Here is a 72089-nt window from a genome sequence, read left to right on the forward strand (position 1 = left end):
GTATGATAAAATAGAGATAAGAAACCAGTCCACACAAATATGGACAAAGATGCCACTGAAGTTCTATAGGGAAATAATGGCCTTTGAACATGTGGCTGAGTCAACTGGATATTCCTATGAAAATAAGGAAAACTGAAACTTGACTACCTACCTCATGCAATAGACAATATTAATTCTAGGACAGTCACAGACCTACACATGAAAGGTCAAACAATAAAGCATCTAAAGAGTGATGTCCTACCTTGGGAAACACGGTGAAACCTTGTCTCTAGTAAAATACAAAAAATTAGCTGGGTGTGGTGGCACATGCCTGTAGTCCCAGCTACTCAAGAGGCTAAGGCATGAGAATGGGAGCCTGGGAGGCAGAGGTTGCAGTGAGCCAAGATCTTGCCATTGCACTCCAGCTTGGGCTGCAGAGTGAGACTCCGTCTCCAAAAATAAATAAATAAATAAATAAAGGGATGTCACCAAGATGGCAGAATAGAAGATAACCATTCATATACCACCACAAAAAAAGCTGTTTGCAGATGTTACTTCCAGACCAACATAAAGCGAGACTCGTCCTCCACAGGGCAATTCTCTAATATCCTGGTTCCTCATCCCTGAAAATGTTCTAGTTTGTCAACATCCTACCTAAAAGACCCCAGAAATGCATACTGTAGGTAGACAAGGAGGGCTGATGGACAGTAGAATTTTCACCTCTCTTGCTTTTAATATTTCAGTTCTATTAACTCATTCTGTGAAGTCATTAATTTTCTGATAAGGCACATCACATGGATGATAAATACATTCATCAATAAAGAGGACCAGAATTTACTAAGCTCTTGATATGTGCCTCAGGTGCTTGACATTATTATTACTTTACTTAAATCCTCTTTCCATCCTGGATTGCAAGAAAAATGTACAAACAATGTTATGTGCGAGCAAATTAAAGCCAATCTAAGCCCATATAGCTAAAACATGTTAAAGCTTTCCAAGGTCAAGTCCAGTCCATTGGCTTCAGAGTTCATACTCAAGCCTGTCAGTTTCCTATATTATCCTTGTTCAGATATAAACGCAAACATAGAATGTTTCAACACAGGACTACACGAGCTTGATTTAATGTTTTGTTAATCAACAAAGCACTATCACATATATCAATTAAAAAAAAAAAAAAAAACAAAGTATTTTCTTACCTGACCTTTGCTGTGCTTAGTCTCATAAAAAGTTTCACCAGGGAGAGAGGAAAAGGAGAAAAATGGGAGTTGGAAGGACAAAAAAAGAACCTGCCCTTGAGGAGCTTTTGATGGAATTTTGAATTTGAAATAAATTACTTTAATTCAGTTAGAAGAAATTACCAGTTATCACATGATAAAATGTTAAGTAGTATAAGGCCACACAGACTCAGAGAGCACAAAATCAATGTGGAAATGAATTAGTCTGGGAAGGTTCCATTCAAGAGCTAGAATGTAAATCAGTCCTTGTAGGGTAAGTCAAATAAGGATAGGCAGATAGGAAAGTACAGAAATTGCTATCAGTCACTCTACCTGTCAGTGTTCTTGATTACACGCAACAATAATCAATTCTAACTTAAATATAGAAAAGAACTTATTGTAAGTATACACTATACTTCATAGAATCAACAGAAAGTTGAGAACAAAGCTAAGAAAATGGGCAGGAACCAAGAGAGGCCACATAGATATAAAACACAGCCAACATCATTTGGTAGGGATAGTCTGGGGACGTCTCCACCACTGACATGCAACGAAAACAGTCACCAAACAGCTGATGCCACTGCAAGTGACTCTTGACACTGCTACTACAATAATGAATCTCTAAACTATTCTTCACTATTTTGTTAACTCTCTCAGTATTAAAAACAAAAGATAAGGCTGCGCATGGGGGTGGCTCACGCCTGTAATACTAGCACTTTGGGAGGCTGAGGCGGGTGGATTACCTGAGGTCAGAAGTTCAAGACTGGCCTGGTCGACATGGTGAAATCCAGTCTCTACCAAATATACAAAAATTAGCTGGCCATGGTGGCAGGCACCTGTAATCCCAGCTACTCGGGAGGCTGAGGCAGGAGAATCCTTTGAACCCGGGAGGCGGAGGTTGCAGTGAGCCAAGATCACTCCATTGCGCTCCAGCCTGGGCAGCAAGAGCAAAACTTCATCTCAAAAAAAAAAAAAAAAAAAAAAAGATGATACAGCTGGATATCCACATGCAGAAAAATGTAAGGAGACCAACCCTTATCTCACAGCATATACAACAATTAACTCAAAATTGATTAAAGACTTAAATGTAAAACCTGGAACTGACTGGACATGGTGGCGCATGCCTGTAATCCTAACACTTTGGGAGACCCAGGCAGGCAGATCACTTGAGCTCAGGAGATCAAGACCAGCATGGGCAACATAGGGAAACCTCATCTCCATAAAAAAAAAATATACAAAAAAAATTAGCTAGGTGCAGGGGTGTGTACCTGCACTCCCAGCAACTTGGGAGGCTGAGGTGGGAGGATTGCCTTAGCCCAGGAGGTCAAGGTTGCAGTGAGCCATGATCGCAGCACTGCACTCTAGCCTGGGCAACAGAGTGAGACCCTATCTCAAAAAAATAAAAATAAAAAACAAACAGACCTGGAACTATGAAACTACTAGAAGAAAACAGCGGGAAAGCTCCAAAGCAAAACTAGGATTGCATCAAACAAAAAGCTTCTGCACAGTAAGGGAAACAATCAGATGAAGACACAATCTAAGAGATGAGAGAAAATATGAGCAAACCATACATCTGAAAAGAAGTCAATATCCAAAATGTATAAAAAATTCAAACAATAGCAAGAAAACAATCCAATTATTTAAAAATGGACAGAGGATCTGAATAGACATTTCCTCAAAAGATGACATGCAAGTGGCCAATGGGTATATAAAAAAGTACCAAACATCACATTATCAGAGAAACGCAAGTTAAAACCACAATGAGATATCACCTCATACTTGTTAGAATGGCTGTTATCAAAAAGACAAAAAAGAAATATTGACATGGATGTGGAGAAAAGGGAAGTCTTGCACACTGTTGGTGGGAATGGAAATTAGTATAGGCACTATAAAAAATAACACGGAAGTTCCTCAGAAAACTAAAAACAGAACTACCCTATGATCCAACAATCCCAGTATTATTTATCCAAAGAAATGAAATCAGTATTTCAAAGATATATCTGTACTCCCATGTTTATTGCAGCACTATTCACAATAGTCAAGATATGCAGTCAGCCTAAGTGTCCATCAGCTGATGCATGGAAAAAGAAAATGTAGTATATATCAACAATGGAATAATATTCAGCCTTTTTAAAAAAAAAAAAAAAAAGAAAGAAAGAAAGAAAGAAAGAAAGAAAATCCTGTTATTTTCAACAGCAGTTCCCAAACATTTTGGTAGCAGGGACTGGTTTTCGTGGAGGTGGGGGGTGGGGGGCAGGCAGGGGGAGGGGATGCTTTGGGGATGATTCAAGTACATTACATTTATTGTGCATTTTATTTCTATTACTATTACATTGTAATATATAATGAAGTAATTATACAACTCACCATATGTAGAATCAGTGGGAGCCCTGAGCTTGTTTTCCTGCAACTAGACGGTCCCATCTGGGGGTGATGAGAGACAGTGACAGATCATCAAGCATTAGATTCTCATAATGAGTATGCAACCTAGATCCCTGGCATGCACAGTTCACAACAGGGTTCACACTCCTGTAAGAATCTAACGCCATTGCTGATCTGACAGGAAGCAGGGCTCAGGCAGTAATGTGAGCAATGTGGAGTAGCTATAAATACAGATGAAGCTTCACTTGCTCACCCGCCGCTCACCCTCCTCCTGCTGTGTGGCCCAGTTCCTAACAGACCACACACCAGTACCAGTTCATGGCCCAGGGGTTGGGGACCCCTGATTTGCAACATGGATAAACCTGGAGGACATTATTTTAAGTGAAATGAGCTAGGACAGAAAGACAAATATTGCATGATGGCACTTATATACGGAATCTTTAAAAGTTGAACTCATAGAAGTAGAGAGTAGAATGGTGGTTACCAGGGTCTGGAGAGGGTGAGGGGGTGTTGGGGAGATGTTAAAGAGTACCAGAGTGAGAACCTGTCTCAAAACAAACAAACAAACAACCAAACAAAATAATGTAAGATTTCAGTTAGATAAGAGAAGTAACCTCAAGAGATCTAGTGTACGACAGGTAACTATAGTTAATAACAATGTATTGTAGTCCTGAAAATTGCTAAGTTTGTGGTAAGATCTTAAGTGTTCTCATCACAAAAAAATGATAAGTATGTGAGGTAATATATGTGATAATTAGCTCAATTTAGCCGTTCTATAATGTATACATATTTAAAAACAACTTTTATACATGATACGTATGTTTTATTTAATTAAAAAATGTTAATTTTTATCAGTTAAAAAATTAACATAAGCAACAAGAGAAATGGGGGATTGGAGAGGAGAAAAGAGGGAGGAGGAGGCCGGGCGCGGTGGCTCAAGCCTGTAATCCCAGCACTTTGGGAGGCCGAGACGGGCGGATCACGAGGTCAGGAGATCGAGACCATCCTGGCTAACATGGTGAAACCCCGTCTCTACTAAAAATACAAAAAACTAGCCGGGCGTGGTGGCGGGCGCCTGTAGTCCCAGCTACTCGGAGGCTGAGGCAGGAGAATGGCGTGAACCTGGGAGGCGGAGCTTGCAGTGAGCCGAGATCGCCACTGCACTCCAGCCTGGGTGACACAGCGCGAGACTCCGTCTCAAAAAAAAAAAAAAAAAAAAAAGAGGGAGGAGGAAAGCGGGAGTAGGGAGAGTAGGAGGAGGATTAGAAGGAGGAAGAGAAAATGGAAAAGCAGCAGCAGCAGAAGATGACCATGTCAGTGACATTCTTGTCAATAACAAATTTCCTAAAATGGTGCCCTGGTTGCTCAGATAAGGAAAGAAGTACTCTCCTCCTACTCCTTTCTCAAACACCATTAATTTCTAAAATGTGAGGCACTCCTACATTATAACAATAGAAAACTTCTTCCACATAGAAAGCCTGAATCCTAGGTGGCCTCAAACTTTTGAACTCCACCCCCACCATTTTAAAAAAAAAAGCTCCAAAGGGCCTCAAGACTTCGACAAGTGTTCACCCTCTTAACTTTGCTAAGAAATAGTGGGTTTTCTATATGGTTAAATAATCCTTTTTCAAAGAATATACACGGAGTTTAAATTACCTTAAGTTTGATTTTAGTGTTGAATGCATTCTATACAGAGATTCTGTAAGGTTTCTGGTATTTTTTAGCACTTGGAGAACCAGCATCGTGATTCCCAATGATCTGGATGTTGGAGAGGCACAGCAATGCTGGGAAACCTGTCTGAGTTCCTCCATGATGGCACCTTTATCTTTTCCAAAAGCTCCCTCATTTCAAGAACTGCCACAAAAAATATATATCCATGGGAAAGCCAGAAAACAACAGCCTTGGGAAAACAGGCTCTACTGAAACATCCCTAACATAAGTCAATTCTCTATCAAGGGGCTGCTGAAACTATCACAGAGACTGAACACAGAAACGAAACAGAAAGTAAAGTCACTACATACTGGCTAGTGACAGCTCAACAATTCATATATAAATATATATGGCGTGGCCAATATGGTAAGATTTAAAAGTATTGAGAACCTACTATGTGCCTTTCAGTGTATTAAGAATTTTACATTTATAGTTTTACATCAGCAGACTAGTGTATGTGCCTTCATCTCCAGCAATTTACTTCACTTTTTTGTTTTTGTTTTTTTCTTTTGAGATGGGGTCTCACTCTGTCGCCCAGGTTGGAGTTCAGTGGTGCGATCCTGGCTCACTGCAAGCTCCGCCTCCCAGGTTTACCCCATTCTCCTGCCTAAGCCTGCCAAGTAGCTGGGACTACAGGCGCCCGCCACCACGCCCGGCTAATTTTTTGTATTTTTAGTAGAGACGGGGTTTCACCATGTTGACCAGGATGGTCTCGATCTCCTGACCTCGTGATCTGCTGCCTCGGCCTCCCAAAGTGCTGGAATTACAGGCATGAATCACCACGCCCGGCCCTACTTCACTTCTTTAAGCCTCACTTTACTCACCAGTAAAGGAAGATTGGAGCAAGTATTCCTGCCCCAATTATCACAGTGGATTTTAATCGATGGAGATCAAATGAGTGAGTGAGTATAAGAAATGTTTTGGGGCCGGGAGCAATGGCGCACACCTGTAATCCCAACACTTTGGGAGGCCGAGGTGGGTGGATCACCTGAGGTCAGGAGTTCGAGACCAACCTGGCCAACATGGTGAAACCCCGTCTCTACTGAAAATACAAAAATTAGCCAGGCATGGTGGCACATGCCTGTAGTCCCAAGCTACTCAAGAGACAGGCAGGAGAATCACTTGAACCCCGGGAGGCAGAGGTTGCTATGAGCCAAGATCATGCCACTGCACTCCAGCCTGGGTGACAGAGCAAGACTCTGTCTCAAAAACAAAAAAAGAAATGTTTTGGAAACTGAAATGCAAGGGATCCTGATGATACCAGTTACATTTGATGGCTCAGCCCCCACATGAGCTCTCCAGACATTCAGGACAATGTTCTGCTCTTTCCTTTGCTGCTCCTCTGAGAATCTCAAGCAGGAAGCACACTTTTAAATGCAGCTTTGCTGGCTCCAAGATACAGACCCACTCTATAAAAGATAAATTGAAGCTTGTTCCTAAAAGTATACGAGAAGCTGCCAAGGGAAGAGACTTATCAAAGAAAGGACATCAAGATGTCACTCATCCTTCACATCTGCACCTGTGATTGAGAAAAATGTTTTCTTTAATACAAGTTGATATTTGAAAAGAAAGTGACAAAATGAGGTCCCTTCCCTTCATCATTTACATTATGCCGTAGGGGTACAAATTTGATCTAAGACATTTTGATTTATACTAACGGAGTGTGCCCAATGAAGGAAACTGTCACTTTTATTCCTAGGAAAGCCCAGTTATGCACATACAATTCCTGTGTGGGACTGCCAGAACCGTTGCAATTGAGGGATATCACACATAGGTATAACTTTATACATTATGCTTTAAAACTTTAGTGTTTCTGAACTCTCCACCACCAATTCCTATTTCTGGGAATTTTATGGCCACTCCATACCCTCTCATCGGACTTTCTCGAACTCCCCAGACCCTATTATTACCTCTCTCTTTCTTTCTCCTTCCCCTTTTCTTTCACCTGTTTATGATTCCACCTTTTCAAGGTCTTTTATTGTGCTCTCCCTGTCTTCTTTCTTTGGGCTCTCTCCCTCTCCTTCTCTCAACCCCTTTCTCACACATTTACTAAAGGAGATCCAACTGCCAAAAACAAAAGCAGCAAAGTAACTCAGTTTGCAGGAATGGTGGGAGAGTAACACAGAAAATGTAATACATGTTATCCCTCAAACTAAGGACCAGGGAAGGGAGGACCTGCTTGGATAACTCAGCTAATAAACACTGGAGCTAAGATTAAAACTCAGGTTTGATTCGGAGGGCATACTGAGCCTTCCTGGGAGACTGAAACCCCAAATCTGCCTAAAAGTCAGGGTAATTTGAGACCACATTCCAGTGAAGCAGGAAGGAGGAAGCTTACGCTGTTTAGATCCTGTCTGCCCTTTTTGGCGGGAGCTAAGTAAAGGAACATGAGACACGTCCGCATACGTATTTATATTTACTCCTCTCAACGGATGGCCTCCAGAAAGAGCTCAGAGGGAGGGTTTGATTTAGCTGCAATCAGCTTGTTGCCATGTTCGCTCTGTTTAAAAAGGGCAAGCTATGTCTATCTGCTCCAGCCGTTGCCTGGTGTGCCAATTTGGTGAGGTTTATCATCTGTCTCTAATAGCAGTGGGCCCCAGAAATGGCACAGAGCAATTTTCTGCTTTCATTTCCGCAGCACTTGAGAAAAATCTGGGGGCAATTTTTTTAGTCTTAGGCAATATTTCTTAATGTGTTTATCTCTTAGAATTGCTGCTTAATTCTCTCCTTGACTCACTTTCAAAGCTCAAGGCAGAATCCACCATTCTGTAGTTCAGTTCTGACCAACAGAAATAAAGAAGATCAGGGGACTGAACAAGGAGCTCAGAGTAGGCGAACTGAAAAAGTGAGTCAGTTCAAATCACAGGGCGATATCTGGCTGAAGAATAGAGCTGCCTTCTATGTCCTTTTATCCAGTGCAGATTCGTCTGCAAAATTAGTTCCTTGACGAGTGTGAGTTCAGCACCTCTGAGTCTGGCATTTGTTTTGTCTTTGTCATAAAGGCTAACATTTCCACCCCTCTTTTTAAAGTTAAAAGTTTGTATAGTGGAAGTGTAGCGATCAATTTGTTCAAGCTGTCAGCATTTGGAGATAATTCCTACTAACTTTTCATCACCTAGTCTCATATACAGACATATTTTCCATTGGCACAGAAGTGGCACATACCATTTAACTTGCTACCTAATCATCCTTCAGAGTCACTTAGTTTTCTTTCTACTGCATATGTCTTAATGGCTCCACGATTCTGGTATTTTATTTAGCCAATCATCTGTGGTTGTGCACATATTTTTTGTTTACAAATCACTCACCCTGATATGGTTTGGCTCTGTGTCCCACTCAAATTTCATCTTTCATTGTAATCCCCATAATCCCATGTGTCACGGAAGGGAACTGGTGGGAGATGATTGAAACATGGGGGCAGTTCCCCCATGCTGTTCTCGTGATAGTGAGTGAGTCCTCATGAGATCTGGTGGTTTAGTGAGTGTTTGACAGTTCCTCCTTCACACGCTCTCACCTGCCAGCATGTAAGATGTGCTACTTTCCCTTTGCCCTCCACCATGATTTTAAGTTTCCTGAGGCCTCCTAGCCATGCTTCCTGTTAAGCCTGCAGAACTATGAGTCAATTAAACCTCTTTCCTTTATAAATTACCCAGTCTCTAGCAGCATCTTTATAGCAGTGTGATAACAGAGTAATACACACACTTAAACATAACTATCTAAACAATACCCTTGTGGCTTAATACTAAGAATCCATCAAATAACTGACAGGCTTTTTTTCCTTTTCTCGCAGAATGATATAGATCTAAGATTTATGTTTTCACAACCTGAATTGACCACAGCACTTTGAGCTCCACTTGAAGTTCCAAACTGAAGCAACCTTATTCAGCCCTGCTAAATGTCCCAACAACCCCTGATTTCATGGACCCAAATAGTTATCGTCATCTTAATGTCTGTCAATGGCATGGTTCCAGCCACAATGTGGAAATTTCTGGCTTGGTAACAAGGGGTTGCTGAACAAGTTTTTTTAGGAAGAAAGTGAATTTCCTATATTGACGTGTCTCATAAATGTTGGGGTGACACAATAAGGAAACAAGGAAAGACATGTACGGTTGTCCCTCGGTATCCATGCTGGGTTGGTTCAGGGACCTCCCAAGGATACCAAATCTGCCAGATGCTCAAGTCCCTGATAGGAGATGGAGTCACACCCTATCGTATAATTTAAATTATTTCTGGATTACTTAGAATACCTAATACAATATAAATGCTATGTAAATGATTGTTAATACTGTATTTTCTATTGTTGTAGTTTTGATACTTTCCATCTGAGGTTGATTGAATCCTCAGATGCAGAATCTGTAGATACAAAGGGCCAATTGTAATATGAAGGTAGTGGGTAGGTTAGGGGAGGGAGTGAGAAAAATGAAAGTAAAAGAAGTAAGAAGGGAGGAGGAAGGAAACAGCTAGTTAAGCATGTATGCGCGCTCTCTCTCTCTTGCTATCTTTCTCTCTCTCTCTCCCCCCTCAAAGTAGGCCTGGGGTCCTTTTAATAGAATGGTGAGATTCAACCATTGGAGCAGCTCCTAGAAACCATTGAATTCAAACCCTTCACAGAACAAATAACAAAACTGTGGACTAGAGGGAAATTACAAAGATTTTACAGCCAGCTTTTCCAAATCCCTACCTCACACTCTTCCCACTCTACCTTGCTACCTTTTACCAAAGTTTTAAACTATCATTTATGAAAAGCTATTAACATTGAGCCAGAACACTTTGCATATATTATTCTATTTAATATCACAACACTGGTTTTAAGTAGCCACTGGTGCCATCTGGGGAAGGCCATGGACCCTCCCTAAGGTGGGGCCTGTTGGTGGGGAAGCTAGATTTGAATCCAAGCATTCTGTCACTTAAATACTTTCTCATATACTGTGATTTAAGCTCTACCTTCTCATTGATGATGTTAACAGCAAAACCACAGATGTTCCTACCCAACACAATAAATAATGTTGGGCTTTTCTGGGGGATGTATTTTTTAAGCAATTCCAAAAGAGATATTCAGAAAATGCAAACTTTTCTAAAATAAAAGACATTTTACACAAATGGAAAATCTCCTGGGTATACGTATTATAATTTGGTATATGAAGACAAGCTTTTGACAGGAAAAGCAAGGCTTATTGCGTATTCATAATTCAAGAGTTACACCCAAAGACATACAAGAGAGGGAAAGAGAGGACCAGCACTCACAGGAATTTATCAACGAAATTATATTATCGACTACACTTTGATTGAAAATCATCTATTTATAGCACACACACATGTCTTCTCTTCTTGGCTATCTTACATTTCCATTTAGGTACTTAGGGGGAAAAAAAAAAGAGCAGAAAATGGTGACTGCAAATAGTCTGATTACCTTGACAACTGTTGTACAGCCTCTTAGGCATGACGCCCCTGCAAGCCTCTTTGGCAACCCCATGAAATCTGGAACATCGCTTGGTTCCACTACCTACAGGGAAATACAATTCTCGTCAGGAGTTACCTGCGGCTGATGCAGCTGACAAATGTTATCTAATCAAATCTATAAGCATCTCAGACAGGTGCGCCTCTCCGCCAGCCTAGGAAATCACCCTGAATAATTCATTATCTAATATGTTTCTCTAAGGCAACATACCTGAGGAAAAAAAAATAGCACGTTGTGACACTCTTTATGTAGCAAGAGAGGAAGGGAATTACAATTCTCATAAGAAATATAACAAAATTCTTCTTTTTCTTCTGTTTAAGAAATTCTGTATTACAGATATATGGGCCTTGCCACTCCATAACCAACTTCCTAACTGATTGCCACACCATATTTTGGATCTCTCCTGCTTCTAAAATAATCCTCTTATTTAGTTTCAACCCATCTCTAAATCAACATCCTCTTACCACACTCAGCCTAGCCACAGACATGAGCACACTTGCTAGGTAACTCCTGTAGATGGTGCCTCAAGTTCTTTCCCTGCCCACAGAGGAAGAATGTCTAGAGTTTCCACAGCTCTCCTTTCTGTTCAGTTTCTTTCTTCCTATACATGCCCTGACTTCCCACTGCCACAACTGCAATTCTGATTTGCTTTTGCTCTAACCCTCTGGATCTCAGAAAAGTGTGAGCATCAGTATGCTCCTGTCTCCTTAGGACCCAATACAAAACTATCTCCTATTATCAGTGATTCTCAAATGTTTGTGTGCCCCTGATGGGCTTGTTAGAACACAGATTGCTGGGCCCCCACCCTGGAGATTCTGATTCCACGTTCTGAAAGAGATCAGAAAATGTGTGCATTTATAACAAGTTCCCAGGTGCTGCTGCTCTGGGAATCATATTTTTAAGAACCCCTGAATTTTATTAATGTTTCCTACACTGACCTGTTCCTAAGAATCACCTGCAAGTGCCTGGAAAAAAGAACACAAAATTCTAGACTCCATTCCCTGTGGATTCCCATTCAGTAAATCTCTAGCTCTCCAGGTGTTTATTACAAACAGGCGTGTTGGAGATTTTACAATGTCAAGAGCCAAGATTAACTCCAAACCAGCAGCCTTAGTGTATTTACGATTTAGGGAGAGATGGTCAATCCGGGTGAGAAATCTACTACAATACATCTCTGGCATTCTCAAATTCACCATTTGTAGATTTGACTATTCAGAAGGAACTGCACTAAATCATATTCTTTGAAGGCAAAGTTTTACGTCTTTCCTCCTAGATTTGCACAGAAAATACCAGTAGAAGAAAAGGAGAAAAAAAGTGGGGGCAGGGAGGAAGGAAGGGTGAAAGGAAAAAAGAGAGAGAGAAGGGAAGGAAGAGAAAAAACTCCCCCTCCTTGACCATACTTTAGTTAGGCTGCTTATCTCAACTAACCTTGATCTTGGCCTGCCCTTGGCAAGAATTCTCCTAAGTCAATTTGGGGAGAATTCCCCATTCTTGATATCTGATCGAGTTCCTCATACTCCATACTCCACCCTTGATGTCTAATTCCTTGGCCTCTCTTTAGCAAGAAACCTGTTAGGCCAGTCTAGCAAGCATCTGACTATCCCTGATGTCTCCTCTTGAGAATTTTCCATCCTCTGACCCTCTTGCTGTGCTCATTGGCCGTAAATCCTCACTTATCCTTGCTGTATTTGGAATTAAGCTCAATCTTTCTCCCCTATTGCAATAGTCTTGAAAAAAGTCTTTCTGACTTATTTTAACAAGCGTCAGAATATTTTTTCTTTAACAGAAGAAACAAAGGAGATAGGAAGAAAATAAGGCTAAAACATACACCAATTAGTAATTTTAACTCTCGTACCACAAGATCTGTGAGTAGGAGGGGCCAATCAGCCTTAGTGAATAGACTTCATTGGCTGTCTAGCTTCTTATCCTGGTGCTATGGTGTCCCAACTCAAATGCATTATATAGAGAGATTAGTCTCTAAATAATGGAATTTAGAGGCCAATGGTCTTTATTCATACAATTGTTGAGACTGTGATCACAGTGAATCAAAACCCTAGCTGACATTAGAACTGTGAGAAAGTTTTTAAAATGCATAATCCCAAGTCCAACCTCTCAGCAATGCTGATTTAATTGGTCTGCAGTGGAATCCAGGCATGGGTAGTTTAGGTGACTGAAATATATGGCCAAAGTTGAGAACCACTGTGATCTTAAAAACCAGCATCTCTCGTGTGCATCAAGATGGAAAGAACAAAGAGTAACTAAGGTTCCAACTCAGCCGTATTGTCCTACCTGTATTAATTGGGAAAGCCACTTAACCTTTCAAAATTTCAGTTTCATTATCTATAAAATGAGTATAAAATACCTACTGCATTCAATTAGTCATGAAGAGTAAAGGAAATAAGAGCATTCATTCACTTGTTCCTTCACTCTTTCATTCATTATTTTGTTCATTCACTTTATAAATATTTCTTGATCACTCATCTCATGTCAAGCACTATTATAGGCCACATGGACAGTACAGTGGCTGATATGGTTTGGCTGTGTCCTCACCCAAATCTCATCTTGAATTGCAGCTCCCATAATTCCCACGTGTTGTGGGAGGGACCCAGTGGGAGATAACTGAATCACGAGGGCAGTTTTCCCCATGCTGTTCTCATGATAGTGAGTAAGTCTCACAAGATCTGATGGTTTTATAAGGGGAAACCCATTTTGCTTGGCTCTCATTCTCTCTCTTGCCTACCACCACATAAGACATCACTTTGCTCCTCTTTCACTTTCTGCCATGATTATGAGGCTTCCCCAGCCATGTGGGACTGAAAATCAATTAAACCTCTTTCCTTTATAAATTACCCAGTCTCAGGTATGTCTTTATTAGCAGCATGAGAACAGACTAATACAGTGACCAAGACAGACCAACACATTCCTGCTGTCATACGACTCAACAAAATCCTAGAAATATAGTACTTGATCAATAAATGCATATTACAACGGTTATCCAAACCAAAGATCATAATGGTTACTTGTACAACATGAAATGATAAACCAGAAGGCAATATGCTTTATGTATTTCAAAGGAACACTGAAATTAATAATTATAGTTGTTTCTATGTTTATAACTGATTTATTAATATGACCAATATTGTAAATTTGAAGGTCAATTTATTTTTTTCCCCTTTTCTGTCCATAACCCACAGGATGATAAAGCATGAGACTACAGAACGTAAGGATGGAAGGGGATTGTAGACATCGTTGAATAAAATCCCCTCCTCATACAGATGAGAACTCCAAAGACCTCTGAAGTAAAGTTCCCTTCTATTGAGATGCGTTAGCTCTTTCAAGTCAGATATGCAATGGTTTTTATCAGTGAATCCTTCACAGTGCTTGGTCAGTTATTTACAGATTGTAGGTTCTGAATAAATGTTTGTAGACTAAAAGAATGAATTAAAAATATGTAAATAAAAGTCAATGGTCATTTTTGCTCAAAGAATGCACATTGAATAATAGGCAGCAAAACAGGCAGCTTTTCAATATGGGGTTTTAAAGCATGATAAAAAGCCTATAAATATCTCATCTTCTCTGAAATAGCACCATACATAAGCATGGTATAGTATTAAATAAATTTTATAACAAATAAGTCCCTTTAAATATAAATTAATAAATTTCCTTTTCACATTATTTTTAACTATCTAGGTCCTTAGCCTTTACTTAATGATGATGCAGTTGATTAAATAAAATGAAAGAAAAATGAAAGTTCTTTCAGACATTAAAATGAATAATGAGTTTAGACTTAATCCAAAAGCAATTTGACTTTAAACATTCATATGAAATTAAATGAGCCATTGAATTTGCTATATAAGCAAGCATTAATCTTATCAAGCTATGAAAACTAGAAAGTTATACAGTGACCCATTAATTTCAGAGCCTAATATAAGGTCTGTTTAATGTCTATACTCCATTAAAAAGTCTTATTCCACAATATAAGTGCTTTTTCATAAAAGTTTAAACCCCAATTCATTTTTTTTACTGCTCTAATCATGTGATAATCAACTCTGACAAGATTATGACTGCAAATTTGAATAAGATATGTAATGTCATGTGAAACAAATTTTGCTCATGGCCAGCTTCCATCAAAAAAGAGGACATTTATATCACTGGCAGAAATGTGTGCATACATTATTAAAGCCCACTCCTCTTCCATCCTGAGGTGTTTTCCTTGGATAAAGTCGTTTATAATTCTCCTATTAAGTAGACAGATATCCCTGTTACATAAGCAAAATTCTTTCATATAATCACCCAAGCCAAAAGCAGCATTCAGTGCACATGAATCATATGCCACAAGCAGATGTAATTCAATGTTGAAATCAAGTAACATATGTTTATTTTTACACATTTAAAATATTTCTCCACATAAAAAACTGTCATAATTTCATTGGAAATTTTTACATCCCAATTTTTAGCTCTATGTACAACCAGCCTGTTTTTACACTCAAATCCAGAGTTGGATAAAAAAGAAGAAAGAGTAAAAGGGTAGCACTGTTGTATTTATGGCTTTATAAGATATTTAGTTAGATGACAAATCTATAATGCTATTCTACATGGCACCTCATCTTGAATGGCATTTCATTTTCATAGCATCGATGTTGAAAGATATGGGGGAAAGGGGAAAACAGGTAGAAAAAGTAAAATATAAGTTTTTGCTGGCAGGCAGGGTCACTATTAATTTTATTATATGTCATGACAAACTGATCATTTCATAATAATGAAGAGAGGTGGAATGCTTTGAGAATATCATCACAGTGATGTGGACCACATGTATTACTTACTGCATTCTATTGGGATTAGATTAATAAATTATATAGTTTACATATCCTAAATCCTCATTAATAAGTATTAGCTCTTATTATTTAGAGACTGGTAATAATTCACAAGAGGCTTGATATTTGAAATTTACAGCAGTTAATTTAAATAATGAGGTCTATTATTAATGAAAAAGGATTTTGTGGTGCAAGATAGCAAACAATTACAGAATTTTTTTAACAAAATAAGCATGGTTTACAGCATAAATCTAGTCATCCTTGGGCTGGCACTCAAGGTCTCTATCATCTGTCTCCTAAATACAGATTATGGCTTTGTTGGTTTGGTGTTTTTCTGTGTCATTCATTCAGCCATGTAGTCATTCACATCATTTGGAATTTAATAGTTTAACCTCATCTCTGTGTTTAGTTACCTCTCCAATCTAGTGCGTGACTAGCTGCCAAAATGTTTTGGCCACTCAACACCTGCTTCAGCCACTATAGTGATTTCAGTGCTGCCCACCCAGCACTGCACAGCACTCTTGAAGGGAAACTTGACGGAAGCTAAACAAAGGTATATTTTCTTTGTACTCATCACAAAACTTAAAGCTAAATTTCACAAGTTGTAGGTATTCACAGATACTTGATAATGGGCACATTGATCTTTTGAGTTCTCCTTATTTATTTATTTATTTATTCATTCATTCATTCATTCATTCATTCATTCATTCTTGAGACGGAGTCTCGCTCTGTCACCCAGGCTGGAGTGCAAAGGCCAGATCTCAGCTCACTGTAAGCTCCACCTCCCGGGTTGACGCCATTCTCCTGCCTCAGCCTCCCAAGTAGCTGGGACTACAGGTGCCCACCACCTCGCCCGGTTATTTTTTTTTGTATTTTTTAGTAGAGACGGGGTTTCACCATGTTAGCCAGGATGCTCTCGATCTCCTGACCTCGTGATCCGCCCGTCTCGGCCTCCCAAAGTGCTGGGATTACAAGCTTGAGCCACCGCGCCCGGCCGAGTTCTCCTTTTTTAAAAGGTGGAGGTGTTGGGGGGTGGCATGAACAGGGAGGGTGGCAGGAACAGGGTGTGGTGGCTCATGCCTGTAATCCCAGCACTTCAGGAGGCTGAGTCCAGTGGATTACTTAAGGTCGGGAGTTCGAAACCAGCCTGGCCAACATAGCGAGACCTCGTCCCTACTAAAAATACAAAAATTAGCCGGGCATGGTGTCATGTGCCTGTAATCCCAGCTACTCAGGTGGCTGAGGTAGGAGAATCACTTCAACCTGGGAGGCAGAGTGGCAGTGAGTTGAGATGGCGCCACTGCACTCCAGTCTGGGCAATAAGAGTGAGACTCTATCTCAAAAAAAAAAAAAAAAGAAAAGAAAACCAGCAAGAAATTGGTTAAACATGAGTTTTGAAATTGGGTAAACATGAGTTTTGGAGTTTACATTTTTTTAAGTAAAAGGGAGAACTGAGCATCCAATACACTTTTATCTATGATGCCCTGGCAAATTATCGCAGTTGTCAAGAAGTTCTAATTTGAGGACTGAGTCCTCTTCCTGTTTTGGAGAAAACCCTCCTTTCACGAGTCTTAGTGGAATACAGAGCTGCCCAATATCCTGCCAGTAAGTGATCCCTTTTTCATAAGTTAGCCAGAGTTGTTACCTGGTATCCCCATCCAAGAACTCTAAGTGACAGGTTACCTCTGCTATACTAAATCTCTAAAATTAGGGATATCATGACCTGTACTGCCTACCTCACGGGATTGAAGGGATCAATGATATAACAAAATTACCTATATTGACATGCAGTTAATTTTCCACAGTCGTTTGTTCTTTACACTGGACATTTTCTGAAAACACTGAAGGGAAGGCCATTTTTAGAAAACCTCTTAGTTTTTGGTAAAAATAGAAATGATTTGTTCTCAAACTGTTATCATAAAGACTAAGTGAGATCATGTACATAAAAATAACTGATCATTGATTAGCATGTTATAAACACTCAAAAGTATTTTTCAACTTCAAACTTTATAACAATTATTGGCCGTCCAAAACCATAGAATGTCTATTTGAATATACTTTGCAATCACAATCAAAGCTGTATCAAAACAGAAATGATGTCTTTTGATAATAAGCTGGAAATATAGTCATGTCTTCCTGGCTTATGTTCTCTTATTAGCTGCAGGATTTTTTCAACTCACTTAACCTGTTTGATTCTCAGCTTCTTCATTTGTAAAATAGGTAATTATATTTACTTCTCAGAGTTACAATCAGGATTGAAATACACAACACATGTAGATATGGTTAATGAACTCTTACATATTATGCACAGACTATCATCATCATTAACAGCAACTTAATATTTACTGAGATGTATCTGCTCTAAGAACCATCATACGTACACACACAAATACACACACACACATTAATTTTGCTTAGCCACTATAAATATACCAGGCTGAAGAAAATTACATGTAACTATGTATGTGGATATTACTTTTTCTTCTAACAAAATTCCCAGCAGCAAGAGACATTGCTAGAAATGTACTGGCCCCTTGCTTAGGATTGACAAGACAGTATTGCAAGGACTCCAGCAGACACCAGGAATTAAACTGACAGAGCCATGTTAATTTCAAGCTTCATTAGAACTTGGGTAAGCATGTCTACAGAGACCACCTGAGAGTAGGACACTCTTAGCCAAGCATGCATTCACCGTTAATCAACTCTGCACAGGAAGACTTTTACCACAGCAATGACTCTCATTGTCATATGAACTTCTCATTTCGAATAGTTCAAATTTACTTTAGCAACTCAGTCTTGAACATTATCCCAAATTAAGATAATCCAACTAAAGATACTACATTTGCCAGACTGTACCAACCAATATTTTAAAAAAATAATTAACAGACGATAGATGATTGATAGATAGATAGATAGACAGATAGATAGACAGACAGACAGACAGACAGACTTCTTCCTTGGAATAATTCAGATTTACTTTAACAACTCAGTCTTGACCATTATCCCAAATAAAGATAATCCAACTAAAGATACTACATTTGCCAGACTGTACCAACCAATATTTTAAAATAATAGACAGATAGATAGATGATAGATAATAGATACAGATAGATGATAGGTGATTGACAGATAGATCAATATTGACCAAGAGATAGATTGACCATGCCTAGTAAAGTCTTACTACTTCACTGTAGGCTAAGTAAGCTGTGGAAAATTCCGTTGTTCCGTTTGTTCCAAATCAATGATTTCTTGAAAAAATGGCCTCTGAGAAAATGTACTTTCAACCAATAAAGCTTAAACTAAACAGTGTTGGAGGCAACTCATTAAACTTAACAGATTTCGAGTGAAACAACTTCCTTAATGTGGAAAATTGTAAGTAAATAATAAGGCAAAACCACAAGGAAAATTTAGACAATTTTTATTCGTCTTTCTTAAAGGCATCATAAATTATGTATTTTTAAAATAAAATTATGGAAATCACTTTTTGGCAAGTTCCTCTTAAATTCTCAAGTTAAAGGTACTCTTCATAAAAACCATCACTCTAAAAGAATGTGTTAATCCAAGACCAGACATTCAAGGATGTTATCAGGGAAAATATCTTTGTATGAGAAAATGAGGAAAGGCCTAGATAACCTTGGAAAACCATCAGCACACTATGCAATCTGATCCCAAATGAAGGAAAGTAGGAGGGGATATTGGGTAGAGGCATCCTAGACTGCCCTGTCATATGACATTTTGGCAAGGCCACTGGGGAGTCCTCAAGCCGAAGTCATCATCAAAGGAGTCCCACGTCTCCCTGGAATGGGCCTGCCTTAGTGTCCTATCACATTCATTGGCTGGGAGCAGCTGGTGGGAAACATCTGTTCACAGGAGCTGCTATTGATTTCAGAGCACAACAACTGGTAACCTCGGTCAATTACTGTATTAGTCCATTCTCAACACTGCTGATAAAGACTTACCCAAGACTGGGTAGTTTATAAAGGAAAGAGGTTTAATGGACTCACAGTTCCACATGGCTGGGGAGTCTTCACAATTGTAACGGAAGGCAAAGGAGAAGAAAAGGCACGTCTTACATGACGACAGGCAAGAGAGCCTGTGCAGGAGAACTGCCCTTTATAAAACCATCATATCTTATGAGTCTTATTCACTATCATGAGAACAGCACGTGATTCAGTTACCTAATACTGGCCCCTCCCATCACACGTGGGAATTATGAGAGCTATAATTCAAGATGGGATTTGGGTGGGGACACTGCCAAACCAAATCAGTTACATTAAGAGATCTGTAAGGTACAGTCTTATGGCTGCCACATGAGGTAAAATACAGGTTTCCGGTTTTTAAGAAAATTTTCTTTTTTATGTATTTTATTAATATGATGATTAATGTGGAAAGCAGTTAGATAGTAATTAATAAATACAAAAAAAGAGGAAATATCTTAATTCTCTCCAAATCTTCAGCTACTGAGTTTTGAAACAATGGTTTGGTGACTGAGTAAAACATCCTCTCCCAACATCTCTCCCAGCTCCTTCACAAGGAGAAGGGTTATTAAAATATTTTGTCAATGTCTGGGACACAAATTGGGCTGTGTTTATTAATGAACAGGTAACTATTGCACTGAACAGTAATTCACATGAGTGTACCTCATGCTTATTTTTCATTTCCTTCCTCAGTGTAAATTGGTAAATTGACTATGAGACTCATCTCAGAGTATCTTTATCATTGTTTCATTCCCCCATGTATTGCATCAACCCATAGAGTTGATAATAAGGTCCTGTGCTCTAGATTTGGGATTCAGAGAAACTGGCAGTCTTGCATAAGCCTTAAACCTAAGACATATGCTCCAAAACTGCTTTCCCAAAATGCTGCTCTGAGGAGCAGTGAGCCTTGGCCTAACCAGCAATGCAGAGGCACTTTGTTTTCACTTCATATTATTGTGTTCACTTCTTCTGCTGACGTTCAAAAAGAAGGAGACTCCTGGAGGCATAATCCATTTCAGTACTGACCAAACTTAATCTCACCCAAAAGCTTCAAAAATAAATAATATATAAATACAAAATTAAAATTATTAATACAACATAAAAACCCAATCCATATTAAAATGTTGTTAGCTACCTAAGACCATCTGAGACCCAAGTCAGTTTGACCACCTATGTTACTATAATGTGAGAATTTCTAGCATTTTGAAGAGTTGAGAATTAATTATATAACTGATTTCTTATGTCTTCTTTTTTTAGATATTATTTAAAATATCTATATCAGTAGAACTTTCAAAACCAATCAGAGTAAAAGGTTTGTATTTAAATATGTTTATCCTCTAAACAGGTGTTTTCATTGACATCCTTATGCCCTGATTCACAAACGTAAGATCAATATAAAATTGCAGATCTTGAGGAAAAGGAGAATTTTAGGCTGGCGATGCACATGATAAATAGAAATACAATATTCACATATTAAAGCATAGTCATTACCATGGGCCTTTCTTCATAGGGTACCCCCAATTCTAGTTTTATACAACAGTTTTATACAACAGTTTTATGATCTTCATAAATGGCTCTATATGTGTGTGTCTGTATATGCACACACACCAATATATGTATGTGTACATATTACATATATACACAAATATATATTATATACACACACCTATATAAGTTATATATACACACACTTCTTGATCTGCAGTCCAATGTTCTACCTCTGAGCTATACCCCCTTCCTCACACCCACCTACCTAAGTTGCTCACAGCAATGTCCTTGAAAGTAGTAATTTCAATGGTTAAGTTACCTTTTGTGACAAGGCTACAAATGCCTAGCAGTATCTGTAGCCCTTGCGACGCTACTAAACTAGATTCCTCAGACCCTACCATCAAAGTGAAGACATATGACTGAGTTTTGGCCAATGGAGTATGTGTCACAGTTATATATGCCACTTCCAGGCCTAGACCCCTAAGACCAGTATTGGCTGCTGGAGAGGCAGAAGTGGGGTGGAAGGAGTCATGTGTGTAGCATTTGCTAATTTTCTATTATGTAAATACTTTCACCATGGCTAAATTCAAGGTACCAGTGTAACATCACTGAGTATGGAGTCAGGAGAAATGTATTAAGCAGTGCAGTTGACCTTTTGTATCCGTGGGTTCCACATCCATAATGTCAACCAACTGAAATATATATTATATATTATAATTAGATTATAATTATAATTAGAGATATATATATATATATAAATATATATTTATATATCTTAAACCCCAAAAATGGCCAGGCATGGTGGCTCACGCCTGTAATCCTAGCACTTTGGGAGGCTAAGGCAGGCAGATTGCCTGAGCTCAGGAGTTCCAGACCAGCCTTGGCAACATGATGAAACCTCGTCTCTACTAAAAATACAAAAAATTAGCCAGGCATGATGGTGAACGCCTATAATCTCAGCTACTTGGGAGGCTGGAGCAGGACAATCGCTTGAACCCAGGAGGCACAGGTTGCAGTCAGCCGAGATCATGCCACTTCACTCCAACCTGGGCAACAGAGAAAGATTCTGTCTCAAAAAAAATAAACAAACAAAACTCTAAAAATACAAGAATTTAAAAATACAAATAAAAAAATACACTAAAATAATTTGCATAACATTACACTGTATTAGATGACTTAAAGCATACAGGAGGGTATGTGTAGCTTATATGCAAATACTATGCCATTTTACACATGAGATTCGAACATCTCTGGATTTTGATATTTGTGGGAGTCCTGGAACCAATTCCCCGCAGATAGCAAGGGATGATTGTATTTCTGCCCTACAGATACAATAGATGTAAATAACCTCAAGACCATAGATAACAGCAAAATATAGTAATAGAATTTGGAAATGATGTTTTGTTTTTAATGTGATTTATTATTCATAGATGTAAATAATTTAATTTTTCATAATGGTCATATTTTAAAACCAGCTCACAAATTTCCTAAAAATTTAGCAATTGGCTCTCACAAGCCGGCAAAGCCAGCTCCAGCATGTCACTGCCAAGGTCTTTCATGTGACACTGCACACACTCTTTTCTTTTCCTGTTTCCTAATCAGACCCCTGCCACGCCGCAGTTTCGGGGTCCACAGAACCCTTAGGAGAGCCTGGTCCCTGGCTGACTTCATGGAACAGTTCCCCCTTTCTTCTGATCCTGCTGACCCACAGTGGGTTGAGAGTAATAAACAACACTCCCTATGTTATGATACGTGATTGTGGGGCTATTTGTTGCTGCAGCTGGTACCAAAAAAAAAATGCATTCTTTCATGTATTGGTTTTCATGTTTGATTAATCTTCAAACCCAGCTGAGAATGTTTGGTGAAATATAGATTCCTGGATCCCTGGTGATCAGGACTTTGGGGTTGGAAAGACTCCCTGATTATCGGTCAGGCTCGGGAACTAGTGACGCAGTTAGTCCCACCTCTCCCCAGTTGTTTTTACTAAAGCATCCTACAGCTTTGCAGAAGGAAGGAATTATTTAAGACATATAGGTCATAATTAGAATAAGCCAATTTCAAATTTGAAATTTGTTCAAAATTTCTCTTTCATCTTCAATATTTATTCAAATTCAATATTTTGTTTCATAGTAAATCTGTGTTTTTGCTGTAATATATTTTTTAAGTTTCGAATTATTTTTCAGTTACGTTTCTTGACTTCCTCCCTTTTCCTTTCAAAACCTGTGAAGTAAAACTAATGCTTCAGAGAGACGCCTTGTGGTGTTAGGTTTTGAGAACCATATCATTATTCCACCTCCCTTTGGAGGTACCCCCAGTAAACAGTTAACCGAACTCTGCTTAAACACCTCCAGAGATGGGGGGCTTTTTATTACTCCAGGCAAGCATCCCTTCCCATTATTAAATACCTCTAAATATCTGAGAGCTCCTCCTCATAATGAGCTAAAATCTAAATTTGTTATTTCAAGGAATCAGGTTTGTTCCTTTTGCCCACAAAAAGCAAATCGAATTTCTACCCATATGACAGTCTTTCATCCTATAGGACAGTTATCATGATTTGTCACTTCTGATTATTCAGTTCCACAATCCTAATATGGTCAAGATCATAGAGAAACAAAGAGAGGGAGCCACCCTGTCTGCCAAAGGAAACTCAAACAGTATTTACAGGAAACATTTCAACTTGGCCTTGTAGTAAAAGGACAAGTTTGAAAGGCAAAAAGGGAAGCAAGTGCAGTGCTAGAGGAGAAAATTATCTGAGCAAGGTTTAGGAAACGATTTGATATGTTCAAGATTAACAAGAGAGTTATGACGTACAGTAGACAGAAAATGGTGAGAAAAGTTGCAAAGATTAAAAGGTCTGTTTTCTTGCTGCAACAGTGATATGGTTTGCCTCTGTGTCCCCACCCAAATCTCATCTCGAATTATAATTCCCATGTTGAAGGGAAGGAGGTGATGATTGGATCATGGGGGCAGTTTCCTCCATACTGTTCTCATGAGATCTTACAGTTTTATAAGCATTTGACAGTTCCTCTTTCACATCCTCATACCCTCTGCTGCCGCCTTGTGAAGAAGGTGCCTGCTTCCCCTTCCGCCATGATTGTAAGTTTCCTAAGGCCTCTCCAGCCATGCAGAATTGTGAGTCAATTAAACCTCCTTTGTTTATAAATTATCCAGTCTCGGGTAGTATCTTTATAGCAGTGTGAGAATGAACTAATACAAACAGCAACATCACCCGGGAAACTTTTAGAAATAAAAAATTCCCAGGCCTTACCCTACACTTACTGAATCAGAATCTGCATTTTTGCAAGATCCCCATGTGATTAGTATGCCCATTAAGACTGAAAAGCAGGGAAGTAATAATAAACAATCTACATAAAGACTCATCAAATGCTCTGGCACTCAAGAGAGGAGATGGAAAAAGAAAATTTGATATTACAAATACAAACAAAATCCACAAGTAGCCGCCATGGGAAAAATGATAACGTTTTCAGTTTAGCATTGTTTTCATCTTTTATTACATATGAAGTATGTACTATAATATTTTCAGTGCTTACAGTCTCTAAAGGTTTTAGCCTAGCTCTTTTGTTATATCTAAGACTTTGAATTTTAACTTGTAGGGAATGAGAAATCATTCAGATAGAGAACGACATAGTCACATGTGAATTTTAGGACCTTCCCTCAGGTACATGTATGGAAAGTGAGAGTAGGAAGAATGATGTTTCCAGCATACTGTTAGTTTTGTGCAGTTTTGTTTGATCCATAATTGCCTGGAAATACAGCATTGTGCATAAATGCTCCTTCACTTTTCTGTTGTAAATAACTTATTTCTTTTAAAAACAATCTGAACCATCTCCTCTTTTGCATACAGTCACATCTACTTTGACCCTAAAGATTCCGTTGTCCTTCTGACTGTATTAAGAGTTATAATGCTAATCCTCATTTCAAATTCAAATAGGCCTTTGTTGTAGGGCAAAGATGTCATTGAATCTGTCAATCTCTGGCCCAGCATGGTCTACTCTAACTATGAGGAGACACTGGCTGGTATAACATGAGAACTGTGGATCTGATGAGAATGCTTTTTCCTCTGTGATGTCCTGGACCCCAGAGGGTTAGAAATAGTGCAAGTCTAAATATTTCTAGATAACTGCAGATCCACAACCATTTCTGTTGGTTAATGGAAAGAGGTAAGTCAGGGAGAGAGATCAGGAGAGAGACAGTGATGGACCTATATTACTACTCATGCCCAGTGTGTCCATGGGGCACATCCTTTCCCCATCCTCAGCCCCTGTGGTTTAAGAGGAGCTCCCTCCCTTGCCATTCCTGTGGGACATAGAAGGGGGTGGTCCTGCCAGTAAGGACACAGCATGAACCCTGCCCAGTGATAGGTTCAGGATGGACATGAACCAAGCTGAACGAATGAAAACCAGTGTCTAGAACTTCTTCAGGAATCATCAAGGAAAAGAAAGTCCTTCCACTTAACATGAGAATTGCTAAATTCCATTCATATATCCCTAGAGCTGTTAGTGGCTATTTTTGCTCCACCATGCCACGTCCACATAACCATAAATTACCCACAGAAGAAAGAAGAACATAAAGATGGAAAAAAACAGATTGCCAATAACATTATGAAGTCCTGCCTACTTCCATCATGCATGAAATGTAACCTACACTTGAACTACACTATTTATAAGCCAATACATTCCCTTTTAGCTTAAGCAAGAGCAAATCTGATATATAGTATTTGCCACCAAGAAAAATATTTACTAATATAAAGTAAAAACAAAAAACGGGGTGGTGGAGCAGAATGTACTCAGGCAAATGACGTGGATGGAGTTTGAAGCCCCTCTCCCTTTGTCATAGAAGCAGCAACACGTCTGTTGGGGCAGGATGTAAAACTTAGGCAATATTTAGGATGATTAAAGGTTGGCATCTAGAGTGGACTTCCTGGGTTCAAAGCCTGCCTCATTAGTAAGTTGAGCGATGCCAGGCAAGTCATTTGACCCTACCATGCCTCTGTTTCTTCATCTGTAACTTGGGGTGAGTGATGGAACCTACTCAATAGAGTTGATAAATTAAGTGAGGTAATAACATGAAGCGTTTAGAGGGACTGACCCTGAGTAAGCATAACTGTGATGGCTATCATTATTTTTAAGCCCTCCCTTCTTACCTTCCTTCTTTCCTAAGTCCAACATTTATTCTTCTACAGCAGAGAATGCACAGTGCTTAGGAACTGAAGATGGACACCCCTAAGTCTGGCCCTCAAATTTCGCAGTCTGATGCAGAAGACCTCACACCTTATTATGAATCTGGGTTTATGTGCCACATGTGCAATGATTAGGCAGCAGGAACTAAGAACCAGATTTCTCCCCCAGCCCCAGTGTGGTTAAGGAAGGTTTAGGGAAAGGTATCACTCAAGACATACACTACAGTCACTGTAGGGCATGGTGGTGATGTTGTGGGAAAATGCCTCCTTAAGGAGATTTGTAGAAACATCCCACATTGGTGGCTGGCAAGATGGCCAAATAGGAACAGTTCCTGTCTGCAGCTTCCAGTGAGATCAATGCAGAAAGCGGGTGATTTCTCCATTTCCAACTGAGGTAGCCGGTTCTTCTCACTGGGACTAGTTACACAGCGAGTGCAGCCCACGGAAGGCAAGCAGAAGCAGGGTGGGGCATTGCCTCACCCGAGAAGTGCAAGGGGTCAGGGAACTCCCTCCCCTAGACAAGGAAAGCCATGAGGGACTCTGCCGTGAGTAACTGTGCACTCCAGTCCAGATACTACACTTTTCTCATGGTCTTCCTAACCCATGGACTAGGAGATTCCCTGGGGTGCCTAGGCCACCAGTACCCTGGGTTTCAAGTACAAAACTGGGTGGCTGTTTGGGCAGACACTGAGCTAGCTGCAGGATTTTTTTTTCATACCCCAGTGATGCCTGGAATGCCAGTGAGACAGAACCGTTCACTCCCTTGGAAAAGGGGCTGAAGCCAGGGAGCCAAGTGGTCTAGCTCAGTGGATCCCACCCCCACGGAGCCCAGGAAGCTAAAATCCACAGGCTTGAAATTCTCGCTGCCAGGAGAGCAGTCTGAAGTTGACATGGGATGCTCCAGCTTGGTGGCGGGAGGGGCGTCCACCATTACTGAGGCTTGAGTAGGCGGTTTTCCCCTCACAGTGTAAAGAAAGCCTCCAGGAAGTTCAAACTGCCATAGCTAGGCAAAGCTGTTGTAGCCAGATTGCTCTCTAGATTCCTCCTCTCTGAGCAGGGCATCTCTGAAAGGCAGCAGCCCCTGGGGGGGATTATAGATAAAATTCCCATCTCCCTGGGACAAAGCACCTGGGGAAAAGGGAGGCTGTGGGCGCAGCTTCAGCAGACTTTAACATTCTTGCCTGCCAGCTCTGAAGAGAGCAGTAGATCTCCCAGCACAGTGCTCGAGCTCTGCTAAGGGACAGATTGCCTCCTCAAGTGGGCCCCTGACTCCTGTACCTCCTGACTGGGAGACATCTCCCAGCAGGAGTCGACAGACACCTCATAGAAGAGAGCTCCAGCTGGCATCTGGGGGGTGTCCCTCTGGGAAGAAGCTTCCAGAGGAAGGAATAGGTGGCAATCTTTGCTGATCTGCAGCCTCCACTGGAGACACTCAGGTAAACAGGGTCTGGAGTGGACCTCCAGCAAATTCCAACAGACTTGCAGCAAAGAGGCTTGACTGTTAGAAAGAAAACTAACAAACAGAAAGGAATAGCATCAACAGTAGCATCAACAAAAAGGACGTCCACACAGAAACCCAATCTGAAGGTCACCAACATCAAAGACCAAAGGTAGGTAAGTCCACGAAAATCAGGAAAAAACAGTGCAAAAAGGCTGAAATTTCCAAAAACCAGAACACCTCTTCTCCTCGAAAAAAATCAGAACTCCTTGCCAGCAAGGGAACAAAACTGGATGGAGAATGCGTTTGACAAATTGACAGAAGTAGGCTTCAGAAGGTGGGTAATAACAAACTCCTCTGAGCTAAAGTAAAGGACCATGTTGTAACCCAATGCAAGGAAGCTAAGAACCTTGAAAAAAGGTTAGAGGAATTGCCAACTAAAATAACCAGATTAGAGAAGAACATAAATGACCTGATGGAGCTGAAAAACACAGCATGAGAACTTCATGAAGCATACACAAGTATCAATAGCTGGATCGATCAAGCAGAAGAAAGGATATCAGAAATTGAAGGTCAACTTAATGAAATAAAGCATGAAGACAAGATTAGAGAAAAAATAATGAAAAGGAATGAACAAAGCCTCCAAGAAATATGGGACTATATGAAGAGACCAAACCTACATTTGATTGGTGTACCTGAAAGTGACAGGAAGAATAGAAACCCTCTTCAGTATATTATCCAGAAGAACTTCCCCAACCTAGCAAGACAGGCCAACATTCAAATTCAGCAAATACAGAGAACACCACAAAGACACTCCTTGAGAAAAGCAACCCCAAGACACATAATTGTCAAATTCAACCAGGTTGAAATGAAGGAAAAAATGTTAAGCGCAGCCAAAGAGAAAGGTTGGGTTACCCACAAAGGGAAGCCCATCAGACTAACAGCAGATCTCTCAGCTGAACCCCTACCAGTCAGAAGAGAGTGGGGGCCAATATTCAACATTCTTAAAAGAATTTTCAACCCAGAATTTCATATCCAGCCAAACTACGCATCATAAGTGAAAGAGAAATACAGACAAGCAAATGCTGAGAGATTTTGTCACCACCAGGCCTGCCTTACAAGAGCTCCTGAAGGAAGCACTAAATATGGAAAGGAAAAAACCGGTACCAGCCACTGCAAAAAAATTATCAAATTGTAAAGACCATCAACACTATGAAGAAACTGCATCAACTAATGGGCAAAATAACCAGCTACCATTATAATGACAGGATCAAATTCACACATAACTATATTAACCTTAAAGGTAAACTGGCTAAATGCTCCAATTAAAAGACACAGACTGGCAAATTAGAGTCAAGACCCATCGGTGTGCTGTATTCAGGAGACCCATCTCATGTGCAAAGACACATGTAGGCTCAAAATAAAGGGATGGAGAAAGATTTACTAAGCAAATAGAAAGCAAAAAAAAAAAAAAGCAGTGGTTGCAATCCTACTCTCTGATAAAACAGACTTTAAACCAAGAAAGATAAAAAACGACAAAGGGCATTACATAATGGTAAAAAGATCAACACAATAAGAAGAGCTAACTATCCTAAATATATAAGCACCCAATACAGGAGCACTCAGATTCATAAACTAAGTTCTTAGAGACCTACAAAGAGACGTAGCCTCCCACACAATAATAGTGGGAGAATTTAACACCCCACTGTCAATATTAGATCAACGTGACAGAAAATTAACAAGGATATTCAGGACTTGAACTCAGATCTGGACCAACAGACATCTACAGAACTCCCCACCCCAAACCAACAGAATATACATTCTTCTCAGCACCACATCGCACTTATTCTAAAATTGACCACATAACTGGAAGTAAAACACTCCTCAGCAAATGCAAAAGAATGGAAATCATACAAACAGTCTCTCAGACCACAGTGCAATCAAATTAGAGCACAGGATTAAGAAACTCACTCAAAACCACACAACTATATGGAAACTGAACAACCTGCTCCTGAATGACTACTGGGTAAATAATGAAATTAAGGCAGAAATAAAGAAGTTATTTGAAACCAATGAGAACAAAGACATAACATACCAGAATCTTTGGGACACAGCTAAAGCAGTGTTTAGAGAGAAATTTATAGTACTAAATGCCCACAGGAAAAAGCGGGAAAGATCTAAAATCAACACCCTAACATCACAATTAAAAGAACTAGAGAAGCAAGAGCAAACAAATTCAAAAGTTACCAGAAGACAAGAAATAACTAACATCAGAGCAGAACTGAGGAAGAGAGAGACAAAAAACCTTCGAAAAATCAATGAATCCAGGAGCTGATTATTTGAAAAGAGTAACAAAATAGACCACTAGCCAGACTAATAAAGAAGAAAAGAGAGAATAAAACAGACACAATGAAAAATAATAAAGGGATATCACCACTGACCCCACAGAAATCCAAACTACCATTAGAGAATACTACAAACACCTCTATGCCAATAAACTAGAAAATCTAGAAGAAATGGATAAATTCCTGGACACATACACCCTCCCAAAGCTAAACCAAGAAGAAGTCAAATCCCTGAATAGACTAATAACAAGTTCTGAAATTGAGGCAGTAATGAATAGCCTACCAACCAAATAAAGTCCAGGACCAAATGGATTCACAGCTGAATTCTACCAGACGTACAAAGAGGAGCTGGTACCATTCCTTCTGAAACTATTCCAAACAACAGAAAAAGAAGGACTCCTCCCTAACTCATTTTATGAGGCCAACATCATCCTGATACCAAAACCTGGCAGAGACACAACAACAACAAAAAATTTCAGGCCAATATAACTGATGAACATCAATGTGAAAATCCTCAATAAAATACTGACAAACTGAATCCAGTAGCACATCAGAAAGCTTAGCCACCATGATCGAGTCAGCTTCATCCCTGGGATGCAAGGTTGGTTCAACAAATGCAAATCAATAAGTGTAATCCATCACATGAACAGAACCAATGACGAAAATCACGAGTATCTCAATAGATGCAGAAAAGGCCTTCGATAAAATTCAACACCCCTTCACACTAAAAACTCGGAATAAACTAGGTAGTGATGTAACGTATCTCAAAATAGTAAGAATTACTTATGACAAATCCACAGCCAATGGGCAAAAGCTGGAAACATTCCCCTGAAAACCAGCACAAGACAAGGATGCCCTCTCTCACCACTCCTATTCAACATAGTATTGGAAGTTCTGGCCAGGGCAATCAGGGAAGAAAAAGAAATAAAGGGCATTCAAATAGGAAGAGAGGAAGTCAAATTGTCTGTTTGCAGATGGCATGATTGTATATTTAGAAAACCCCATCGTCTCAGCCCCAAATCTCCTTAAGCTGATAAACAACTTCAGAAAGTCTCAGGATACAAAATCAATGTGTAAAAATCACAGGCATTCTTATACACCAATAATAAAGAGAGCACCAAATCATGAGTGAACTCCCATTCACAACTGCTACAAAGAGAATAAAATACCTAGGAATACAACTCACAAGAGATTTGAAGGACCTCTTTAAGGAGAATTACAAATCACAGCTCAACGAAATAAGAGAGGACACAAACAAATGGAAGAACATTCCATGCTCATGGATAGGAAGAATCAGTATCATGAAAATGGTTATACTGCCCAAAGTAATTTATAGATTCGATGCTATCCCCATCAAGCTACCATTGACTTTCTTCACAGAGTTAGAAAAAACTCCTTTAAATTTCATATGGAACAAAAAAACACCCTGCATAGCCAAGACAATCCTAAGCAAAAAGAACAAAGCTGAAGATATCACACTACCTGACTTCAAACTATACTACAAGTCTACAGTAATCAAAATAGCATGGTACTGGTACCAAAACAGGTATATAGACCAATGAAACAGGACAGAGGCCTCAGAAATAATGCCACACATCTACAACCATCTGATCTTTGACAAACCTGACAAAAACAAGCAATAGGGAAAGGATTCCCTATTTAATAAATGGTGTTGGGAAAACTGGCTAGCAATATGCAGAAAACAAAAACTGGACCCCTTCTTTACACCTTATACAAAAATTAACTCAAAATGGATTAAAGACAAACATAAAATCTAAAACCATAAAAACCCTAGAAGAAAACCTAGGCAATACTCTTCAGGACATAGGCATAGGCAAAGACTTCATTACTAAAACACCAAAAGCAATGGCAACAAAAGCCAAAATAGACAAACGGGATCTAATTAAACTAAAGAGCTTCTGCACAGCCAAAGAAACTATCATAAGAGTAAACAGGCAAGCTACAGAATGAGAGAAAATTTTTACAATCTATCCATCTGACAAAGGGCTAATGTCCAGAATCTACAAGGAACTTAAACAAATGTACAAGAAAAATAAAAACCATCAAAAAGTAGGTGAAGGATATAAACAGACACTTCTCAAAACAAGACGTTTATGCGGCCAACAAACATGAAAAACAGCTCATTATCACTGGTCATGAGGGAAACACAAATCAAAACCAAAATGAGATACCATGTCATGCCAGTTAGAAAGGCAATCATTAAAAAGTCAAGAAACAACAGATGCTGGAGAGGATGTGGAGAAATAGGAACACTCTTAAACACTGTTGGTGGGAGAGTAAATTAGTTTAACCATTGTGGAAGACTGTGTGGCGATTCCTCAGGGACTAGAACCAGAAATACCATTTGACCCAGCAATCCCATTACTGGGTATATATCCAAAGGATTATACATCATTCTACTATCTATAAAGACACATGCACACATATGTTTACTGCAGCACTATTCACAATAGCAAAGACTTGGAACCAATCGAAATGTCCATCAGTGATAGACTGGATAAGGAAAATGTGGCACATATACACCATGGAATACTATGCAGCCATAAAAAAAGGATGAGTTCATGTCCTTTGCAGGGACATGGATGAAGCTGGAAACCATCATTCTCAGCAAACTAACACAGGAACAGAAAACCAAACACGACATGTTCTCACTCATAAGTGGGAGTTGAACAATGAGAACACATGGACACAGGGAGGGGAACATCATACACCGGGGCCTGTCAATGGGGTGGGGGGCTAGGGGAGGGATAGCATTAGGAGAAATACCTAATGTAGATGACAGGTTGATGGTTGCAGCAAACCACCATGGCACGTGTATACCTATGTAACAAACCTGCATGTTCTGCACAAGTATCCCAGAACTTAAAGTATTGAAAAAAAAAAAAAAAATCCACATTGATTCCCTCCCAGCTAAGGCACAAAGCACTTCGGTGTGGACCAAGTATGAAGTTGTGGGCAGTGCAGACACTCAAATTAACATGACATTATTCCTGAGAAAATACAACTAAGCTGTTTGGAGCTTTAAAAAACATATCTCTAATTGCTGCCAACTCTCTAACTCTTTTTGCACACTATGAAAGTTGGAGCTTGCAAGTCAATACAAAGACTAAATGAGATCCTGATGGCTCTATTATTAGGATGTGAAAAAAAGAAGTCAAAAGGCAGAGCGAGGGCTGTGATTAATGTGAAACACTAAGATCTCAGGAGTGTTTCGATCTGCACAGGTGAGTCATCTCGACATGCCTCCAGATAGCTGGGAATCTCCCCAAAGCCTCACCTTTGGCAATCAACACCCTGCCAGGGAGTGTGATGCCAATTTCCATACAGCTGAACTGCACAGGCCAAATATTTTGGTTTATAAGAATTATTTTAGTCTGTAACATATTTGTGCATTGCAGCTGGAAGATGCAAAACGAACAGATAAACAGGTGGATACAGAGGCACACATACCTATTCACACTCACGGCACCACACGTCTATCACAACTACACATGTATGGCAATATCACCCACACAGGCGTGTACACAGTGCCTACCACAGGATTACTAATGCTCACAATATTACATTCATATACATGCCCTCCACACATTCATACCAAACACACTGAGCACTGCATGACATGCCACCTGCATACACATGCCTCCCACACCCCCAACACCCAAGGCACAACCATCATATGTGCCAGACCAGGTATGTCACAGCAGAGGTATATATATCAGGCTGGGTGCAGCGGCTCACACCTGTAATCCCAGCACTTTTGGAGGCCAAGGTGAGCAGACAGCTTGAGCTCAGGAGTTTGAGATCAGCCTGGGCAACATGGTGAAACCCTGTCTCTACCAAAAATACAAAAACTTAGCCAGGCATGGTGGTGTGTGTCTGTGCTATCAGTTACTTGGGAGGCTGAGGTGGGAAGATCGCTGGAGCCTTGGGGGGCAGAGGGTGCAGTGAGCCAAGATCACGCCACTGCACTCCAGCCTGGGTGACACAGTGAGACTCCGTCTCAAAAAAAAAAAAAAAAAAAAAGGATGTATCAGCCCCACACCCCAGGTAGTCATCCAAAATATGCATCTTGATATGCACATGCACACACAAAGCGCACTTAAAATTACACTATAAATTTTATGGTCTGTCACTAGATATGAACATCTTTATTTCTGAAGAAGTACAACAGTAGATGGGAGCAAAAAGAGGAGATACTTTTAATTTTAAACATCATCAAGAAGATCCATGCTATTAAGATTCAACATTTTTTGTATAAGCAGGCTAAAGGTGTCCTGGAAGATGTATGCCACGTTTGCTTCACGCTGCGCCAGGCATGCAGCTAGAAAAGGTCTGAGGAAGCTGTCTCCTCAGAGCTCCTCATAAAGCAGGGCCTCTGAGTGTGGCGCTCAGTGAGAGGAACGGTGGGAAGGCTTCACTCTGTCCCTTCCTTTGGCTCTCTCTTTATGCCTTCCCCAGGAATCCACAACCTCAGGGTGAATCTACAGGGCTCAAACCCCTAAGGTGAAGAAAAGCCTGATGAGACATGAGAGCATTCAATTCTTGCCCCAACAGAGACAGAAGCAGCACCACATGATAAAGGCCACAACTTAAAGTGAAACCCCTGCCATGAATGGCACAGTACTACACCGTAAGAGAGGAAGAAAGGGAGAGACTCCATTGAGTAAGTAACTACCATGCAATAACTCCGGGCTGAATGTCTCAAATATATTATCTCACCTATTCTGCACAGCACTGACAGTGCCCTAAGATGGGCCCATTCTACATCTTCTGCATAGGTTGAGTAAGTTGTCCAGCAACACATTGTTTAGAACTAGTTTTGAACCCAGGTCTCTCTGGCTCTAGAGCCTCAGTTCTGCCTACATTGTTATCTGGCCTGTTATTATTCTAATTGGCATCATGTCTGTATTAGTCTGTTCTCACACTGCTATAAAGAAATACCTGAGATGCGGTATGTTATAAAGAAAGTAGGTTTCGTTGGCTCATGGGTCTGCAGGCTGTACAGACAGCATAGAGGCATCTGCTTAGCTTCTGGGGAGGCCTCAGGAAAACTCAAAATTATGGCAGAAGGCAAAGGGGGAGTGGCACTTCACATGGCCAGAGAAAGAGCAAGAGAAGGAGGGTGTAGATGCTACACACTTTTAAACAACCAGATCTTGTCAGACTTTAGCACAAGAACAGCACTAGGGGGACGGTGCTAAACTATTCATCAGAAACTGTCCCCATGATCCACTCACCTCCCACCAGGCCCACCTCCAACATTAGGAATTACAGTTCAACATGAGATTTGGGTGGGGACACAGATCCAAACCATATCAATGTCCACACACAGAGAATCAGGGTGAGGTCGGGAGACATTGCCATGAAAATCAGGAAAAGGAAAACCTTAATACCGCTTGATTCATGTGCAACCAAACATAATTAATAATTACAATTTTAGGTTATTGTAGGTAGACTGCTGCATTGGCAAACAAATGTGATATTTTGCCAAGGGAGTCAGCTGATTTGGAACTACTGCATAAATATCAAGCTAAAAGAAAAAGCATGAAGCATCTCCTTTCCATCCACATTACAACCTTCCCCCATCATTTGTCTCCCTCGAGAAAAATATATCTCATTTGTCTTTACCCCTAGTCCTGGGCACTCAATAGGCACATGATACTTTGTTGAATAAATAACAGAAGAAATGAATAAAATTTATTGTTTTGCCTAAAACAATGGAAATTTATGGAGCCCCAAAACCTGGAAGCAAGACCATTTGCATGAAATGGCTCACTCTGAGTTTGGAAATGAACTCACAAAAGGAAGGCAGAAATGGCAAGGCTATAATGCTAACTCATCATGCCAAAGCTTTGGTCCTTTGAAATCAGAGCATCCTCTCCAAGGGGTGAGACCATAGATTTGTTTCCAGCAATCTCTTTTCTGGTATCTGAGGGCGATCTGCTGTCCTTTCTGATCCTGTAATCCTACCAGTGTTTATAAGGTTTTTCTGCACAGGTACCACAGTCATTAGCAAGAGCACAAATTTTAGATCCTGCCTAACAGTTCTCTGTAGAATTTCTACAGAGAACTGTTCGTTTTCAAAGTTATTCATCATGGAAAAGTCTCTGATATACTAATCCTGTAACTGCTGCTGTTGAATGAAAGAATAAATGAATGAATGAATTTAAAGCAGAAGGGAAAGTAGGAACAGAGTAAAAAGAAATGGGGATAGAAATAAAAGAAACAATAACCAATGAAATTAAGGATTACATATTAATTGTGGAGTCCTAATTAGGGAAAAGGAGTCGGGCTGGCAGGACCAAGGGAAAGCAAAAAAAAAAAAAAGAAGATAAGTTGTAAGTCTGCCTTTGTTCATGGTCCAGGACACATAGCCCTCTTGTGCAAATAACTGACAATCTTCCTGCACCCAGCTATCACCAGACACCTTGGTTGATAGAAAAATGCAAGTGAGCTCACTGCAACCTTGGCATTGTCAGCACTGCACAAAGCCCCCTTCAGCACACAGCACAAGCACTGTCCTGTAAAATCCCCAGCAAGCCTCTGTCTCCTTACAGTCAGCTCCTCTCTTGCTGACTTGCCTGTTGCTTTCTTAACAATGTATTTTCCTACTTTCTTTACTAAATCTGCCTTTCTTTAACTATGACTTGGTAAATTCTTTTTACCATGCACACAATATCAGCCCCAGGTAGTCACTACCCACAACATTAATTATTGTTAAAAGCCACACCCCTTGTTCTATACATTTCATGCTTTATCACACTTAGGATCTGAGAGCTACTATTATTACCCCCATTTCTCAGAAGGATAAACTGAGATTTGGATAAACTAATTTATGGAAATAGGATGGCACTACGATTCTGACTCAATACCCATACTATCTGTCTATGGATCTTTTCTTTTTTCTTCTTTTGAAACAGGATCCCACTCTGTCACCCAGGCTGGAGTGCAGTGCCGTGATCTCAGCTCACTGCAGCGTTCAGTTCCTGGGCTCAAGCAATTCTCCTACCTCAGCCCCAAAAGTAGCTGGGACTACAGACACCCGCCACCATGCCCAGCTAATTTTTGTATTTTTAGTAGAGACGGGGATTCATCATGTTGCCCAGGCTAGTCTGAAACTCCTGGACTTAAGTGATCCGCCTGCCTCGGCCTCCCAAAGTGCTGGGATTATAAGCATGGGCCACCACGCCCAGCTCAAGTTTTCTCTTTAAGGCAAGAGAAATAAATTAAAAATTTTGTTTGGTTGGTTTCGATTTTGTTTGAAGCAGGGTAAAGGATTAGGGCTTTAGAAATATTAATCTGCAGGGGGCCGGGTGCAGTGGCTCATGCCTGTAATCCCAGCACTTTGTGAGGCCAAGGCGGGTGGATCATGAAGCCAGGAGATCAAGACCATGCTGGCTAACACGGTGAAACCCCGTCTCTACTAATAATACAAAAAAATTAGCGGCGGGGAGGTGGCAGGCGCCTGTAGTCCCAGCTACTCAGGAGGCTGAGGCAGCAGAATGGCGTGAACCCAGGAGGCAGAGCCTGCAGTGAACCGAGATCGCGCCACTGTACTCCAGCCTGGGCGACAGAGCTAGACTCCGTCTTAAAAAAAAAGAAATAGCCGGGCGCGGTGGCTCAAGCCTGTAATCCCAGCACTTTGGGAGGCCGAGACGGGCGGATCACGAGGTCAGGAGATCAAGACCATCCTGGCTAACACGGTGAAACCCCGTCTCTACTAAAAATACAAAAAAAAACTAGCCGGGCGAGGTGGCAGGCGCCTGTAGTCCCAGCTACTCGGGAGGCTGAGGCAGGAGAATGGCGTAAACCCAGGAGGCGGAGCTTGCAGTGAGCTGAGATCCGGCCACTGCACTCCAGCCTGGGCGACAGAGCGAGACTCCGCCTCAAAAAAAAAAATAAAAAAAAAAAAAAGAAATAGTAATCTGCAGGCATTTAGAGGATACACTGAGACAGTGCACTGCATATACAATGTAGCCAGCGTGCAGCCAGGCTGCTACAGGAATCCAGGCAAAGGTCACAGAGTTTCTACCTAAAAATACCTGATAAAAATGTTCCCGGGAAAATGTACTATATATACATCATGGAATACTACACAGCCATGAGAGAGAAAGAAAAAAAGAGAAAGAAATCACGCCCTTTGCAGCAACGTGGATGGTGCTGGAGGCCATTATCTTAAGTGAACTAACTCCGGGTTGGGAGAAAAAACAAAAACATGTTCTCACTTATAAGCGGGAGCTAAACAATGGGTAAACATGGACATGAAGATGAAAACAATAGACACTGGGGATGTCAAAAGGGGAACAGGTGGGAGGGGGACAAAGACTGAAAAATTACCTATTGGGTACAATCCTCGCTGTTTGCACAATGAGTACATTAGAAGCCCAATCCCACCAATATACAATTACCCATATAACAAACATGCACATAAACCCCTGACTCTAAAATAAAATTAAAATTAATTGTTCTAGGAAATCAGTTGAAGAAATACCAAAAATATGTTAAAATTAGTGTAGACTAAGTAGAAATAAAGATGGAGGAAAAAAGGTTAGATTCAGTGAAAATTGCTAGAATGGGGACAAATTTATGGGTGTTCCTACACACTTATTCATTTTCTAAGTAGCTACAATATGGATAGGAGTAACAGGAAAAAACAATCAGCACAATTGTACCTGCCCAATGGGTTCTTCCTGCCCACTGCACAAACAAAATCAATTCATAGAGACCATGGCATTGCAGTAGAGTTTACTGGACAAGAGGCTGGCTATGCCACGCAGGAGACGAAGTTATTACTCCCATCAATGTCATCAAAGGCTCAGAGGTTAGGGATTTTCCAAAGGTAGTTTGGGGATAAGGGGTGCAAGTGGCTAGGCAATAAGTGCTTGCTGCTGATTTGCTGGGGGTGCAATCATAGGGGTGTGGGAAATGGTTCTCTTGGGTACTGAGTTCCTGCTGGGTGGGTGGCCACAGGAGTGGTTGGTGTTCCAGGTGGAGCCACTGGTAATCAGACATGCAAAAAACCAGAAAAGATATCTCTATAGGCCAATCTTAGGTTCTACAATTGTGATATTACCCGCAGGAGTAATTGAGGGAGTTGCATATCTTTTGACCTCCAGAATAATGGCTGGTGATGATTTATGTCCCTATTTCAGTATAATTCAGGCTTGTCTATCATCCTAGCCTGGTGGTCTCTCACTAGCTTTACTAAAGGCAGTTGAGTTTGCAGGAAGGGCTATTAACATTTAAACTATAAACTGAATGTCTCCCAGAGTTAGCTTGGCCTACGCCCAGGAATCATTAAGGGCAGCTTGAAGGCCAAAGGCAAGATGAGAGTTGGCCAGATCAGATCTCCTTCATTGCCGTAATGTTCTCGCTGTTATAGTTTTTACAAAGGCAGTTTCACAATCAGCCCCTATTTTTGTGAATCACAGAGCCCAAATGAGAGATTAACAAAATAATTTAAATTTATATAAATTTTTCACACGCAATGAAAGTAAGTGCAAAATGCTCAAGAGGAAGAAAGACCCCAGCAGGTACCTAGGGCAGGGAAGGAAGGTTACAAGAATGCTTTGCACAAGAAGAGATGCCGTGCTTTGGAAACAAATCAGAAGTCATTGTGAGGTGAGTGAAACTGAAGAGAAAGAGAAAGAGAAAATAAGGTTTAGAAGGCAATAGCCATGCAAAGGAGTCAAGCTTAATCTCCATGCTCTGACTCTACTTCCCACCTCTATCCCCCTTCTTTGATCTCAGGGCTGGGCATCAGCACAGTCCACCCAGAAATCTCTGCCTGTTGCAGAACAATTGCTCTCTGCTTACAGAGAGCAAACTGAAGTTATTTGGGACTGTGGCCTGTTATGGTCACCACTACCCACTGGCCTCCACATGTGTTAATTTCATTTTGATCTGAAAGAATAAAATATAATAAGAGAATAATTTAAACAAAGAGCTAGAAATGTCCCATTTTGCAACTTGAACAAACGCTCCATGTGTCATTTTTATTAATGCTATCAGACAAAACAATTTTACTGGCCATGAGTGGGAAGCTTAAGGGCCTTTTCTGGAGTTGCTGCTTGTGCTGTGGGAAATTGCATTTGCACTCTGGGGTTCCTGTATTGATGGAATATATTCATTTCCTCTTGGAATGACAGAAAATAATTCTGGAGGGAAATCAAATAGTTCAGGTTTCCAAGGACCACCCTTGCTTATTCTCTAGATGTGAAGAGAATCCATCAGGTTGGAAATTGGCCAGCTGTGAGTGGTTCGAATGATTTTTGATACTGATAGTCTATTTGGCCTTGGCCCATGGAGGCTATCACGTAACATATACAGTTGTCAGGACTGCCATGTGGCATAACACAGAAGGATGTTGCAACCCAGAGCGGCGCAATCCAGCAGCACTAGAGATAACGTCTACTGCCTCTCTTGTTAATCTTCTACGAAAAGGTTTCGCTCGAAAGCTAAGAAAGAAAAAAAGGTCAACAAACATATTTGTGTGCCATATGTGTGAATTCAGGTATACACGGCTTCGTAAAGATCATTTTCATTGAATTACTCTGGGTTCATATATCCCGCCTCCCCTACTCTCTCAAAATGAATCCAATCTTAAAAGATACAACTGTTTTATGCGTCATTTATGTGGAAAATCTGACCTGCAGGCCATTTGTGCCAGTTAATTAATTTTCCTTTGCTCGCCAGACAGCTGTCACAGAAGTGGAAGATGCTCTCATTTCATGCCTAAATTGTGTAGAGAAGGGTTCTTCAAATTAGAATGCAAGAAGCCACTCAGAGCTAGCCCCTAAGGGGGAAAAAAAGCATAAGACTGGAAAATACTTTAAACTCTCTCTCCCTTCCTTCCCATCCGTCCTATATGCCTTCTCTCTTACATAATCCTATCCTTGGATTATAAATAAGTCATTCTCTCTCCATCTATCAAGAAGGCTTCCTTCCATTTATGCATCCTTGCGTTGTCAGTCTCTCAGTCAGTCATCTGTCCATCTGTTCATTCAGTAACTTATTCATTCATCAGTTCAGTCATTAAAGTCTTATTTTCCTATGACCCACAAAAGATCATTCTGAGCTACTACTTCTTGTGCACAGTACCCGTGTATGTTTTTTTTTTCACATACTACTTTGTCTGTCTTCCCTAGAAGCATGTGAGATCCTTGAGGGTAAGAACCATGCTGTGTCCCTTTCCTCTGGGGTCCCTTGTCCTTGTTGTTGATTCTGCCTGGAATATTCTTTCTCTCACTCTATTTCCTCCCTCCCCTTAGGACTCAGCTTAAATGTCACCCTCTCAGAGGTCACCCTCTCCTTACCCTCCTCCTCAATAGCCTGGTTTCTTACCTCTTCATAGCATTTATCACTATGTAGTTCTTTCGTGTATTTCTTTATTGACTCTTTATCTTGCTCCCCAGTTGGCTACTAGGTCCACGAGGATAAGCACCAAGTTGGTTTGCACTTTTAAATGCCTAGTACACATAGAGTGCATTGAACAAAATTGTTACTCAATAAATATTGTTAGCAATCCAATGTATGAACATTTTTATAGTTGCACCCCCAGCTAATGGTTGAGGATTCTGCATTCTACATGTAATAGGCACGTGGCTAATGTTGGCTGCTCAGAAGTAAATTCATTCTATCAAATGCAGACCATGCAATTGAAAATATCTAGAGCTGAATTCATTCCTATTTTCCATTTGCTTCTCTCTCTCTCTACCTCTCTCTGTTTCTCATTTTGTTGCCTGAGATCCTTTGGAGATATTTGGGGTTCTAAATACTCTCTCTTATGCCATCCTAGGGAAGATGAATAATGTTGTTACAGCAAAGCATAAACCATGAAAGTGCAACCAACTGAGCTTTTGACACTTTCACGATAGGTTCATATTTATATTTAAAATGTGAGTAAGACTAGACTAAATGAATAATTTCAGCTGGGGAGTTGCTCACCCACTTACTTTTGACATATGGCCTCAATTAGGATGCGAAGAAAATTTTAACAGAGGAAATTTTGCAAACTGTGGGTGGGGGATTTGACCTGCACCACAGAACATTCAGCAGTCTGCCTTCCCCACTGTCCATTAAAATCATCTGTGGTTCCTTATAGTTATGGACCTGAACTAGGCTTCAAAAATGCAGAAAATGCTGCTCTTCTTCTGATGTATTAAACAAAGTGGAACAAAGAAAGCTGAGGAAGACCGACACTTCGGAAGCCATGGGTTATAATAGGTGCTGCCTTCCACTCTGTTCCATAACTTCCCAAGTTGTTTAGGCTCAGGAGAGAAGAGCCAACAGAGGACCAGATTGTGAAACATTTGGTCTTGTAAAAATAAGATTACATCACAATACACAAAAACTGGGAACAACCTAAATGCCATCAGCTGACATATGGATAGGCAAAACATGGTCTATCGATACAATCAAACACTATCCAGCAATAAAAAGAAACTACTGACACATGGTACATTATGAACGAAGCTCAAAAACATTATGCCAAGTGAAAGAAGTCACACACAAGAGGCCACATATTACAGGATCCCATTTACATGAAATGTCCAGAAAGGGCAAATTTATAGAGACAGAAAGTAAATTAGTGGTTGCCAGGGACTGGGGGTAGAAATGAGGATTAATTGTAAATAAACATGATCTTGTTAGGGGAGTGAAAATGCTCTAAAACTGATTTAAGGTGATGGTTGTACTACTCAGTAAATTTACTAAAACTCATTGAGTTGCATTCGTGAAATAGAAGAATTTTATGATACATAAAAAATACCTCAATAAAGTTGTTCTTCAAACTTAAGATTATATTTTTTCTTATTCAATGGCACTGCTGGCTTAGTTTAAATTGCTGTTCCTTTGATGATAATAAAACACAATGAACTTTTGCCTACAATTCTTTTTATTTACTTATATTTTAAATTAAACTTGTCTCTGTAAAATAAGATTGGATCCATTTTTTCTTTTCAGAATACTAATTCCGAAAAATTAATTGCATTAATGTAAACGAATGGGCTAAAAATCACTGTTTCAGAGCCAAACTTTTTAAGGGAGATTTTAAATAATAAAGTTCTGAGCTTTTTCCTTTAGAAATGATATTTTCTCCTTTCACTTGGTTCATTTCACTTGATTTCAGAGATTCTAATTTCTTCTGGGCTGATGGGAGTGGTCAGGTTTTTGTACATCTTCTCAAAGGGAATTAAATTTGCAATTATCGCTAGCACACCACAGACTCCTGCAAACCCGTGTTTCGTACAGTCTTCAGATCCCTGCTGCAATTAGCATATTTTCAAGGTGAAGTGCAGATGTCAAATTAATATGGGAAGCGCCAGGATTGCCAAAGGGCCTGGGTCAATGGTATTGGACTAATTGGAGGACATGAGCCTTTCCTGTGGAAAGGGTCCAGGGACTGATGTCAGAAACAGCAAAGATCCTTCATGTGTGAGCAGGGGCAGAGAGGGGGAAAAGAAAACTGGGAACACAAGATAGGACATGTGTTACTGGGGAAAGTTAGGATTCAGAGAAAAGAGTTAAGTCACCCAGATAATTATCATATTCACTAGTCTTATGATGACTTCTATTTCGTTAGTCACGTGGCAGGCACTGTGTCAGGCATTTTGTATACATTACCCCATTTAAGTCTGACAAAAACGCTCTTGGCAAATTATTATTCTTATTCTGCAGAAATGAGAGGCCCCAAAAAGTGAAAGTATTTGCAATAAATGATTATTGAGCCCTTACTATATGGCAAGCATATTTCAAAATGCTGTTTATTATCAAATTTACCTCTCACAATAACCCATGAGGTCAATGTTATTTTTACTTGCATGTTGTGAATGAGAGGATGAGCCAGAGAGAATTTAAGAAGCAAGGCCAAACACAGTGCCTCACGCCTATAATCTCAGCACTTTGGGAGGCTGAGGAGGGTGGATCACCTGAGGTCAGGACTTCAAGACCAGCCTGGCCAACATGATGAAATCCCTTCTCTACTAAAAATACAAAAAAATTAGCCGAGGGGCAGTGGTGAGTGCCTGTAGTCCCAGTTACTTGGGAGGCTGAGGCAAGAGAATCGCTTGAACCCAGGAGGTAAGGCTGCAAAGAGCCGAGATCTCGCCACTGCACTCCAAACTGGGCGACAGAGTGAAACTCCATCTCAAAAAAAAAAAGCAGCAGCAGCAGCATGCCCAGGGTCTCACAGTTAGGAAACATCATGGCCTGACTCTGTAAGGCTCAGGCCACTAGCCTTACAGACAACCACACTGCCTTGTGCAAGCTCATCCGGCCAAGAATGAAGCATTAGACTCTTTGAGTGCTTGTGAAAAGACCATGAACTTCCAGGCCACAAAGCCCTTGCCTGTGCTGTTCTCCACACTCCAAATCCAGAACTTTGAGCCTTTTTTTTATTTTCTCAAGTTGGGTTATATGCAGCCATTAGGGGAAAAGGAAAGGAGAGAATCTTACAGTCTTCAGTCTTTCAACAGAACAGTTCTGTAGAGGACTACGTGCTCACAAACAGCGTGTTCCCCATAAGTCCTGCTCTTGCAAACGAAGTCAGGGAAAGGTCAGAAAAACAACAATGTGTCTTGTGACTTGGTAACATTCCACAAACGACTGTATAAAATAAAGCAGAGTGCGCCATTCGTGGCGGCCACCATGTTTGTCTTGTCTTGTGTTGTCCTGTGTGTTCATTCCTTTGTTTAGGAAACACGCGGACCCCAACACAGTTCTATTTACTGTTGCCTAAGTTAGGGGTTTCCATGAGGTTTCATTTGAATGAAAGAAGCACTGAAATTATAAAGAAATCATAGCTTTATTCATGTTGTAGCATGTGTCAGAATTGTCTTCCGTTTTAAGACTAATATTCCCTTGTAGGTATATACCACATTTTGCTTGTCCCTTCATCTGTCAATAGGTACCTGCACTGCCTCCATCTTTTAGCTAATGTGAATACTACTGTAGTGAACCAAGTCAATCTTTTAAATTCTGCTTCCAGCTATGAATTTCCACATAATTATTGCAAATTCATTTTATTTAGATTTTAATCTGATCCTACCTACTTCCATAAGCAGAAGATTTGACTGCAGAAGTGACCACATCCCAGTAACAATAAAACAATTTAATTCTGATTTAAAAAAAAAAAAGAAACCATAGCTTTAAAACTAATACAACAATTACATCTTCTGAGGGTGTTCCCCAGAGAGAAATGAGGGGAGATGTGTTCAGGATATTAGATTTGGTATTGAGCCCTTACTAGGACCCATACCAGTTGTTTGTGATTTGATAAACTTATCTCTTCAAACTTCAGTTTCCTCGCCAGTTAAAGCAAAATGATAGTTGTTCATCTTGCCAATGTTACAAGGATGTTTTAAGGATCAAACGAGATAATCTGTAAGAAAGTGCTTTGTATTCTATACAACAGTCTTGAAATAATACTAATATATAGCAGTGATTTATTGAACCAGTTCCTGGCATAGTCCTGAGTAAGCCCCTTTACATGGATTATCTTCCATAAACCCCACAATAGCTCTAAGCAATAGGTATTATATTATCCCTATGTAATAGATAAGAAAGCTGAGGCTTAGGGACGTTAGCAATTCACCCAGATGTCACAGCCAGGAAAGTGGTGGCACTTCTAGAATCAGAAACAGGTTTTGACTCATTTTTTAATAGCTCTTTCTTAAAGATGCATTTTAATGTCACCTCTTCTTAATATTTTAAGTGAAACTGATGATTCGCACTTACGCTTTCATGGTATTTTTGCACCCCTTTTACAGAAGCTGATCACAGTCTTTCTTGCATTCAGAATGACATGGAAGACTTGCCTGACTCTCACCAAGTACTTAGAAGGTAGGGCTGCATCTGTTCCTTCCAAAACCTGCAGCACCTGGAGCCCTGTGAGCACTCAAAATGAGGGTGTTCCTTTCTCTGTACCCTACTGGGTAGAATTTACACACTGTAATCCACAATGGGCTCTTTGTCATCTGAGTTCTGCCTGGCTTCTCTGGACTTACGCCATTGCACAAAAATTGGCATCTGGTTAAAATGGAAAATAATAGTAATAACAATAGTAGCTAATATTTATTGAGTCCTTTTTCCAAGTCTGAAGCTTGTGCAAGTCCCTGACGTGGATCATCTCATTTAATCTTTATGCCAAGCCTATTTTCCAACCCCACTCCATTGCACAGACAAGAAAGCACAGACAAGAAAGCTGAAACTTAGAGGTCAGATGGCTAAGAATGTCGTAGACTCCATTTACAGCTAAAGTTTGCTGGTGCCCCAGATTTCACTCTTAACCTGCAGACTACAGCGCTGCATTTGCTAGAATCCCCCTTACAAAATTCTCCTCATTCCTCTAGACACACTTAATATGCCAGCTCCTCACTGAACCTCCCCTAATTCCCTCAGCCATTCCAATCCATTCTCAGCCTCCTCATCATTCATTCTGTCCCCACACACACTTCTTTCATTGTTAGTAACTGTCTCTTCTGTCCACTTGATTCTAACATTCTATTTCACGACCACATTTCTCACAGCATCTAGCAAAATGCCTAGTGTGGACCGGGCACTTAGCATCAAGTTCTGAATTCTCCCTTTGCCATTGGTTCATTCATTTGTAATTCAACAGGCTTGCTATATAAGAGGGCAGCTATACTATCTTTTCCCTAGCTCCCAGAGCAATGTTTCTTGATTATGTCAAATAGAGCTGTCTTAATTATTTGACTCATCTTTGAACTGTCAGTTATTGAAAGGTCTATAGAGGGAAAGTCTCCACAGGATTTCTGACATACTGTGACAGGAGGAGGAACAGGGCTCAAGTTCATGCCAGGACCCTAGAATAAGGTGACTGTGTACAATTTTATCCAGTTCTGTTTTCAATAGATCATATTTTAGAACACTGAACAATTGTTCGAATTTCTCTGCTCAGTGTTTACTTGCTGATATCAGAGACGCATTCCAAAAGCAGAATCTGTAAAGAGAAAGAGGTGGTGGAAATCATTACTGAGCACCTTGTATCTGCCAATCTATACAAGGTGTTCAGCTTATATTATTACCGTATCTATGTCTCACAAAAACCCTAGGAAACAGTCTGTTATTAATACTATTTCTCTAGATCATGAGATTCTATAGCCCAGCTCTTTCTTTACAATAGCACTTTTCAATATTTTAAAGTGTATGGACATATTATTCGGGGAAAAAAGCTTATTGCAATAAATATATGGGGCCATCTGCATTTTATATTATATCAACAGATATTTTCAACATCTTATTAGGAACTGACCATGCTTCTAGGCAGAGGGGATAAAACAATGAACAGAATAGGCAAGATCCCTGCTATTCTGAAGCTTATATAACAGAAGGAAGATAAAACGCATTGGTTGACGACAGGACTGGAGGTCAGAGCTGAAGATAGACCAAAATGTTAACATTGAGAACACTGATTAGGAGATATTTTTCCTAAGAGTTAATTTTTTTTTTTCCTCTTTTTTGAGACGGAGTCTCGCTCTGTCGCCCAGGCTGGAGTGCAGTGGCCAGATTTCGGCTCACTGCAAGCTCTGCCTCCCGGGTTCAGGCCATTCTCCCGCCTCAGCCTCCCGAGTAGCTGGGACTACAGGCGCCCGCCACCTCGCCCGGCTAGTTTTTTGTATTTTTAGTAGAGACGGGGTTTCACCTTGTTAGCCAGGATGGTCTTGATCTCCTGACCTCGTGATCCACCTGTCTCGGCCTCCCAAAGTGCTGGGATTATAGGCTTGAGCCACCGCGCCCGGCCAACAGTTAATATTTTCATATAAATTATAACTTCCTCAATGTATAATATGGACCTTTCATATGTAGTCTATGATATATATAGTTCTCTTTTTCACTTCACTCCAGGCACACTGACATCTAAGGTCTTTCCTTTTCCTTTAATTCTCCTTCCTCAGATACCGCCCCCATGGCTGGGTCCCTCTTTTCCTGCAAGTCTGTGCTCAGACATTACCCTTTCAGCTAAGTGAGCCCTTTGCTGAACCTATCAATAAAGAAGAGCAAACATCACTTGCCTGCACTTTTTATCCTCACCCTGTTTTATGTCTCTTCATAGATTCTGTTTTGCCAACTGTAATGCTTTAGCTTTGCTTGTTTAATCATCTATTGTCAGTCTCATTTCAACAGAATATAAACTTCATGAAGGTGTAAGGCTGTGTCATTAAGCCCACTACTATATATGGAGCAACTTGTACAGTCCTTGTTCATGTAAGTGCTTAGCAAGTTGCTGAATTGTTCGGTGAACACTAAAAATCACAGTAACATCTACATATATTTTAGAAAGAAGAAACACAGACGTGTAGAATATTTAGTCTACAGATACTATTCGATGCCATTATGAATTTCGGGATCTCTTGCATTAGCTGCAGAGCAGCATCTAGCAAATAAAGAAAGATGTACCAGAGAAAGTCTTGCACTAAGATTGAAGAGAGCTCACTTCTAGTCTTGCCTCTGGACATGAAGAACACACTTAAACTTAGTTTCACCATGAGGAAAATCTGAGAACTGAGCTATCCGGGGTCCTTTCTGGCCCAGAATCTGTGATTCTGTGGGCTATGCCCTGCTTTTGGTATCCTCAAAGAAGCATATGTGGCTTGTTGACATAAGAAGGGACTTGCAAGTTTAAAAGCTTCCTATATATTCAGAAACTCACTCATATTCCCAAAAGGTGGTAGTTGAAAAACCACTGCTTTCAGTAATTAATGTTTTTCAAATTTTTCATTATTATGATGCAGAATAGTAATTGTCACCAATTACTAAGTGCCCACACTTCAGGACTTAGTTAAAAGGACAAAATCTAATTATAGGGTGCAAACACTTGCATAAATTGATGGATTTGGGGCTTATATTAAGGTAGTAACAGTGTAAAGCCAGGAAGATTTGATTTCTATTTATTTTTTATTTTTATTTTTTAAGAAGAAAAGTATTGCTTTGTTGCCCAGGCTGGAGTGCAGTGGCGTGATCCCAGCTCACTGCAGCCTCGGCCTTCTGGGTTCAGGCAATCCTCCCACCACAGTCTCCTGGGTAACTAGGACTACAGGCATGCTCCACCACGCCTGGCTAATTTTTGTATATTTTTTAGAGATAGGGTCTTGCTATGTTGCCCAGGCTGGTCTTGAACTCTGGGCTTAAGAAATCCTCCCACCTTGGCCTCCCAAAATGTTAGGATTACAAGCATGAGCCACCATGCATGGCCCTGATTTTATCTTTATTTCCTTTAAATCTAGTTGATTATTTTAAAAGAACTAATGAAGAAGCATGATCTCTTCTCCTGCACTCAGCCACCTGGCTTCCCATCTCAGTTACTGGGAAACTTTTATGTAAAGACAATGTAGTATCTCGATGGCTCATGCAAATATTGGAGGATGGCTGAACTGTCTGAATTCTGGTTCTGCCACTCACTGTAACCTAAAATAAACTCCCCATCTCTTCTTAACTTCAAGCATTTGGGGGTTTTTTTAAAGGGAGTAATAAAAGCCAATCTAGAGGGAAATTTTTGTAAGACAATAAGCTAAAATTTGTAAAGCACTTGACATAGATTTGTCATTCGACAAATGCTAGCTTCCTTCTCTGTTTTTCCATCTTTACAGCCTTAGAGAAACTGAGCTCTCGGAGAGATACATGGGTAACATTCCATGGGCAACGTTGCCTACCCTTGCAAAGGGAAAATGGCTTCAGAATCCCACTTTACTTCTCACCTCACCCCTCTAGCAAAACTAAAATGACCTATTTTTCCATACTAATACTTCTCTACAAAAATTTGCTTAATTGGGCCAGGTGCGGTGCGTCATGCCTGTAATCCTAACACTTTGGGAGGCCAAGGAGGGGGTAGATCACCTGCGGTCAGGACTTTGAGACCAGCCTGGCCAACATGGCGAATCCCCGTCTCCACTAAAAAATCAAAAATTAGCTGGACATGATGGCAGGCGCCTATAATCCCAGCTATATGGGAGGCTGAGGCAAAAGAATTGCTTGAACCCGCGAGGTGGAAGTTGCAGTGAGCCGAGATGGCACCACTGCACTCAGCCTGGGCAAAAGAGTGAAACTCTGCTTCCAAAAAAAAAAAAAAAAAATTTGCTTAACCATAAATGCAGCAGAGAAGAACATTTTCTTGTATGCATATATATATCCATCCATCTCTGTTCTCTTCAGAATAAAAGCAACAAGCTAATGCCCAATGGACTCAAAACTGGCCCACATATGTTATATATTTGTGTTTTGGTTGTTTTGGCTCCGTAGTCCTTTATTTTTTATTTTTTTTAAATTTACATTGTTATACTTTAAAATACTGTTACACATGAAATTCTGAATCTGCTTTGTTTTGAAACATCAAAAGATTTGGCAAGCCCAGAAGTACAACCCTTACATATATGTTCATGTGATTTTCAACAAGGTTGCTAAAACCATTCAATGAGGAAATGACAGTTTGTTAAACAAATGGTGTTGGAAAAACCAGATGTCCACATGCAAAAGTATGAAGTTGAACTCTTCTTACTTTACACATATACAAAAAAAACAAACAAACTCAAAATAGAGCTAAGCTCTGAAACTCTTACAAAATATGGGGGAAAGCTTCTTGACAATGGATTTGGCAATGATTTCTTGTATGTGACCCTAAAAGCAGGCAACAAAACAACAATAGATAAATTGGACTACTCAAAATTTAAAACCTTTGTGCATCAAAAGACACAATTAGAGTGAAAAGGAAACTATGGAGTAGAAAATATTGGCAAATCACATAGTCTGTTAAGGGATTAATATCCAGAATGTATCAAGAACTCCTACAACTCAACAACAAAACAACAACCCAAATAAAAATTAAGCAAAAGACTTAACACATTTTTCCAAAGAACATATATGAATGACCAAAAAGCATATAAAAAGATGCTCAACATCACTAATCATTAGGAAGATGTAAATCAAAACCACGATGAAATACCAACCATCTCACATCCACCAGGATGTTAAGGAGGTAGAGAAACTGGAACCCTTGCACACTGTTGGTGGGAATGTAAACTGATGCAGCTACTGTGGAAAACAGCAGGACAATGTTTCAAAAAAAAATAAAAATAGAGTTACCATATGATTCAACAATTTCACTTCTGGGTATATACTCAAAAGAGGGTCTCAAACAGACATTGTACAATAAGGTTCATAGCAGCAATAGGTTCTCAATTAGAAGAGGGGCCTACCTTCTATATCTAATTGACTGTGGTTTGTTTGTTGCAGGCTGGTTGTTTAACTGTATTCTGGCAGGCATTTTTTTTTTTAAGTTCTAGGGTACATGTGCACAACATGCAGGTTTGATACATAGGTATACATGTGCCATGTTCGTTTGCTGAACCCATCAACTCATCATTTACTTTAGGTATTCTCCTAATGCTATCCCTTCTCCAGCCTACCACCCCCTGACAGGCCCTGGTGTGTGATGTTCCCCACCCTGTGACCAAGTGAGCTCATTGTTCAATTCCCACCTATGAGTGAGAACATGCAGTGTTTGTTTTCTGTCCTTGTGATAGTTGGCTTAGAATGATGGTTTCCAGCTTCATCCATGTCCCTGCAAAGGACATGAACTCATCCTTTTTTTATGCCTGCATAGTATTCCATGGTGTATATGTGCCACATTTTCTTAATTCAGTCTATCATTGATGGGCATTTGAATTGGTTCCAAATCTTTGCTATTGTGAATAGTGTCTGGCAGTCATTTTTAATGAAAGTATGCTCAAGCAGTAATTCTCTGAAATTATAGCTCACTCTCATGCATTGCGTATTTTTGAAGAAGTTCATTGTGTATTTCTGAAGAAGTTCATCGATCTTTGGAGGAAACAGCAGACAGATTAGCGTGAGCAAATCATTTGACTTTTGGACATAGAAATGGACATTTAGGGCCAGGCACGGTGGCTCACACCCGTATCCCTATCACTTTGTGAGGCCAAGATGGGTGGATCACCTGAGGTCAAGAGTTCAAAACCAGCTTGACCAACATGGTGAAACCCCATATCTACTAAAAATACAAATATTAGCCCAGCATGGTGGCACATGCCTGTAATCCCAGCTACTCCAGAGGCTGAGGCAGGAAAATCCCTTGAACCCAGGAGACAAAGGTTGCAGTGAGCCAAGATTGTGCCATTGTACTCCAGCCTCAGCAACAAGAGCAAAACTCCGTCTCAAAAAAAAAAAGGAAAAAGAAAGAAATTGATATTTGGGAGGCAGCCCAGCATATTCACAGATGAGAGACATTGAGCAGTAGCTGTCATAGTCTTTGATGTTTGTAAAAACTTCTAGAGAACCACACACCATTATGTCCTTTTTGCATGCTTTATGTACATTTCCAAAATAAACATTCTCTTTCACAAGAGGGGCATTTGATTTCCAAAGTAATTTATGTGCATAAACTATGTTTGAAAGCAAGATAAACAGATATGAAAATTTCCCTTTCCCTAATTTAATTTTTCAATAAATAATTATTTAGTGGGCAGAAAACTGGGGAAGTTATTTCCTAACAACACAGCAGGGATATATAAATAGGTAACGGGTAGCTGAATTCCCCACATGCGCAAAAGGTACCCAGGAAACCATCTACATTTGGCAAGGCCTTATTTTTCCCAGTTTCTGCTCCTTATCAGAGTGTCACCACGCTAACCTGTCGCCACTATAAAGGCCACTTCTCTTTTTCTCCTCTCCAGCTCAAGAGTTCTATTAGCTTGTATGCAAGCTAATAATTCAGAATACTTCTCAATAAAAGTATTCCATGGAAGGCTTTTTTTTAACAATAAATGATGAAACTTTCAACTTCATGATTAATTAAAAGTTGGTTGTAGTCCATGCCTACTTAAAAAAAAAAAAAAAAGTAAAAACGCACTTGATAAATTTAATGAAAGCTTACACTTTGGGTCGAAAAACCAGAGTCATGACAAGCATGGAGTAGAAATAAAGCCCTCTCTCTCTCTACCCCACATTTCTTAACAGTGTCTGGGAAACTCATCTTTTTAGAAAAACTGCTCTTAAAATGAATCCTCAACTCAGAGGAAAAATGCCCACTCCTATGCAGAAGGGAGTGGGCATTTTTAAACTTTAAAGTGAAATAGACTTTTTCTTAAAAATGTCCTAAACTACTACAGTAACCAGCACCTCCCTTTCTCCAAAAAGGTCCAAACGAAAGGAAATGTTTTTCATCCTGCTATACGTACTTGACTAACATGCGCATGAACCAACAGTCTTAAATAAACATTACACTGTTTTTCCAAGAGAATGCATTTTCTATTATATTATTAAAGTATATTAGAATTTAACTCTTTACCTTTCCCTGTGTTTATATATGAATGAGGTCAGCAGAAATGAGGAGCATATTTATAGTGTATGGTACAAATATATGTAGAACAGAAGAGAAGCAGCAGAATACAAAGGAGATGAGCAGACACTTCTCAATAGAAAACATGCCAGTCCCCAACAAACATGAAAAAATGCTCTACATCACTAATCATCAGAGAAATGCGAATCGAAACCACAATGAGATACCATCTCATACCAGGTGGAATGGCTATTATTAAAAAGGCAGAAAACAGATACTGGTGAGGCTGTGGGGAAAACAGAACGCCTATACACTGTTAGTGGGAATGTAAATTAGTTCAGTCCCTGCAGAAGGCAGTTTGAAAATTTCTCAAAGAACTTTAAAACAGAGTTACCATTTGACCCAGCAATCCCACTATTGGGTGTCTATCCAGAAGAAAACAAATTTTTCTACCAAGAAGACACATGCACTTGCAGGTTCATTGCGGCACTATTCACAATAGCAAAGACATGGAATCAACAGTGGACTGGATACAGAAAATATGGTACATACATGCGATGGAATACTACACGCTATAAAAAAAGAATGAAATCATGTCCTTTGCAGCAACATGGAGGGAATTGGAAGCCATTATCTTAAGTGAACAGAACAGGAACAGAAAACCAAATACTGCATGTTCTCACTTATAAGTGGGAGCTAAACACTGGGTGCACATGGACACAAAGATGACAGTAGACACTGTTGTCTACTAAAGGGGGAAAGGAGAGGGGGACAAGGGTTGAAAAACTATTGGGTACTATGCTCAGTACCTAGGCGATAAGACTTAGTACCCCAAGTCCCAGCATCACACAATATTCACACATAACAAACCTGCACCTGTACCCCCGAATCTAAAATAAAAGCTGAAATCATTTTTTAAACCAGCAGAGTTATCATTTTGAACTTATTGAGAAAGCCAAAATTTATGTAACAGAGGTACAGTATCCTTCCGGCAATTTTATGAGACGTGTTTTAAAAGGAATCACTTTTTCAGCATTAGAAAATGTTAACTGTAAAAGATTATAAGTAGAAAAAAAGATGTTCAAAATTACTTTAAAGAATTACTGGGTCAGATGAGGCAGCTCATGCCTATAATCACAGCACTTTGGGAGGCTGAGGCAGGCAGACTGCTTGAACTCGGGAGTTCGTGACAAACCTGAGCAACATAATGAGACCTTGTCTCCATAAACAAAAATTCAAAAAATTAGTTGGGCATGGTGGTGCATATGTGTAGTCCCTGCTACTTGGGAGGCTAACATAGGAAATCATCTGAGTCTGGGAGGCTGAGGCTGCAGTGAGCTGAGATCATGCCACTGCGCTCCAGCCTGGGCAACAGAGTGAGATCCTGTCTCAAAAAAGAAGAAAAGCAAAGAAATAATTATTTTTCTGGAATATTTTTTCCCATTGGTTTTTACAAGATTTTCTACCAATAACTTGCACTTTTCCTTAAGAAAAGGAAGCAACCATGGTGGTGGTGTTAGCAGAGGTGGTGAGGGCATGGTGGCAGTTGTGGGTAGTGGGAGTGACAGGTGTGAGTGATTCTGGTAGGTGATGGTAGTTGTGCATGGTGTGGTTGTAGTTGTAGGTTGTATGGTGGTAGTTGAGGGAGGTGGCAGTGGTGATAATTATGGGTAATAGTGGTGAGGAAGATGGTATCTGCAGGTAGAAGTGATGGTAGTAGAGGTGGTAGTTATGGGAGAGATAATAGTGACATTTGTGGACGGCAGTAGCTATGGGTAATGGTGGTGATAATGGTGGTGATAGTTTGAGGTAATCATTGTGGGTATGGTGGTAATGGAGGATGTGATAGTTATGAGAGGTGATGATGATGGAGATAGCAATTCTGGAAGATAGTGGTGACAGTTGTGAGTGGTAGCAACTGTAGGTAGTAATGGTGATGATGTGGGGGGATCCTCTCTATCAATCCTTTCTTTGTCCAGAAAAGAAAGAAGGGATTTCAAGTCAATTTCCATGGTAGAAATTGTGGTGAATTTGTAATTAAAGGGAAATTTGTATGTAGAAATGTGTATTTGATAACAATGTGGTAGTGGTAGTGGTAGTAATTTGGTAATTTGATAGTGTGTGTATTGTATGTGTGTGTGTAAGTGTGTAGCTGCACATCATTGAACATTGTGCAGGAGAATGGATAGTAGTAGGAGAGGAGTGATGTTATTGGTGTAACAATTATTATGCAATGTGAAATTTAGTGTAGTTGTAGTTGATTGAAAGATTGTGTAGAGCAGTGATGGTAATAATGAGTGAGTAGTAGTGTGTGGTAGGGAGATCAGGTTAGCATGTATATATTTAGCTACAATTGTGTAGAAACAACCTATGAGCAGAGGCAATTTTTGTTAATGGTAATTTTAAACAAGGGAGGGATCATGTTGTGACCATGTATGTGTTGTAAACATGAGACAGGGCTGCGTGGTTCTAAATATGGCTATGAAAACTATTATTATATAAAACATCCACTGTAGCCAAAATTATCTGGGTTTCCTTTTCTGTTATCTCTTCTGTCTGTCACTGAGGAAAATACACCAGCAAGACACAAGAAACTGTAACACTACTCCAATTTACAGTAATATTAACTACTGTATTATTAACGCAGTGTCTGCCATGTAACAGATGCTGTGTGTGTGTGTGTATACACATACAGATTTAATTTAATGTTCATAAAGGTACCCATTATTCCCATTTTACAGGTAGAACGGCTTAAACTAAGCGAGCATTTTGCCAAAGGTCATACAATTAGGTGGTAAAGTTGGATTTAAAAATAATTCCAGAGTTGGGTGCCATGGCGCATGACTCTAGTCTCAGCTACTCAAGAGGCTGAGGCAGGAGGATCTCTTAAGGTCAGGAGTTTGAGCCAGCCTGAGCAATACAGTGAGATCTTGTCTGAAAAAAAATTTTAATAAGCAAATCCCTATATTCAATTTTCACAATCGAACATAGTCAAATCCACAGCCTTACACTAGAGAATTTTTTTGGAAAGCACCGGATGTCCCTCTCTGGACGGGCAGTCTACTGACTGTCTAAATGAGACTCGGGAAATCTGAAAGCTTGGTTTTCATTAGCTCCAAACTATCAGTTCATAAAAAGGCTCAGAGAACATGGAAGACAAAAGTGACTATCCTTCGCTAGGAATTATCAGAATAATGTACCTAAATTAATCTCTCCACGATTTGTTTGTTTTCTCTTCAGCATATGCCCAAGGTATGTATGATGTGAGCAGCCTCAAGCTATTCTTAATGACAAGGACTAGTTTTAGGTAGCCTCCAATCGAATTGTTTTTATTTTTCCTATGGAGATCCGGAGACATTTGTTTTCAAATGGAACAGACAGCACTGTGATACTGACTTCGTTTATTAAAAAATAATTGTTTGCAAATTAATTTCAACTCATAATGAGTTAAAGCAATTAGAAATAAAGAGAGTATCTCCAAAAATCCTAACCCAAATGTTTACTTTACAAGAGTTCCTTAATCTATTCTACCCTTTCAGCACCTGTTGTCAATACCAGGCGATCAGACTGCATTTGGATGTTTTACTTGGAAAACCAATCAATCCTGACCACCACCCGAGTCTTAGAGAAGAGAAAAGGAATGAACACTCAGCCACAAATCATTCATCCTTTGAATCTAGAAAATCCCACGGTTTCTACAGCATCAAAATCAGAATGACTTCCATTCACTACTCTTGAAGAGACTGTCTCTGAGAGAGAAAAATTGAGTCATCTGATTGTTTAATTTGCTCATTAATGCAAAAAAATGTATAAAGCAGTGTCTGATTTGTGTTGGCACTATTAATTACACGGCAGCAGTAAGAAACCAAAGAAAGGAAAAAGAAAGGAATTCAGTCCCTGCTCTCACAAAGTGTATATTCTATATTGATGCTGATATTGAAGTAACTTCAGCCAAAGAGAAGGAAAACTCAATGCCAAATTTTTCAAAAGTTTCCCTTTAGATTTTTGTAGTCTCTTCAAATTAACTGTGAATATCTACTTTTCTGGGGGGAAAAAAGCTATGCTATCAAGATTATAGAAAGAGACATAATTAATGTTTATGAATAACTATGAGTGCAAACAGATATAAATATGAATGCTGGTATAATTATAAATACACACACGTGTGGTAGTAGTTTAGTGGGGCAGTTTAAAGTTGGGATTTGAAGTTCAAATCCATCCCTTAACTAGTCATATTACCTTAGGTAAGTTTTCTGATCACTTTAAATCTCAGCATCCTCACCTGTAAAGCTGGAATTATAATAATACATACTGAATAGGACTAATGCAATGAGTAAATGCGAGAATTTGCACTAAACACTTATTCCAGTGGCTGGAACCAAGTTTGTATCTAACCGCTATTATCATTATGGTATCTCTATTAATCATGTGTATATTAGATGGAAATTAAGAATTCCATCAGCAAAATCTCATTCATGGTTTTTAATTGTCCAAAAGCATCATTCTCAGTCACCGGGGCACACTTTCTTAGCTTCTTGCAGAAACTTTGTTTCTAAAATTTGATATCAAATACTGGCAGAAATCCAACTGAAAATCTCACCGCAGGGCTCCCAAAACACATCTTAGCCTGATTCTGCTTCACTTGATTCCCCAAAGTAGGTCACTGGCATATGACACCTTTTACTCTGCTGTAAAGAAAAGCAGCAAAAGTCCCACTGCTTTTGCATAAATACGCTTCTTTTCTTCCCTTCTATTTAGCATTTTTTTCCTTCCCTTTCTTAGATCTAAGCTTTAACAGAAGCTACTTAGGAAGAATTTCTTTTTCCAAAATGTAATAAAGCAAATGAAAATGTCTTTACCAGATGGCCCTGAACATAATTTTAACTTTTTGTTATGATGCTGGACCATTTTATGCAAACCAGTTTTTGCTTTGATAATATGTAGTTCTTTTCTTAGGAACTCAGTGCTATTTTCCCTAAGCCATATAGCTCCAAATGTCTTGAATATAGTATTTCTATTGTTTATGATGCTTCAAAATGTGTCACTTCTCAGTTCTCTGGTTACTAGACCTAGTTTCCCTTCCTCCCTTACCTTTCACCAGTGCACGCGGTTCTTTATTACACTCCACTTTCAGCTAGAAAAAGTTTCTAAGACAAAATAGATAAATACTCTGGCCAACTATGAAAGTTTGAGTAAAAACAAAAATTCTAATGGCTGCATTTCTCTTCCAGTTTAAAATGTGTGGACTTTGTGACAGATATATTTCCCCTAACAGAATGGCATATTTTTTACTCTAATTCTTGAAACTCTTCAGTAAGTTCTTACTGAGAAAATATGTTATTACTTGATTACATAATAAAAAACGCTGAGTTTCAGCAATATTGACTGGATCAAGTATAAAAATACAGGACTCCATTTCTATTTTGTATATGTGAAAATTCACTTGAATTGAGTCTTCTGACGACGGGGTAATGTTGAAATTGTGGACTGGACACATGAGCATCAGAAACTCACAGGTTGGGTTGCTGTTAACAATTCAGATTCCCACCTCCCAGACATTACACATTCTAGTCCTTTAGGTCTGGGGTTGAACCTGGTATCCTAAAATTTGAGAACATTTCTCTAGGGGGTCAAAGGATTTGGTGAAAAGCTCACTTTTAATAAGCTGCATGCCATGTGTTCAAACTCAACCTTACCTAATGTTCCTAAATTTACCTATAAAGACACTTTCTAAATATACTTTCCTTTTATCTAAAATAAGTTGGAAAGAACTGGGCTAGGTTTTTGAAAGAAAGCCAATTATTGCTCTGCAAAATAAAGGTAATATCAGTTTCATTGCAGCAGCGTTTCATACGCTGATAAAATCTAAGGAAATAGGCATGTACTCAGTCCTTTGAAGGCAGTTTCATGAGAAATAGGGATTTACAAGATCCTTGATTTTTCACTTTCAAGATAAAATATACACGAAATCCCCTGGGACACTATCCTATTAATGTAATTACACAGATATAGGCAAGGGAGGAAGTGCCAGGTTGATTAGAAATGACAGCGAAAGAGTTGGCAAGCACAAGTAGAGATTTCTGAACTGACAAAATCAGGACTAAACAGCACACATTTAGGTTAGAATAAATCTTGCTGAAGAATATAGCCCTCTTTAAAGAGAATCCTACAATGTTAATAGAAGTGGATTTGCTGGTATAAAATGGCATCTGGTTAGCAATCCCTATATCAACATCTCCAAACATGCCCTTGAAATACCTACGAAGACTCAGAAAGAGATGGAACTCGAAGCCTGGAAACTGAAACAGACAGCCAAGCCATTGCCAGAAGCTGTTAGGAAATTCCAACAATTACAAGCCAAGAGCTGAAATGAGACAACTCGCAAATGATCTCATAGCACACACACCACCCAGAAGATACTTGGGAGGAAGTTCGGATCTCTGTTTATTATCCACTTTGGATTCAATGATTCAGCAACCATGCTTAGTTATAAAATGAGGCAAGCACCCCAATCCTAGGGGACTCTCTGTTTCTGCCTCAGCCCCTTCCTAATATCTCCCATTGGAAATATAATGGAGGATCAAAAAGCTAAGAAAAGCAACAGGGCTAAGAAGAGGAAGTACTGGTGGTGATATAAAAATTTAGGTTGATGTGGAAGACATGAATAGAAATGTTAATAAAGGCTAAATCAGAATTCTAAAGACACTGTATAGAGGAGGCTATAGTCTTTCAGAATTTTTCATACATTAAGATATAGGACCATGTGAGTAAAAGTTTGTCTGAATTCAACAAAGCTACGGTAGATGAATGGCTATAGGGCAATGGAAATCAGCCAAGAGCCATGCACGTTTGCCTTCCCTCCTGCCCTCAATCTGTGATGAAGACAAATGGGGAAACCAGGCGGAAGCTTTTTCAGTTGGTGTTAGTGGTTGATAAGCTAAGTACATTGTCCCACAATGTAGAGTGTCCTCCTGACTCACGTTTAAGAGCAACATTTTCAAATCAACTTTATTGAGGTCTAATCTGCACTAAGTAAAATATATCCACAGTTCAATGTGTTTTGACATAAACTCCCATGTACCTACCACTCAAGTTATATATAAAGCATGTCCATCACCCCAAAGGGTTCCCACATGCCCCAGTGTAGTCAATTCTCTCCCCATCCCAAAGAAACGCTGATTCTAATTTCTACTGCCACAGATTAGTTTTGCCTTTGTTGAATCCTAAAATGTATAATCTTTTTTCCCTAGCTTGTTTCACTTGCCATGTTTTTGTCATTCACCATGTTGTTAAAAGAATCAGTAGTTTATTCCTCTAGATTGTTGAGTATTCCATTGAATGAGGATATTCATCTGTTGGCTCACTGATGGATATTTATGTTCTTTACAGATTTTGGCCGTGGTTAATAAAACTGCTATGAACATGTATGTGTAATATCTTGTGAGCATACTTTCATTTCTCTTGGGCATATACAAAGGAGGAGAATTGGTGGGTCATATGGTAGGTATGTATTTAACTGAATAAGAAACTGTCAAGCTCTTTTCCAAAGTGACTGTGTCACTTCACAGTCACACACCAGCAATATTTGAGTTTCAGCTGCCCCACACCTTTGCCATTGCTACTACTGTCATTTTTATTTCAGCCATTAAGAGCAGTATTTTGATGCACTAAAATATACACACACACACACACGTACGTTTGTTTTGCTTGGTTTTTTGGTTTTTGTTTCTTCTTGTTGTTGCTGCTGCTGTTTACAGGGTCTCACTCTGTCACCCAGGCTAGCATGCAATGGTGTAATCATAGCTCACTATAACTTCTTGGGCTCAAGCCTCCTCTCATTTCAGCCTCCTAAGTAAATAGAACTACAGGCACGTGCCATCTGCCCAGCTGCTCACTATGTCGCCTAGGCTGGTCTCAAACTCCTGGCCTTAAGCAATCCTCCCACCTTGACTTCCCAAAGTGCTGGTATTACATGCATGAACCACGAATCCCCAAACCCCTTATTTTGATTTTTATCTGCCTTGCAAAAATTACTTTGAAGAACCAGTACTTTTCAAACTCATGAGTTTGAGACATATCACATGTACATCATTACATGCTCTTCACCTCACCTGTCTTCTAGGCCCTTGGCTATTTTGTTCCACTTCAGTTACTGCTGGGACCTTAAGTCCATGCATGACCACCAAATCCCACTGCCTCATGCTCTGGCTCTCCCTTATCTTTCTAGATTCACAGAAAAGGCCCAAGTCCCAGGGTATGGGATGTGACTGCTGAAGGGACTGAGTGATCCAAATCTAGAAGGGTAGAGTAGCTATCTCCCTCTGGGATAACCTTCGATGAACAGGAAATAGGAAACGGGATGGAATGGAGCTGGCAAGTCAGTATCCTCTCAGTTTCTTACTGCACTGGACTGAAGTCCAGTTGCCTTCTGCGGAGTGTTCAGCTATCCCCTCAGCATAACTTAGCTGGTATATATACTGAGAAACCAACAGAGCCTCTCTCCACGACTCATCATGAAACCACCGCCACATGGTAATGCATCACCTACATTCGTTCCCCATCCTTTCCTGCCTCGTTTCCTTTTTCTGTCTCTGCTCTGGGATTTGAACTTCCAATAAATCATTATTACTTAAATCTGGCTTTGGATTCTCGTTATAGGGAACTCAGACTCTCCCTGAGGTTCCTCTCCTGAGCTATCTTGATCCTCATCCTTCTTGGTGCCCTTTTGTTCAACCTTTCATTGAGTTTATGAGTCATCCAGTGTCTCTCTAATAAATTCCATTTTGGTCAGAGTAGGTTTCTGTTACTTAAAGCCAAGGAACCGTAACTGGTTTTTCAGACAAGAGTACAGCTTGGTGGAATATTGAAAAATATCTCTATAAAAATTTATCCTACAAAAAGGGAGATTGAGGATCACAGAGGTTAAAGAAGTTAATAATATGCTACAGCAGAAATGCACAGAATAACACCTGGCAAATAGTAGATGCCAAGTAAATATTTACTGATCCTGAATCAGGGAAATCTAGTTAGTACTACAGGTTTCACTAGACTTGAATTCAAAGCCTATGAGCTTCTCATTATACTAGACTTTATCTCAATTCAAGCTAGAGATGTCAACAGGAATGAATTCTGTCTTACATGTGCTATAAAGAATTATCTATGATTATCTGTCAGCTGATGTGATTATCTAAATAGTCATGTCTGGTCTAGTTTGCATTGTCTTCTAAATCACAATTTTTAATTTTATCCAATTTAAAGAGAGGTACATCTGAGAAATCTTACAGGAAAAGAACAAAGCTGGAGGATTTATACTATCGTCTATGAAGGCCAAGTGTAAAGCTTAATTAAGACACAGTGGTATTAGTTAGAGGTGACTGTGCTAGCAGCCCTCACTCTTTCAACCCCTCCTCAGCCTCCGGCCTCCGCGTCCACTCTGAGGGCGCTTGAGGAGCCCTTCAGCCCGCCAAGGCACCATGGGAGCGCTTCTCTGGGCTGGCTGAGGCCGGAGCCCCCTCCCTCTGCTTGCCAGGTGTGGAGAGAGAGGCGCGGGCGGGAACCGGGGCTCTCCGCTATGCTGGCGGGCCAATGTGAGTTCCCGCTGGCCCAGGCACGGGCTCGGAGAGCCCCGCACACGGAGAGGCCGGCTGGCACCGCCAGCCCAAGGCAGTGAGGGACTTAGCACTCGGGCCAGCAGCTGCGGAGGTTGCGCCCTGTCCCCCAGCAGTGCCCACCCGCCAGTGCCGCACTCAAATTCTCGCCTGGCCCTAGCTGCCTCTCCGGGGGGCAGGGCTCATGACTTACAACCAGCCGCGTCTGAGCTCCTCTCCCTGCGGTGGGCTCTGGCGCAGCCTGAGCCTCCCCGACAGGCGCCACCCCCTGCTCCCTGGCGCCTGGTCCCATCAACAGCCCAAGGGCTGAAGAGTGCATGCACAGCTCTGCCTGCAGCCCTGGTGCAGGATCCACTGGGTGAAGCCAGCTGGGCTCCTGGACTGGACTGGGACTTGGAGAACTTTTATATCTAGCGGGAGGATCATATGTGCACCAATCAGCACTCTGTCTAGCTCAGGGTTTGTAAATACACCAATTGGTACTCTGTATCTAGCCAACCTGGTGGAGACTTGGAGGACTAGCACTGTGACTCTGTGTCCAGCTCAAGGATTGTAAATGTACCAATCAGCACTCTGCCAAAGCGGACCAATCAGCAGGTTGTGGGTGGGGCCAGATAAGTGAATAAAAGCAGGCTGCCTGAGCCAGCAGTGGCAACCCGCTCAGGTCCCCTTCCACACTGTGGAAGCCTTCTTCTTTCACTCTTTGCAATAAATCTTGCTGCTGCTCACTCTTTGGGTCCACGCTGCCATTATGAGCTGTAACACTCACCGCGAAGGTCTGCAGCTTCACTCCTGAAGCCAGTGAGACCAAGAACCCACCGGGAAAAATGAACAACTCCAGACGCGCTGCCTTTAAAAGCTGTAACACCACGAAGGTCTGCAGCTTCACTCCTGACAGCGAGACCACGAACCCACCAGAACGAAGAAGCTCCAGACATATCTGAACGTCTAAAGGAACAAACTCCGGACACACCATCTTTAAGAACTGTAACACTCACCGCGAGGGTCCGCGGCTTCATTCTTGAAGTGAGACCAAGAACCCACCAGTTCCAGACCCATGAGCACAAGGGTTGACAAAATAACCAATGGAACAGCATAGTTTTTTCAAAAATAGACCTCTAATGGTCACATCGGATAGACTGGGGATTTTTTTGTTGTTGTTCTGGGTCAATCAGATATCCATATGGAAAAAATGTATCTTGTCATCTACTTCAAAATAGGTACAAAAATAAAATCCAGATGGATTGCAGGACTAAATATAAAAAGTTAAAATCATAGAGGAAAATACAAAACATCCTAATGGTCTTGATGTAAAGATTTTAACAAGACATATAATGCACTAACCGTAAATGTAAAGAATGATAAATTGGACGATACTAAAATTAAGAATATGACTAAAAGATATTGCTAACAGAGAATGTAACCCACAGAATGAGAGAAGACATACGAGATCTCTCTCTATATACATACACACACACACATATACAAGTATAGACATATATATATGGATAAAAGGATATACACATTCTGTTGATTCTGCCTCTCTGGAGAACCCTGACTAACCAACATGTAAACTTATCTTTATTTTACTTCAACAGAAAGTTTTCAAAAGTAACACATCTGTAATAACATTTAATAGAAGACAGTATCTTTGCAGCCTATTTCCCGAAGTAAGCTATGATTTGCATCCAATTATAAGAATTAGCAATAACTATAATTTGCTAAAGCTGTGTCATAAAAAGAGGTTACATTTTTATTGTAGAAATTTAGCTTGTCTCTTGCATGATACATTTCACAGGTCTGATGCATACTTCCGGTTACTTACCAAAGCAATATGCTCTCTCGAACTTATTTCAAGTCAAAGCCAAAAAAAAAAAAGTCTTAATGCAGAACAACAAAAAAAGTACTATTCAAATTTAAAAAACTAAAAGAATATTATTCTCTCCCTCATCCCTTCTCTCACTTGGTAGACCCCAGTTGGGTTGAATTTATTTTGTGGCTACCTCATGTATACCACAGAATACTATGCAGCCATAGAAAACAATGAGAACATGTCCTTTGCAGGGACAGAGATGGAGTTGGAGGCCGTCATCCTTAGCAAAGTAATGCAGGAACAGAAAACCAAATACCGTATGTTCTCACTTATAAGTAGGAGCTAAATGATCAGAACACATGGACACATAAAGGAGAACAACCCAGTGGGCTCTATTGGAGGGTGGATGGTGAGAGGAGGGAGAGGATGAGGTTTTTGGGTACTAGGCTTAATACCTGGGTAATGAAATAACTTGTATTTTTAAAAAAAAACCCATGACACAAGTTTACCTACGTAACAAACCTGCACATTCTGCACATGTACCCCTGAACTTAAAACAAAAATTAAAAAAAGAAATTTAGCAATCAGAGCGGTTTTTCTATTGCATTAAACATAGATTATTCCATGACTATCACTATGTGTTATTAACTGTCTCTGGCAAAGAGTAGATGAAATTTTTAGTTCTTGCATTCTAGTATTTTATGACGAGCCATTTGGGGATAATTTTATTTTTCCACAGAATTTTTAAGTGTTTTAAAAATTTCCCAGCTAGGTGTGATGGCTCAAACCTATAATCCAACTCTTCGGGATGCCAAAGCAGGAAGATAGTTTGAACCTAGGAATTCAAGACCAGCCTAGGCAACATACCAAGACTCCATCTCTACAAAACAATTTTTAAAATTAGCCAGGCATGGTGCCACCTGTCTGTTGTCCCCGTTACTCAGGAGACTGAGGTGGGAGGATTACTTGAGCTGAGGAAGTTGAGGCTGCAGTTAGCCACGATCACACCACCACACTCCAGCCTGGGTGACAGAGTGACACTGTCAAAAAAGAAAAAAAAAAAAAAAATCCTTCACCATGTATCTCTTTAGCATGACATTTGACATAAGATATGCATTCATCTTATTTGGTGAATTTAAAAATTCTATAATTCATGTGACTTGTCTAAAGACATGGTAACTGTACTTTAAAACAGCCGTTTTCAACGTGGGGTCCACAGACTTCCAATGGTTCCAAGACTTGGATGGGAAAAATGACATCTCAATTTTCATTAACTGCTAAGTGAATTCTAACATTTCCTTCAGTTGGCACTATGTTATTAGTGAAAATCACAGATATTGCTATTTAACAATACAATTGTTATCTCGAGATACTTTATCACTACATCATTACATTGAAATTATGATAGTTAATAGCCCCACACAAGAACATGCTATTTAGTGCATTAACAAAGCAGCTCATTTTGCTGCATCACAATTTTGACTTATCATAACAGTATTTCAACATAAGTGTGCCCTCTGTAATCTTAAATATTATATTTTTTATTTTTGGTTTTTTTCCGAGACCGAGTCTCGCTCTGTCGCCCAGTCTGGAGTGCAGTGGCAAGATCTCGGCTCACTGCAAGTTCAGCCTCCCGGGTTCACGCCATTCTTCTGCCTCAGCCTCCAGAGTAGCTGAGACTACAGGCGCCCGCCACCACACCTGGCTAATTTTTTGTATTTTTAGTAGAGACGAGGTTTCACCATGTTAGCCAGGATGGTCTCGATCTCCTGACCTCACAAGTGCTGGGAGTAACTACAGGCGTGAGTCACCGTGCCTGGCCTATTTTTGATATTTTTAAAGATTATTTTGAGAAAGAATCCATTGTCAGCTTCAGGCTGCCAAAGAGGTCCGTGGCATGTGGACAGGTGCACACACAAAAATGTTACATTTTCATGCCAAGGTTGAGTTCAAGGCACATTTTCCCCCAACATCAGAAAGAGAGGCCGGACGCGGTGGCTCACGCCTGTAATCCCAGCACTGTGGGAGGCTGAGGCGGGCGGATCACGAGGTCAGGAGATCAACACCATTCTGGCTAACATGGTGAAACCCCATGTCTACTAAAAAAATACAAAAAAATTAGCCAGGCGTGGTGGCGGGCGCCTGTAGGTCCTAGTCACTCGGGAGGCTGAGGCAGGAGAATGGCGTGAACCTAGGAAGCGGGGCTTGCAGTGAGCCGAGATTGTGTCACTGCACTACAACCTGGGTGACACAGCGACACTCCATCTCAAAATAGAAAAAAAAGAAAAGAGAGAAGAGATGGAGAGAGGACCAGAGAGTGCTGCAATCTATATGCAATATTCTACAGTGCCATGGCATAAAGTGAAAATACATTCCAAACACAATAAACCCATAAAAAAGTTCCTCTTTCACATTTTGCGTAGTTTCCTGACCGAGACTGCCAGACCTCCCACCCCTTCTCACCCCACCTCACACCCCTGACAAATCTTTCTCAGTGAGTTGCTTCTATTTTTCAAGGTCCAGCTAAAACCATACTGCAGGATATTGTGCTTGTGTCCACATCTATTCCCCAACCTTCTCCACCCTCTTCTCCTTCCCAAGAAGGTCACTTGCACGAGCAACACCTGTGAAGGGTCAAGCCCTGACTTCCAGTTGTGTCCAGGCAACAAAGAGCTTTGGTAGCAGGTCTGAGGAGGAAGAACATTTAGTATTTCTTCCCTCTCTTCACACTGAACCTGCAGCTGGTACTAACCCCAGCCCTGGGGTTATGCATTATGCCTTATGGTTTTTTATTCCCTGGCTACCCTTTGTAAATGGTCCTTGTATTCGACTGACCTCACATTATCTTACTTTGAGTATACCGTCTCCTGTTGGTATCTGGACTGTTCCAGCCATTAAGTGAATTGACCCTTTCCATCTTCCCTCAAAGTCATAATCAGAGGCAGCCAACTAACTGTTCAAACCATGTTCCAATAAGGCAAACGCCAAGCTGTTGCCAATCTGGCTGTTTCTGTGCCTCACGTCCGTTTTCTATACATCATTTTCCTTTTTCTGTCCATAAATCTTCCACCACGTGGCTACACTGGAGCCTTTCTGAACCTATCCTGGGTGAAGGCTGCCCAATTCATGAATAGTTCTTTGCTCAGTTAAACTGTTAAATTTAAAAAGAAAAAAGCAGTCATAGGACCTCTTCTATTGTATCTTTCTTTACTTGTCTGTGTTCTTCACTTGCTCCTTAAGTATCAGAGTAATAATTGTATAATACCTGAACTCCCCATACATAGCAAAGACTTCATATATAAAAGGTGTTTAATAAAAGTTTATTGAATAAATGTATAAACAAATGGTAGAAATTATAAGGATAATTCTCAGCATAAATAAATGTTTTTATCAGTTACACTGGCCCATCTCATCCCATTATTGCCACCAGTAAATACTTTTAGCTTTAGCTTGATCCAAGAATTGGAAAAAAATTTTACAAACTTTATCATTTATCACAACAATGCATTTTCATAACGGTTTTATAACGCAACACATTACTAAAAAAATTCCAATTGTCTACTTGTATCAAATGGCATTTACTTTTCATCTTTGTAATTTCCTCCACAAGAATTTCAGAGTTCAGGGGGCACTGCATAACATAAGGAACTATTTCGTTTTTACTCAAAATTAAATATTTAATAGATTGCCAAAAGCAAATCTCTATTTATGTTTCATTATTTTTCTCTTCAAAATATTTATTATGGATTTTAAATGACAGATTTCATTCTTGGAAAATGATTTTATCGATTTAATTAGATTGTCACCTCAGGGTCCATTCTTTTATATTTAGGAAGTTTGGAACAGAAAAGATCCTGAAAACAGAAAACCATTGCAACTAGGAACCTGGAAGCGTGCCTATCTATAATTTCATAAAATAGTTCATAATTATTTCTTTTATTTACTCTTAGAACTTTTACTTAGCAATCACACATTAAAGAAACAATTGAAACTCCCTCTGTAGTCGGCTCTAATTTTTTCCCCTTACTCTCTCAAAGTGTATAGCTTTCCCAAACATGTTTTTACCTTATAAATACATACACAGGTATTCGTTAATAACAGATATTCTTATTCTGTGTGTGGCTTTTTAAAAACCATATAAAAATTGTATCATACCAGGATATTGATCTGTTACTTAAATGTTTTTTTACCCAAATTATGTTGGTGAGATGTATCCACGTTGTGAATGTGGGTAAAGTTTATCCTTTTCAACTTCTAAATAGAGGGGACAGACAGTGCCAGCTGTCTACCCAGTAGTAAGCCCCCACCTTTTTTGTTTTACTAAGAGAAACATCTTTTTCAATGCAATCATGTGCCCTGAAAAATTAGACAATACTTTCCAAGCTTCTTGCAGCTAGATTTAGCTCTCTGGCACAGTCCTAGCTAATGAGATGTAAGCGAATTCGGCCGAGGTTTGCTCAGGAGAGTTCCTGATGGTTCAGCTGCTTCCTCCTCCTTTCTTTCCTCTTTACTATTTCCTGCCTAGAATGCAGATGTAATTCATGGTGGCACTGCAGCCATTTTGTAACCGTTAAGAGAAAGACCTGCCTGCTAGATAGGAGAGAGTGAGATGTAAAGAAGTTTGGGTTCTTGATGACTTTGTAAAGCTCTCCTAACAAGCGGTCTTGCCTCTGGACTTCATATCAATCAAATGAGAAAAGCAGAATTCACATTTTGTTTATGGTACAGTTGTTGGTTCTTTTTTTTACTTGCAATCTAATTAATTCCTAACTAATAATATAACCCATTTAATGAGCATGCCATTGTTTATATGTCCACTTATGCCTTTCTTTTTTTTTTTTTTTTTTTTTTTTTTTTTTTTTTTTTTTTTTTTTGAGACGGAGTCTCGCTCTGTCGCCCAGGCTGGAGTGCAGTGGCGCGATCTCGGCTCACTGCAAGCTCCGCCTCCCGGGTTCACGCCATTCTCCCGCCTCAGCCTCCGAGTAGCTGGGACTACAGGCGCCCGCCACCACGCCCGGCTAGTTTTTTGTATTTTTAGTAGAGACGGGGTTTCACCATGTTAGCCAGGATGGTCTCGATCTCCTGACCTCGTGATCCACCCGCCTCGGCCTCCCAAAGTGCTGGGATTACAGGCTTGAGCCACCGCGCCCGGCCTCACTTATGCCTTTCAATTAGTTATTTTCTTCTTTCCAGCCACAAGCAGATTGCAATCAACATTGTTGCACAATGAACTTCTCTGCACACATCTGAGTCTCTGAGGGTATAGGAAGATTCTAAGGTTATATCGCTATTCAACTCTGGAAAAGTTTAAAACACCTAGAAAAGTGGAGGTTCTTGACATTCCCACAGTATATGAGTTCCTGTTTTCATATTCTTTGCCAACTTTGATAATGTTAAGTCCTGCCCAATGAAATTTTTGTAAGTTTAGTGGATATAAAATAGAATCTCATTGGTTTTAAAATTCATTAATGTCCTACCAATGGGGGAAAGAGTTCCTGTTCAATAAATGGTGGTGGGATAACTGGCTAGTCATATGCAGAAGAATGAAACTGGCCCCCTACCTTTCACCATATACAAAAATTAACTCAGAATGGATCAAAGACTTAAATCTAATACTTCAAACTATTAACTTCTAAAAGAAAACCTAGGAAATACTATTCTGGAAATTAGCCTTGGCCAGGAATTTATGGCTAAGACCTCAAAAGCAATCACAACAAAAACAAAAATTGACAAATTGGTACCTAATTAAACTAAACTGCCTCAGCACAAAAAAAAAAAAAAAAAAACTATCAACAGAGTAAACAAATACCCTTCAGAACAGGAGAAAATATTCACAAACTATACATCCAACAAAGGTCTAATACCCAGAATCTATAAGGAACTTAAACAAATCAACAAGCAAAAAACAAATAACCTCATTAAAAAGTGAGCAAAGGCACTTTGGGAGGCCGAGATGGGTGGATCACGAGGTCAGGAGCTCAAGACCATCCTGGCTAACATGGTGCAACCCCGTCTCTACTAAAAAATACCAAAAAAAAAACTAGCCGGGCGAGATGGCGGGCACCTGTAGTCCCAGCTACCCAGGGGGCTGAGGCAGGAAAATGGCGTAAACCAGGGAGGCGGAGCTTGCAGTGAGCCGAGATCCGGCCACTGCACTCTAGCCCAGGTGACAGCGTGAGACTCCATCTCAAAAAAAAAAAAAAAAAGTGAGCAAAGGACATGAACATACACTTCTCAAAAGAAGATGTATAAGTGGCCAACAAACATCAAAAACTACTCCACGTCACTAAGCATCAGAGAGATGCAAATCAAAACCACAATGAGATACCATCCTACACCAGTCAGAATGGCTACTACTAAAAAGTCAAAAAATAGTAGATGTTGATGAGGCTGTGGAGAAAAGGGAACACTTATACACTGTTGGTGAGACTGTAAATTAATTCAGCCACTGTGGAAAGCAAAGCAGTGTGGCAATTCCTCAAAGAACTTAGAACGGAACTACCATTCAACCCAGCAATCCTATTAATTGGGCATATAACCAAAGGAAAATACATTGTTCTACCAAAAAGACACATGTACTTATATGTTTGTTGCAGGTTATTCACAATAGCAAAGACAGAATCAACCCATCAATGGTGAATCAAATAAAGAAAATGTGGTACATATGCATCATGAAATACTATGCAGCCATAAAAAATAACCTTGTCCTTTGCAGCAACATGGATACAGCTGGAGGCCATTATCCTAAGCAAATTAATGCAGAAAGAGAAAGTCGAATACCACATATTCTCACTTATAAATGAGAGATAAACACTGGATACATGTGGACACAAAGACAAGAGCAATAGACAGTGGAGACTCAAAAGGGGGCAGAGAGGGAGAGGGACAGAGCCTGGAAAACTATGTATCTACCCGAGTAGATACTGGGTAGAAAAACTATGCTCACTACCTGGGTGATGGGATCAATCAAACCCCAAACCTCAGCATCACGCAACATACCAGTATAATAAACTTGCACATGTATCCCCTGAATCTAAAATAAAAATTGAAATTAAAAATAAAATAAAATAAAATTCAGGCCGGGCACAGTCGCTTGCGCCTATAATCCCAGCACTTTGGGAGATAGTGGTAGGCAGATCGCCTGAGGCTAGGAGTTCAGAACCAATCTGGCCAACATGGCATCTCTACTAACAAAAATACAAAAATTAGCTGGGCATGTTGGCACGTGCCTGTAGCCCCAGATACTCAGGAGGATGAGGCTTAAGAATTGCTTGAACCCATAAGGCAGAGGTTGTAGTGATCCAAGATCATGCCACTACAGTCCAGCCTGGACA

At 40.1% G+C, this 72089-nt stretch overlaps 1 long non-coding RNA gene across 1 annotated transcript; it reads right to left on the reverse strand.

Moving 5' to 3' along the window:
* Positions 1-8698: 8698 nt before the first annotated feature.
* LOC103880479 lies at positions 8699-40700 on the reverse strand. The gene is made up of 3 exons (XR_002519269.1): positions 40676-40700; positions 10696-10788; positions 8699-8889 (listed from the first exon to the last, which is right to left on the reverse strand). It is a non-coding gene; the product is annotated as an uncharacterized LOC103880479 (long non-coding RNA).
* Between the last annotated feature and the right edge of the window lie 31389 nt (positions 40701-72089).

This window comes from Papio anubis, chromosome 18 (genome assembly GCF_008728515.1).
Source record: "Papio anubis isolate 15944 chromosome 18, Panubis1.0, whole genome shotgun sequence".
Lineage (NCBI taxonomy): Eukaryota > Metazoa > Chordata > Mammalia > Primates > Cercopithecidae > Papio > Papio anubis.